Genomic DNA, 72,089 nt, shown 5'->3' with positions numbered 1-72,089 from the left:
CCCTTTTGTTCTTTTTCAAGATAAATTTTGCAAGTTATGAATTCCTTCTGTCTGCTATCTCCAACAAAAGAGAATTTTATTAGTTTTGTCCAAATTCTTAGGTGCTGTGACGTAGAGTTAATTGTGGAGCTCTGAGAGAGATAATTGTGGAGCTCTGAGTTTTGGAAAAAAATATTAGTTATTTTGTGACAATTTTAGACCTGTCCGTGTTTTTAGCCGACGAATTTTTTCCTCCATCCTAAGAGTTTTGGCCAACTTTCAACGTTACCAGAATTGTTTTTAGTATTATGAAAGTTTGCGGTATCAAGATATCAGAGTCAGTTTCTGTCAAAATTAAGTCTTTAGATATAAATTTTTGAGTTTTTTCTTATGATCTCAAAATGATGCCGTTTTTATATTAGCTAGTTTCAATGATGTCAAACCTTTCTCGTTATGGGGTATAAATTTTTTACCGAATAATTTCAAATCTAGGGCTGTAAAGAATAACTGTTTTAAAACAAAACAATGAATTGAGCTGTAGTTACGGGTTTCCTGGTCAAGTTCTGACGATTCGAGGCGCTTCCAGAATTCTTCCGGCCATGTTTTTTAATGTGTTTACCTACCTTTTTATCGCATTTTCGTTTTACATAAGCCACGATTATTACAATTGATTACTGACTTGTTTCGCTCACTGCTTCAACTGAATGGATTTTAGATTCTTTCACGCATTGAATTACGCAATGTATTAAATGCAGTCTAAGTCAAAAGAGCAAAATCAAAAGAAACGGGATAAACCGATAAAGCGCAGTCCTTAAGTCATAGTGCATTAGGTTATCAAAGTTAATAAGAACGATTGCTAGCTGACTTTTAGATTAATAGCTTTAGTTTAGAAGCTGACTTAAGTACAGTTTTAGAATCTCACTGAAACTGCTCATCGATTTAGAAAACTCCTTCACATTCTTTTATCTGTTTTTGTTTCTGTTTCCCACGCGATATGCGTCAGCGGTGGCTATTTTCCAGCAATCTGCCGACTATGTTTATTCACTGCGTTCTGTTGCGTTTATTATAAATTCATCGATTTTCTTGTTTTTTGCTTACTGATTCAGTTGTTACTGTTTTTTGAAGCCAGCTGAACTTAAAAGGTGGCAAATTAAAAAAATAGCATAAATGCTGATAATTTAATTACTGCTGAGTAGACATAAATTCAGAATATGAATGACATTGCTTAAAACGACCCACTTAATCGTAAAGTCGCCACCAAACTCTTGTGTAGGCTAATAAACTGCACGTTGTAAAGAGCAAGTCCCACTACTCAAAACCCTGTGCCGTAAGAGGTAAAAATGTGATCACAACCCTGATAAGACGCTTGTGGATCTCAAACATGTTTGGCGAACATCAAATAGTAAACCTGTTCTAAGTTGAGTTTGATCTTAATGACTGTGCTAGTTTCAAAACATTAACAGTTATCTTTTTATCTAGAATGTTTTTTGAATTGAGCTGCAGTTGGTAACTGTGGATTTTTCAGTGAAAAGCGTGTTGTAATTGACAATGAATGCTGCTGTCAGGCATGGTCTTGCCTGATTTTCCCCCATATAAGTGCTAATTTGAAGGTTTTAGCGCTCTTCTTTTTGGTTTTGATAGCAGTTACTGAGGTTGCATTGTTTATAACGATCTACTCTGTTTACGCTAATGATTACGTTCTCATACGTTCTTTGTACAGATTACAGCATACAAATTTACCTATTTAAGGCACATCATATTTAAATTATTAATTCTTAATAGCAGTGGCCGCAACACGTCTATCAATTTTTAAAATCGCTGAATGATTAAATCGTATAAGGGGCGGGTGCACATGCCGCTTGATTCAATTTGCTTTTACTACAAGTTTGTCTTCGAACTATCGATGAAACTAATATTTGCATTACATGGATTTTGAACTGCATATATTTATTCAGGCTGTCTACCATGAGACAGACGTTTTTGTTCTATTGGAATTTGTGTGAAAGATAGCTTGCGCTAAAACTTTTGTTGGATTTTAGGAAGCCAGGTAATGATTTTTCGCGAAAGTTTTATCAATAATTAATGAATTTCTCTAAATAATAAAGAATTTGTAAAAACAAAAATTAGGGATTTGATGATTTCCTAAATTTTTAATGACTTGTTAAGCCATATAGATGACACCCTAAAATATGATTCCGTAAAGCAAAAATTAGTTGAGACATCAATGAAGTTCATATGATGAATAACACTTTTTTGTATCCTTAGGACCGTGTGTATATCTGTTCTTATTTAGTGTTACTCCGGAATTTATCAAGCATCCTGACCTAACAAGTTCATGGGTTTTCTAAGAATCAAACCCCCTCTTGGGCTTATGTTTTCATATATTTAAAGACACTTCTTTATTTCCCATCAGCAAGCGTTCAACTCATCCTGGCCAACTTATCTAAGTAATTCTCCGGAAAAATTTCTAGTATAATACCAACAAAGCTAGGCCACGAAATTGAGCTTCTGAATAGAACATACTAGGGCAACTAATTAAACACTGAACTGACTCAAGAAATAAGAACTGGTGACCACATCTTACCTGCCTGGATCACAAGTTGTATCACGACAATCTGCACCTAAACTACTAATGGAAGCTCTTCCCTCAAGAACCAGCTTCTTTCAGCTTTGCTATCAAACTCCTATGAACTTTTGAAAAACATTAAACCTCGTCCAGTTGTCGAGATCCGAATAGCACAGCATACTTTCATAAACACAACAAGGATACCCAAATCATCCTTTACATCAAAAACAGCAATTGGTACTGATCCAATGGAGTTAAAATTTCGCCTAAAAATCCCACTGATGCAAACCTTATGAACTAATGTCGCCCTTTCTTTTGCGTAATGAATAGAAAGTTATAGGCATCTACCATTGTTTAAAGACTTAAGCTTCATCGTCTTGGTTTTTCTGATCAAACGTTGTGCCTTTTTGGAGCAACCGAGAGCGGACTTTCTTGTTTATTTGATTGACTATAAGGTTAGTGACAAACATTGTTCGATCTCGTTCAGATTCTAATGATTTTTTCTGATTATCCAGCTACATGTTCCTTGGTTGAGAGAATTTTCACAATCTTATCATAAATTCAGCTACTTCAATTAACAATTGTAGAGAAATTAATCTCAAGCTCTCCATCATGAAAGCTTTCAAGAAATACACAAAACTCACATCAATATGAAACAGGTGGCCGTTTAACCTCTGCTATAGCTCGGCTAATTCATTCAGAATTCAATTTTTGTTTGAAATGCGAGAAAGAAAACGGTTTACATCAGTTGAACAGATATCCTTAGAAAAAAAATAGCTTTGATCAAAAACAAAGAAAATATCAAAACTGCTTCCTCACAAAAGTAAAGTTCTTTTTACAAAATGCTCTGATCTTATGTTAATTGCACTGTCCTGTTTTTTAGCAATATTTCTAATCTTATGATGATATCACTCGAAAAGCTTTTAAGCTGGTTAAACTATGGAACTCATTCATTTTTCTGATTCATTAAAAAGGGGCACTAAGAGCAACACACTTGGTTAACCCTCATGGTAATATTTTTAATTCATTTTTATGATTAAGTCAAATTAATTAATTTTCTTAAAATGTATCGTACAATTATGCATTTTTGAAGATTTTTTCTTTGATAGAGCGACATTCGGATTATGTTCGCTTTCTGAGCAAAAAAAATCACTTAATTCTAGCTCGATACTGAAGGTGGTCGTAGTGAAATAACTCTTTGTTAAACCATTGTATGTAGGCGTTCTGAGAACTTGGAAAGGCGAGAGAAATTAGCGGGTCAACTTATTTCTTTTGTGAATTCTTAAGATGGTTTCAAAGAAACATCAAGTTTTCTTAATTAAAGTTTCAAAGAACGAAAGAAAAACTTTCCTGGCCAACTTTGCTGCTATGTCGATAAGTAATGGCCACAAAACTAAACTCTGTTCTTATTTTGTTTTGGTGCTGTCATTTTCTTATTGACCTATCACCAGAAGTCAGAATTAAATTCTCCTACCCATAGAAACCTGATTCTAACATCCACCGACCTCCAACTAATGAACTCGATTGTATCTAGGCCGTATATGATTTTCATGAAATGTTGTCGAAAATAGAAAATCACGTCCGGGATTCGGAACCAAGATCTTTTCACATGGCAATCAAGTAAAATATTTTTAGGTAATCAAAATTTTCTCTGTATATTTTTGCATAGATAACTACTATAAAGACGCTAAATTTTATATACTTTTGGTTCCAATTTTAATTTAAATTCAACTTGTTGAATTTTTTTGACCCGTGATATGACCACGACAATGGTGTCCAGACCATCAGCAGACAGACAAATCCTGGATCTACAAAATGGAGAATCGACTACTGCGTGGATTGTATTTTGTGGCGAAATTCGCGCAGCGAAGAAAGAAGACAAGATCAGCAATGATGGTACTATAGTGGACTTACAGGTAACCAACCTCTTTCTAAGTATGTGCGTTCAAGATGCATTTATTAAACTTAGGAGTCCTAGGAATTTGATAGGCACTCCGTATAAAGACATCAGATCGGCTATTCAAAATTGTTTCTAAAGAGAGTAGTAAAGACAGAAAGGGCTAAGTTTCTGTCCGTAATACAAGGTGTAGGGGAGTTGGATGACGATTTCCTAGCACGTCATAGAGAGGCACGCTTTTGTGACTCAAAACAAGACATCTCGAAGCTGATGATGGTCATAAATTAACGCTTCTGGGATCACTTACATTTGAGTGGAACAGAAGCAGGCATACACAGAAGGAACTAGCAGTTGTGCAGTCTGAGAGAGAATTTGGACTACTTGGCAGAGACATTCTACACAAACACGTTGTAAAAAGCTTCACAACCCAAGACTTATCTGCTTTGAAGGGTTACAAAGCTCATTTGAAGCTGATGCCAGGATCACAGTCATTGTTCTGCTAAGTCTGATCTCTACTTTACAAGACAAGGTCACAGAGAAACTGGAACAGATGGTCATACAGGGCATCCTTCCACTGGTACAGCCAGAAGGAGTCACTAATGCATCTCCAGTGTGGCAGAGAAAGAAGAGTGGAGAACTGAGACCGTGTGCGGACTTGAACGTACATATCAATGGCAAGGTCATGGATGAGTACTACCCAATACCAGGCATGGAGACAAATTTTCAAAACCTTCATGAGGCCTCGTACTTCTGCAAAATTGATTTCTCAGATGCCTACTATCAAATTGAACTTGACGAAGAGGCAAAAGACCTATGCACAATCGACAAGTCGCAGGGACTGTTCAAGATGTGCCGACTACCTCAGGGATTTAAACACTCTTCTCCAATGTTCCAGAATTGCATCGAATCAACACTTAAACGAATCAGTGGTATTCTGATCTTTCAAGACGACGTGTTGGTCTATGAAACTACTAAGGAGCAGTTCGACAAATGTTTGCTTGCAGTCAGTCGATTATGTGAGAAAAATTTTTCGATTAATGAGAAAAATCTTGTATGTAGGCGTTCTGAGAACTTGGAAAGGCGAGAGAAATTAGCGGATCAACTTATTTCTTTTGTGAATTCTTAAGATGGTTTCAAAGAAACATAAAGTTTTCTTAATTAAAGTTTCAAAGAACGAAAGAAAAACTTTCCTGACCAACTTTGCTGCTATGTCGATAAGTAATTGCCACAAAACTAAACTCTGTTCTTATTTTGTTTTGGTGCTGTCATTTTCTTATTGACCTATCATCAGAAGTCAGAATTAAATTCTCCTACCCATAGAAACCTGATTCTAACATCCACCGACCTCCAACTAATGAACTCGATTGTATCCAGGCCGTATATGATTTTCATGAAATGTTGTCGAAAATAGAAAATCACGTCCGGGATTCGAAACCAAGATCTATTCACATGGCAATCAAGTAAAATATTTTTAGGGAATCAAAATTTTCTCTGTGTATTTTTGCATAGATAACTACTATAAAGACGCTAAATTTTATATACTTTTGGTTCGAATTTTAATTTAAGTTCAACTTGTTGAATTTTTTTGACCCGTGATATGACCACGACAATGGTGTCCAGACCATCAGCAGACAGACAAATCCTGGATCTACAAAATGGAGAATCGGCTACTGCGTGGATTGTCTTTTGTGGCGAAATTCGCGCAGCGAAGAAAGAAGACAAGATCAATAATGATGGTACTATAGTGGACTTACAGGTAACCAACCTCTTTCTAAGTATGTGCGTTCAAGATGCAATTATTAAACTTAGGAGTCCTAGGAATTTGATAGACACTCCGTATAAAGACATCAGATCGGCTCTTCAAAATTGTTTCCTAAAGAGAGTAGTAAAGACAAAGGGCTAAGTTTCTGTCCGTAATACAAGGTGTAGGGGAGTCAGATTACAATTTCCTAGCACGTCATAGAGAGGCACGCTTTTTTGACTCAAAACAAGACATCTCGAAGCTGATGATGGTCATAAATTAACGCTTCTGGGATCACTTACATTTGAGTGGAACGGAAGCAGGCATACACAGAAGGAACTAGCAGTTGTGCAGTCTGAGAGAGAATTTGGACTACTTGGCAGAGACATTCTACACAAACACGTTGTAAAAAGCTTCACAACCCAAGACTTACCTGCTTTGAATGGTTAAAAAGCTCATTTGAAGCTGATGCCAGGATCACAGTCATTGTTCTGCTAAGTCACTGGAACAGATGGGAACAGATGGTCATACAGGGCATCCTTCGACTGGTACAGCCAGAAGGAGTCACTAATGCATCTCCAGTGGTGTGGCAGAGAAAGAAGAGTGGAGAACTGAGACCGTGTGCGGACTTGAACGTACATATCAATGGCAAGGTCATGGATGAGTACTACCCAATACCAGGCATGGAGACAAGCTTTCAAAACCTTCATGAGGCCTCATACTTCTGCAAAATTGATTTCTCAGATGCCTACTATCAAATTGAACTTGACGAAGAGGCAAAAGACCTATGCACAATCGACAAGTCGCAGGGACTGTTCAAGATGTGCCGACTACCTCAGGGATTTAAGCACTCTTCTCCAATGTTCCAGAATTGCATCGAATCAACACTTAAACGAATCAGAGGTATTCTGATCTTTCAAGACGACGTGTTGGTCTATGAAACTACTAAGGAGCAGTTCGACAAATGTTTGCTTGCAGTCAGTCGATTGTGAGAAAAATTTTACGATTAATGAGAAAATTCTTGTATATAGGTGTTCTGAGAACTTGGAAAGGCGAGAGAAATTAGCGGATCAACTTATTTCTTTTGTGAATTCTTAAAGTGGTTTCAAAGAAACATCAAGTTTTCTTAATTAAAGTTTCAAAGAACGAAAGAAAAATTTTCCTGACCAACTTTGCTGCTATGTCGATAAGTAATGGCCACAAAACTAAACTCTGTTCTTATTTTGTTTTGGTGCTGTCATTTTCTTATTGACCTATCATCAGAAGTCAGAATTAAATTCTCCTACCCATAGAAACCTGATTCTAACATCCACCGACCTCCAACTAATGAAATCGATTATATCTAGGCCGTATATGATTTTCATGAAATGTTGTCGAAAATAGAAAATCACGTCCGGGATTCGGAACCAAGATCTATTCACATGGCAATCAAGTAAAATGTTTTTAGGTAATCAAAATTTTCTCTGTATATTTTTGCATAGATAACTACTATAATAACGCTAAATTTTATATACTTTTTGTTCCAATTTTAATTTAAATTCAACTTGTTGAATTTTTTTGACCCGTGATATGACCACGACAATGGTGTCCAGACCATCAGCAGACAGACAAATCCTGGATCTACAAAATGGAGAACCGGCTACTGCGTGGATTGTCTTTTGTGGCGAAATTCGCGCAGCGAAGAAAAAAGACAAGATCAGCAATGAGGGTACTATAGTGGACTTACAGGTAACCAACCTCTTTCTAAGTATGTGCGTTCAAGATGCATTTATTAAACTTAGGAGTCCTAGGAATTTGATAGACACTCCGTATAAAGACATCAGATCGGCTATTCAAAATTGTTTCTCCTAAAGAGAGTAGTAAAGACAGAAAGGGCTAAGTTTCTGTCCGTAATACAAGGTGTAGGGGAGTCAGATGACGATTTCCTAGCACGTCATAGAGAGGCACGCTTTTGTGACTCAAAACAAGACATCTCGAAGCTGATGGTCATAAATTAACGCTTCTGGGATCACTTACATTTGAGTGGAACGGAAGCAGGCATACACAGAAGGAACTAGCAGTTGTGCAGTCTGAGAGAGAATTTGGACTACTTGGCAGAGACATTCTACACAAACACGTTGTAAAAAGCTTCACAACCCAATACTTACCTGCTTTGAAGGGTTACAAAGCTCATTTGAAGCTGATGCCAGGATCACAGCCATTGTTCTGCTAAGCCTGATCTCTACTTTACAAGACAAGGTCACAGAGAAACTGGAACAGATGGTCATACAGGGCATCCTTCGACTGGTACAGCCAGAAGGAGTCACTAATGCATCTCCAGTGGTGTGGCAGAGAAAGAAGAGTGGAGAACTGAGACCGTGTGCGGACTTGAAAGTACATATCAATGGCAAGGTCATGGATGAGTACTACCCAATACCAGGCATAGAGACAATCTTTCAAAACCTTCATGAGGCCTCATACTTCTGCAAAATTGATTTCTCAGATGCCTACTATGAAATTGAACTTGACGAAGAGGCAAAAGACCTATTCACAATCGGCAAGTCGCAGGGACTGTTCAAGATGTGCCGACTACCTCAGGGATTTAAACACTCTTCTCCAATGTTCCAGAATTGCATCGAATCAACACTTAAACGAATCAGTGGTATTCTGATCTTTCAAGACGACGTGTTGGTCTATGAAACTACTAAGGAGCAGTTCGACAAATGCTTGCTTGCAGTCAGTCGATTATGTGAGAAAAGTTTTACGATTAATGAGAAAAAATCATACTCAAAAGCAGTCACTAGCGTTTTTTTTGGGATACTCCATTGCAAAAGAGGAAAAAGCACCAGATCTCAAGTATGTTGAGAAATTAAAAGAAATGTGAAAACACCAACTAACCACAGACAACCCTAATCATTTCTTGGGCTGGCAAATTTTTATGGAAGATTGATTTCTGATTTTGCAACTAAAATGCTGACATGAGAAATAGCGATTTCTCATGGGACAAAATGCAACAACAAGCCTTGTACAACAACAACCCACTGGTACAGCCTTACAGTTTGCAAAAAGGAGCCACTAATGACTGACCCCTCTGAAAAAGCAGTTGGCGGAGTTCTTTAGCAAAAAGGACATCCAGTAATATATGTCTCGAGGAAATTGACTCCAGCGTACTCAATCATTGAGCGTGAAGCACTGGCAATTGTCTTTGTGGTCACAAGAATGAATTAGTTTCTTCTATCAAGACGATTTATCCTACAGACAGACCACAAACCACTCAAATATCTCTTTGCACCAGACGAGGAGATCACGATAACAGCATCAGCTAGAATCACAAGATGGGCAATAGCTCTAATGGCCTTTGACTTTGAGTTGAAGTACACACCAGGAGATAAAATGCCCCATGCAGATGCTTTGAGCAGAATGGATTTTGATGATGACGAATCCGACAACGATCGAGTGTGCTTCGCAATCAATGACATCTACTTCGCTCAGAGTGATTTGGTAAACCAAGCAGAAATCAAAACAACCTGAAGAAAAGACTCTTCCAGGACATAAAGAAACAAATCAAAGGCGGCGATTGAAAACAATGTTCAGAAGCGGAAAAAGGATTCTAACAACGGAAAGATGCGTTGACCATAAACAATTGTATTATCTTCCGAGGTGTTCCTTTCATTCCACCCAAACTACATTTGGTTTTGGCAAAAGCGCATGAGACACACCCTGGGAAGAATGCAACTGAGGCAGCACTCAGACTGATAACATGGTCGCCTGGCATTACCCAAGGCGTTCACTATTTTGTTAGTAATTGTAAGAATTGCCAAATGATCAGGCATAGCCTGGGAAAAACAATCTCTGCTTTGCCAGATGCAGACGTTCGGTAACGGCTTCACATAGACTGGGGCTATGTTAAGGACCGAGGCAATGTCTTAATAATTGTTGACACAATATCAGGCTGGTTAGAAGCTTTCCCCTCGGGAAAAATATCAGAAACAGTTAACGTATATCTTATTCAAATCTTTGCAAGATTGGGAATACCAAAAACTTTAGTATCTCAAAAAGGGCCCTGAATTTGAAAGTGGTAGAGTAAACAGTAAAAAAATGGAATCACCCGTCTATCAAGAGCTAATGGACTGGCTGAGAGAGCTGTTCAGACTGTGACGTGGGCACTTCAAGCGTGAAGACTCAATCTTAATGCGTCATTCTGAGCATTCTGCTATTGGCACTGAGACACATCGCAAGCAAAGGGACAAAATTCGGGTTGAACTTCTATTGGGATGCAGAGTGAGACTACCAGTAATAGCTGACTTCGACTTGTGCGAACGCATTGTATTCAGGGTCAACGAAAAAACAAAGACAGTTCCTGCAATTTTCAGGAAAGGCTTGAACACATCTTTCAAACAGCCCGAAAACTCCACTGACTATCCTAATGAGCGACAACCTAATTTGCGTGATTAGACGAGGACAATGTGAAAACTGAACCACCAGTTGAGTGGACCATAACCCAATTTCAGAAAAGATTTGGGGCCTTCACATCAAAACAAAGCTTCTGCAGCCACATCAACTGCAGTGCAACGACAACCCGCACGAACATCAACAAGAAATAGAAAACAACCCGACAGATTTGGAGAACCTATACCCACAAAATTGCTTAAAGGAGGGAGGATAAGACGATCAAAAACTCAACTGGATTCTGATTTTGTTTGGCGTAATGATTATCTTTTTGACCTATCAATAAGATGTCAGAAGTAAATTCCCCCACCCATAGAAACCTGATTCTAACATCCACCGACCTCCAACTAATGAACTCGATTGTATCTAGGCCGTATGTGATTTTCATAAAATGCTGATGAGAATAGAAAAACACGTCCGGGATTCGGAACTAAAGATCTATTCATATGTCAGTCAAATAAAATATTTTTAGCAAATCTAAATTTTCTCTGTATATTTTTGCATAGATAACTACTATAAATACGAGCTAAATTGTTTATATTTTCGGTTTCAATTTTAATTTAAAAGTCAACTTAGTGAACTGTTTTGACACGTGTTATCGACCACGGCAGTTTTTCGATGTGAATCACAGCTAGAACTATGAACAGCCGCCATAAATAAATATGTTGAAATTAATCACGTTTTGTTCTGGTCTATTTATGTCTATTGCATACTTGGGATGCGAAAAAACGTCTGCTCGCTGGCATTAAATATGACACGGCGATAAAAGGTGTACTGTTTTCTCATTTTTTTTGTCGCGAAATTGAAAATTGAGGTGTCTCTTCAACGGCCCAACATCGCAAATAGATTTCATGGAGTACTAGGAGACAGCACTTAGTAAACACGTTATTTAGTGAGGTAAAAGAAGAAGAGGACAAACAAACGGGGTCAAGTGGAGTTCGCCGATAGTTAATACTTCTCAAATTTAATCAAGAACTGTTAGGAAACTCGAGTGAGTTTTAAGTAACCAGTTAATATCAATTTAATTCATAACCCAAGGAATTAAAATCAGCTTTTTGTTGTTAAGTTGTCACATGATTTCCAATGTACTGTCTTTAATAATAATTTTTGAAGAAATTTGGCATCTTTGCACACAAATATAAGGTTTTTTAAGTGACATTCAACCACTCAATCACAGGCGGTAGGCCGTTTGAACTGAGAACTAAAATTAATTAAGTGTGACTGTGAAGGCTACATAAAAATTTGAATAACTGAAAGCTTTTAACTTGGTTTTCTGTGGTGAACGACGTTGAACTGTAGTTAATTTGCCGCTGCTTTTTGTTTATAGTTAAACAAGTTTTATACAATTTGAGCTAAATTTTATGCTAGCATTGTTTAATGCATGCTCAAAAATAATCGAAAATGAAATTTTAATGCATTTTTCTCAGCTCAGACAGATTTTTTTATAATTTAAGCGAAAAGCTACATGGCAAATTTTAAGCATATTTTGCGCGCGTGACGGTCAATAACCGCGTCTGATGAAAATAATTTTTACTTCTGAATTTCTTCGTGAAATTGGATTTTTTATAATCATTCGACTTGATTAATATGCATTAAACAACGCCCTAATTTGCATTCTAGAGTGGATTCGAATCCATAACTAAGAAAAAAGGAAAGTGACAGTTTTGGGAGGTTCCAATTTCTGTTTTTCATGTTTGTTGTTGTTATTGCAGGTTAACATGTATTATCCAACGCGGCCAATACTTACTACTATTTCTTCCGTGCAATTCCGGTAATCTATCGTTCTCAGGTCTATAGCGTGCTTTGTAACATATCATCTCAATTGTAAATACGATTACGACTATTTATTTTCTGTTATTTCTATCATATTTACATTTTTCACTGGAACTATGCAATCAGTGCTGGCTTGTCTTCAAATTGTCTGGACACATTCTCGAGGAAAGCTTATCGGAATCCTGGCGTGTGTCTGCATGACAGCGATATTCTCTCTTGTCAAAATTTCAAAATTGCCGCCTCTGGTGCCATTTTTATACCGTGGTTTCTTCGCAGCTCAGGTATTGCTTTTAATTACGATCTATTCTTGTGGCTATGACGGTGTCCGCCAAATTCAGAAAAATTGGAAGCTTTTGTTCCTGCGATCTGGCTTTGATTCTGCAGCAGCTGCTTTATTTTATTCGAGCTTGGCGTACTTTCCTCTGACGGAGATTGGTTTCTTGATGCAGACTCAAACAGCTTTTACAATGATTGTCGCCTTCATCATTCTCAGTGAGTTTTTAATTGCTCTCGAACCAAGTTTGAAGCAATTTTTGTAAACGTGTTTCTGTTTTTAATGCTAAGTTTTTGTTTGACCGTTTTCTTTTAGAACATTCTATCGATTTCTCTTCTTAAGTGACTTTTTCACGTTTGACTTTTGATTTTTGAGTGATTCAGAAGTTAAGTCGCTGCTAAAAGTTGTTGCTAAAATGGAACCGATTGTGAGCGATGACCATAGATAGCACTTGAAGCGATGAGGGTAATGTTACCGACTCTCATCCAAATGGTCGTGGGTTCAAACCCCTCCCCAATCGGAAGTTTTTGCGCCCAAAGTATTTCCCTAGCCCATACCCCTAAATTGTCTGACACGCCAGTCGACCGAGGAAGTCCGTCCAACGTTAGTCTGTTTATGTTTCTAATGTGCTGTTGTATTTGCATAAAAAGATAGCTGGACGGGCTATATTTTCTTTTTAGTAGAATATTGAGATTTGAGATTTTACTAAATTAATCTATTTGAATACAGTTTTACAGCCAGTTGCAGCTATTGCGTGGTAACTGTCAATATGTAGGATCGGTTGTGTTCAGTCGCACAATATGTTTCGACCCCTCTCATCCACAAATTATTGAAGCCATATTCTATAGGTTTTTCAAACTTACATAATTTTTAGTTTCACATCTTAACATTGAAATTTTAAACGGTAAACAAATGCTAAATATTAGCCAATGGATTTCAACTATTCCAGAATAAAGCTATAAGAGTAACAGTCTTTTCTATTGTACTAACCATTTAATTGTACAAAATCTAAATCACAGTGTTGAAGTAGTTGAGCACGAAAGTTTCGGTGATCACTATCCTGTCATTTTAAAATGGAGGTTTCTTAAATGTGGACAAGAAAATTTACAAAAGTTTTACAAAAGACGCCAAGTTTAACGAAAACTGTCTTCTGGCTCTAAAAGATGCGCTAACTCTTAAAAATGATGAAAATCCATTCCCGCATTGATCCAAATTAGGCGTTCGAGGACTTATCCAATTTTCTGTGCAAATGAATGATCCGTTTGCCACAATGATACTTCAAGGAAATTGTAATTGGTTCTGTAATTGCTTGAAACCTTGAGAGCGAAACGTATTAAAGCTCAGAGTTTGGAGACTATGATACCGCTTCTTTGAAGACATTTAAAAGATAGCGTAATAATCTGTGAAGAGAATTGATATTTTTCAAACGAAACCATACTTCCAAAAATTAAATTCCTGTTGGTGAAATTTGTACCAGACAAAACAAGTGCCATATTATAATGTCCGGGACAAGTGCCATGTCTGGTACAAGTGCCATGTCTGGTACTTGAAATCAATACCAGACAAAACAATCCCGGACAAAACAGTTCCGAACAGCAAAATATTCCCAGACAAAACATTAAGCTGATTTTTACTTAGTTTTAGCCAAAATATGTATTTTGAAACAACTTTTTCTTATAATCCTTGTTCGTATCAATTAAAAACAAAACATTCAGAAAATTAACGCATAGACTATGGTTGTTAATCGTTCCGATCCCACTTGTGTGGGGAGGAACTATAAACTCAAATGGTTTTTTTTGTTCAGACAATTTTGTCCGATCGATATATTCACCGTAGAGAAATGTGAGTAGTATCATTGAGAAGCTCGTCTAGCGTAGAATTCGCAATTAAAGAAGTTTTTTAATTTCGTTTTTTTTTTCGAGGAGTTATCGAGGTTTAAAGTTTCATGTGAACACGGGATATTTGGTTCACTTTTGTTCACTTTTAACGTAATTTATGTTCGAATTAACATTTTTACCAGAAAAAATTAATTCACAATTAACTTTCACGCTACAAGATGCATGAATTTGGTGTTCCCAATAGACGAAAGGCGATAAAAAAGACTAGTTCTTGTCTCACAGGGAGATTTACTATCAAAAAAATTCGAATTCTATTTCAGAGCTGTTTATTAGAAATTTTATTTTTTTAAGTCACTAAAATAATCACCTTTCATATCGATGAACCGCTAATGACAAACCTCATTACATTCCAATGATGCCCAATGAACAGATAAAATAGCTTACAAGGAATCGCTCATAATTTTTTTTGCCTTCGACACTGAGTGTTCGTAATTTTTAATGAAATTTTGATTTTCTTTTAAATTTTACTGAATTTTAGAAGTCCTATGCCATAGAGACGATGACTAAAAGTGCAATAGTTTTCCTAATGAGAATTAAGTGAACCTATCTAGTGCTTTGAGTGGAAAGCTAATGGTTGTTAAGACATTGAAAAATAATTTCTTGAATTTTTTTGAACGTTAGCCGGTATTAAGCTTATTTTTGCTAACTCTAATTGAATTTCAGTAATGACAGGACCCCCGTATTTCGTACTGCAACCAACATTAATTTGGCTAATTGTTTTTTCCTTCAATTATTGGCTTTATGACTTCAATGCGACGAGTTTCTATATATATTTTAAAATCTTTGGATATTTTCTTCTTAATTTTGTTTTTTGGAATCTTATCGCATTATCCTAAAATTGATAGTTCCCATTGGCTCAGAGAAGACGTTAAAAGAATCAATGATAAAGTTTTCAGAGAAAAGCTCTTGGATCAAATGGATTCGACACTTTCTTCTCGCAATTTTCTAAAGAGTTTTGTATTTGTCTGTATTTGTTATTGTTTTTAAAAGTCATGAGACTTATTCTGATTCCTGATCGCTGACTGGTCAACGACAAACAGCATTTCTTCCAATCGAGTGATAATGTAGCGTATTTATTGACTTCGGTTGAATGCTACTGAATTTAATGTCGTTGATACTACGGGTTTTCTGATAAGATTTCGTGGTTTTATAATATTTGTCCATATTTGTTGATTTTTTGAAGTCCTATAGTTACAGAAAGAGGAGGCTTATAGCTGTTAAAAAATTAATTGAAAATAGAATTCCTTGTACTGAAAAATTCATTTTCTAATGGCGTCGACAGTTGTCTCATTTTTTTAGAATTAGCTGTTTTTTATTCTTTGTGTAGCCGCAAAGTGCTGAAAGGTCTCATAAGCTTCTAATTGAAGATTGAATAAATGATATTACCCTATGCTGTTAGATGATAGCAAATAGTCTCAAATCTTATATTATTCTTTTTTATTTTTGTTTTTTTTCGTTTTTGTATTGTTTTTTGTATAGTTTTGTTGTTGCTTTCGTCGACTTTTAACTAATTCTCATCATTGAGTGTTTCCATCCAACTCCTTGTTATTCAAAAATTAAATTTTCGATTGATATTATATTGTAACTGATGTTTTGTTTCGAGGAAAATATGCGTTTTCATAAATGTTTTGTGAGTTGTCAATGTCTGTTTTTTTTTCATTTTTTTACCACGTTCGCGTAATCACTGAGCCCAATTGTTTTCAAATGTGGCCCAAGTGAACTTATTTAATCGTTCAGTATAATTTTAGCTCGATCAGTATAGATCACAATTTAAATAAAAAAGCAAAATTTAGATGTAGCTAATACTTTTAATGGCCTCATCGATTTGTTTCCGCAGATTATTTGTATTTTCTTGAGATTTTCTGTATCTTTAGTACGTTTCTATGGCTTAGTCTAAGCAAAGACCGGTCTTATCAGTTTCGTAATTGTTTCATAACAAACATATGGAGAATTGTTTTGTTAAAGCTAGTGATTTTAAGACGTTTGAAATTATTTGTTTTAAAAAATGTTGATAGATGTTTGAATTTAGCATCATTATTTTTCCTTTTTACTTGTTACCTGGTCTTCTTAACGAAAAGTCCCATCTGCTGAATACTTAAGGTAAAAGAAAATTTGTGCAGTTAAGCTTTTATCTGAATGCATTTTGACGTTGTTTACTAGCTCCTTTTACATTTAGATATTGAGTTTTCGTCATTAATTTTTTTAAATTTTGCTTATTTGTTTTTTTCTCGTAGTCTTTTTCTTGGCAGATCTTTTGAGCGCTGTTGTGAGACATGGCATTATGTAATTCAATTAGTAGTTTGGGTGTGAAACAAGTTTTTAAAACTCAAACATCTATTTTGTCTGGGGCTATTTTTTCTGCTTTTATCGGACTATTTTGTCTGGGAATATTTTGCAATTTGGGACTGTTTTGTCTGCGACTGTTTTGTCAGGGACTGTTTTGTCAGGGACTGTTTTGTCCGGACACGATATGAACTGCCTAAATTAATTTAAAGGTTAAACAGCATATTCAATCGTTTTGTACTAACTTCTTTGAACTGAAACATAGTGCGGGGAAAAAGTATGAGAATGTCTGCATGAACCATGTCTCAAAATGCAAGTTGAAAGACTACGGAGTTGGTTTTTCAGTTTCAAGTATACTGATTATTCTGTGGAAATAACTTTAAATAATTTTTTTATTCATTGGATGATGATAGTTTTGGTGCAGTTTTTCAAAGTAAACTTTATTGTTCAACTAAAAATCACAAGGGGCTGTGTTGTCCTGTCATTTTTTTTCTTTTGCAATTTTGAGTGAAATTAGAACGTTTCGAACGAGAGAGAGAGAGAGAGAGAGAGAGAGAGAGAGAGCGAGAGAGAGAGAGCGAGAGAGAGAGAGAGAGAGCGAGAGAGAGAGCGAGAGAGAGAGAGAGAGAGAGAGAGAGAGAGAGAGAGGGAGAGAGAGAGAGAGAGAGAGAGAGAGAGAGAGAGAGAGAGAGAGAGAGCGAGAGAGAGAGAGAGAGAGAGAGAGCGAGAGAGAGAGAGAGAGGAGAGAGAGAGAGAGAGAGAGAGAGAGAGAGAGAGAGAGAGAGAGAGAGAGAGAGAGAGAGAGAGAGAGAGAGAGAGAGAGAGAAAGGGGGGAGAGGGGGAGAGAGGGAGAAAGAGAGAGTTAATTCCTCTGAGTATAAATAATTCCTCTGAACATCAGAATATAACACGTGACAAAATTTCCTACTTTTAGAGTTCAAGATCAGAAAGCGTCAAGTTATCATTGCATTACACATAAAACCATTATGCACTCAGAGAGGACAGTTTACGGATCCGACTGGATCACTGAGCACTGCCCTCAATTCTTTTGCAATTGGATATCACTTCAAAAAAAAAGAAAAAAATCTAAGCAGAAAAATAGATGAAATTCTCAATTTGTTTGGAATTTTCTATTTTTGACAACTTTTTACCCATTTAGGAAGCCCCTGCGACAGCAAATGGAATCATTCAGTAATGTCTTTTGAATAATTTAAAAAAAAAAATCCGCGAAAGGTGTACACAAAGTAGCAATTAGAAGATTGTTTTTGTTAACTTATAACTCGATAAATGTAGTTATCTCTAATCTTGTGCACCGGAGTGACAAACGAACAACTAGAAAACTCATTATAGTTTGATAGTAACACATTGTTTTCAATAAAAAAAGATTAAGTAAATTGGCACCTCTGTATCTCATTGAATTCCTTTCGAACTTTCGTTTACACTTTGGTATTTTCAAAAACCATTGCAATGATCTTGTTAAATTGTTTGATCGGAATTCAAAAGAAAATAACTCATTAAGATATGTATCTGTGTGCATTTTATACACTGATTTTGTTTCAAATTTAAGAAGTTCGTAAATATGTATTTTGTGAGCAGTTAAGACTTTGCAGTTCTCAAAAAAATTGAGTTTCATTTCTGTATTTCTGGAACAGAATGAGTCTGTCAACTTTTTTTGCAATAGAACTAAAGGTTTCAAGGCGGGAATGCTTACACATCCATATATCAGCACACCATATTGGATGACTGGTTTGATATTTGATTAATAAAACTGGAGTAAGACCCTTCTTGGTACATAATGCCTTATTTTTGACACTAATCCGCACTGCATTGCTAACTTTTTTTCACTTCCTCAATGTGCTCTGTGATTTTTATTTTTTGTCCAAACGCACTTTGAGAGACTTGCAGCTTTCAGACTCATTTATATTAACAGAATTTAATTTAAATACGGAAACCTATTGACATCAGAGGGACTGTTTCCTATTTTAATATTCATTTCACAAGTTTTGATAGCGTCGAGCCATTTCTCTACAATGACCGAATAGTTTTGCATTGATTCAAAATCACTTTTGTCTGCTGTTAAGTTGGTATCATCTGCGATGAGAAAACTTCTGAAGACTTGGCACACGTCTTGAAGGTTTATTTATGTATATCAAAAAAGTAGCGGGCCAGGAATCGAGCCTTGTGGAACTCCACAGTTTAACTTCAGCCAGCTGGAGTTGCAACTGGAATTATTGACTGAAAAAAAATTGCTGTCTTTCCGATAAATAATCACAAATCCCTCTTAGGCAAACTCATATTATACCATATAGTTCATGCTTTTGTAATACGATTTCGTGGTCTATCGTGTCAAAAGCCTTTCTTAAGTCAATAAAAAATGTGGCTACCTTACAATTGCAGCTCTCACGATCTGTTTCTGTTAGTTTTGCAATGGCGTCAATAGTGCTATGTTTTTTTCGAAAACCAAATTGATTAGGATGGAACAAATCGAAAGTTTCGAAGCAAGTATAAGTTCGATTATACATAACGCGTTGAAGAACTTTACTCCATACAATGAGAAGCGAAATTGGTTGGTAGTTATTTACCTCGTCTTTCGCCCCTGCCTTGTGCAGAAGTACAATTTTAGCTGGTTTTAGAATACTTGGAAATTTACCATCTTTAAAAGATTTATTTACGAAATGAACAAGATGATTGCAAATTAAGAAACGTGTTCTTAAATCTTTCTTCTTAAAATAATAAAAAGTTGTTGTTAAGAAGTTGAGTGGGGGTGATGTAATTACTTTTTCTGTGACTAATAGTACAGGCAGTGAATTGAAAGATTAGCATAGAGTTAAAATAGCCGAGATATTTAGTCAATGGAGTGAACATTATTATTGTTTCAGAAAATTGGAGAAGTCAACGAAAATGAGGTCCAAATTCGTCGACTTTTATCGCTGTGGAAAAATTCGCTCGTTTTGTTTATTTACCCAAAACTCCTCTAAAACGAGGGTAATACAAATTAATGTCACTTCACTAGTGCTAGGAAATCTCGCTTAATAAATAGGAAAACCATTTGTGAAGAATACTGAGTAATGGCTCGTTCACTCCTGGTTGTCTTTTTATTTGAATTTCTATCTGGTTAACGTTTTTCAGTTTTTTACTACAGAAATTAAAAAGCGTTTCAATTAGGAATTGCTGTCTTGAGAAAGGGAATGAATTGGTATTGACCAACGTCATTAAGTCGTTACGCACTCCTCTGAGAGCGTTACTAGTCTCTAAATATGAGATTTGGCGAAGCTGCTGAGAAAACTTTAATTAGTGGTTCGAGAAGCAACTGTTGGAGCTGTAAACCAGCCCACATGCCCGTCCAGTCGTTTGAGATAAATTGGTCAGGCATTAGTTGATAAGGTTTTTGAGAGAACTATAATTAGAAAATTTGTCGACAAAAAATCTTCTTGAATTTTTAGTGTGTCTGAATGTAACTTTTTGAGTTTCATGCTTTGCTTGATTTCTTGTATGATTTTAATTGCTAACATTCAGAATGTAAGCCTCTAATTAAATTTGTGGCAATTCTTCTAAAACCGCCCAATTTGGTTTCATTTTAATCTTTATTGTGATCTGTAATAACGTCTTATACCATATTTTAGCCCTTTATTAACGTTAGCCTTTCCCGGCCAAAGCGAGGCAAAATCGACCCCGCTTGCAGTTTCAAAGCGATTCGACTGACAGTAGTCGGTTGTATTAATTTGTCTTTGTTCTGTAATTCTGAGCACCATTTTTGAATTACCGACCTCATGTTAGTGCGGTCGCGGTATTTTTAAATGGTTTTGATTTTTCCGTTTTTACTCATTGAATTTCTTAATATGTGCGAGGCAATCCGGACTGAAACTTTGAGAAAAATTTCGGTGATGAAGAATTATAGCGCAACAAACTACAGCTCGAAAATTTTTTCCTCTAATTTGCGTGTTCTTTCTTCTGTCTATACGCCGCAAAACAAACAATGAAACTAGCATATTGGCTTGATTTTGTCGGGGAGTTTTGCGGCCCATTAGTTATAAACGAGGTGAAAAAGAGTGACAAAAAAGGGAATTTAGTTCAAATTTGATAAATCTGCCGACAGTGTTTTTACAACCCCCCCCCACCCCCCCCCGTTACAAATTTTATGTTCTTATATAGCACGTTACTATGTTAAGAAACTAGCACGTGTGACTGGGGAGCGTAAAAGTTATAAGCGCACTAAGCTGGGTGGGGGGAACAGAATAGATCCACGTTTTGCGGCGTAGTGTTTGAACTTGTCTTATTGACCTATTTGATGAGTTATTGGATAAGTTGATAAGTTAAATTTACGCTTTCGTTGAAGGGTTTTGTTACAGTCTGTCCTTCTTATATGTTGTTTTTGTCTGATTTTGGTAAAGTTTAGATTTCAGTTTGAACAGTTAATCGGCAGTGAAAATCTCGATTTATCCGTCCATTATATTCTTTCTTCCGCTTTCATCAGTTTACCTTGATCTGCACACTCCTTGGATGAGACAAGATGAATGCTTGTCCCTTCTCATTGTGTTGACAAATTATCACAATGCTACTCTGTTGGGTGAGCAAAAAGGTGCATGTAAAGAAAAAAATTTTTCACTGGCGAGCATATTTGGTTAAAGTAGATATATAATTTTAGCGTTTTAGGAGAGAAGCCTTCCCTTTTCCAAATACTGTGCGCATTTGGTGCAATGGTAGGGGCCATTCTGGTCATCCAACCTCCAGTTTTGGGCTTTCCGTCCAAGTCAACAACTGCAGCCCAATCGGATTTCGAGGCCAATTTGCGTTTCTACATGGGGTGTGCTGTGATAACTGTGGCGCTGTTGATGTTTGCATGTGGAGGAACTATTATGAGGATATTGTCTACCTCTGGTCAGATACACTGGGCGACTACAGCCATGGTCCAGGCAGCTTTGTAAGTTGGTTTACACAAAATCTATACCTTCTATCCCCCATCCACCCCCCCCCCCCCCCCCAACTAATGTCTTCATGAGTAAAATTTTTGTCTTGAAAAGTTTAAAGTAATTTAAAAGTTTGTACTAAAAATGTCTTTGTTTCTCCTCCCTTTTAAATTTTTAACAACGCTATATTGCTATATTTCAAGACAGTAGTTGAGCACCACTTTTTTCAGGACTTTGAGTGTTTGTATTATTTTAGCATTAAAATTATTTTCATCTAAGGACAAGGTTCGTTCAATTATTTTCCTAAATTTTGGAACCTTTTGGAAAATTTTACGAAGAAAAATATTTCCTTAATCTGAATTTCTAGTCGCCATATACGCATGTAGTGAGCCTAATACAGCATGTTAAAGCTTAAGTTGCCGATTTGCAAACTCCCATGGCAGGAGGCCTCTATCGAATGTCATTTTGTTGCAATAAAGGATTGCTCTCACTTTTATTAATAAGAGCGAAACACTAATTGGCGCTGGTCGTCTCGTCATCAATTTTCCGATTTTGCTCATTTTCAAAGTTCCGAGGGAAAACATTTTGCGGTCATATTAACGGGTAGTGGATATAAAACCGATGAACAGCTGTCAGTGGCCTCCAAATTTGAAAAGTTTAAAGTATTTTAAATGTTTAAACTAAAAATGTCTTAGTTTCTCCTCCCTCTTAAATTTTTAACCTAAAGCTGCGGAATGAAATTTTTTTGATTGTTGAACGACCTGATAAGTTTGCGAAACAGAACGTTTCAACAAAGCTATATTGCTATATTTCAAGACAGTAGTTGAGCGCCGGTTTTTTTCAGGACTTGAGTGGTTTTTATTGTTTTAGCATTAAAATTGTTTTCATCTAAAGACAAGTTTCGTTCAATTATTTTCCAAAATTTTGGAACCTTTTGGAAACTTTTTACGACGAGAATATTTCCTTAATCTGAATTTTTAGTCTCCATATATACGCATGTAGTGAGCCTAATACAGCATGTTAAAGCTTAAGTTGCCGATTCGCAAACTCCCATGCCAGGAGGCCTCTATCGAATGTCATTTTGTTGCAATAAAGGATTGCTCTCACTTTTTTAATAAGAGCGAAACACTAATTGGCGCTGGTCGTCTCGTCATCAATTTTCCGATTTTGCTCATTTTCAAAGTTCCGAGGGAAAACATTTTGCGGTCATATTAACGGGTAGTGGATATAAAACAGATGAACAGCTGTCAGTGGCCTCCAAATTTGAAAAGTTTAAAGTAATTTAAATGTTTAAACTAAAAATGTCTTAGTTTCTCCTCCCTCTTAAATTTTTAACCTAAAGCTGCGGAATGAAATTTTTTTGATTGTTGAACGACCTGATAAGTTTGCGAAACAGAACGTTTTAACAAAGCTATATTGCTATATTTCAAGACAGTAGTTGAGCGCCAGTTTTTTTCAGGACTTTGAATGCTTTTTATTGTTTTAGCATTGAATTTGCTTTCATCTAAAGACAAGATTCGTTCAAATATTTTCCAAAATTTTAGAACCTATGGGAAACTTTTTACGAAGAAAATATTTCCCTAATCTGATTTTCTAGTCTCCATACGCATGTAGTGAGCCTAATAAAGCTTGTTAAAGCTCAAGTTGCCGATTCGCAAACTCCCATGCCAGGTGGCCTCTATCGAATGTCATTTTGTTGCAATAAAGGATTGCGCTCACTTTTTTAATAAGAGCGAAACTTTAATTGGCGCTGGTCGTCTCGTCATCAATTTTCCGATTTTGCTCATTTTAAAAGTTCCGAGGGAAAACATTTTGCGGTCATATTAACGGGTAGTGGATATAAAACAGATGAACAGCTGTCAGTGGCCTCCAAATTTGAAAAGTTTAAAGTAATTTAAATGTTTAAACTAAAAATGTCTTAGCTTCTCCTCCCTCTTAAATTTTTAACCTAAAGCTGCGGAATGAAATTTTTTTGATTGTTGAACGACCTGATAAGTTTGCGAAACAGAACGTTTTAACAAAGCTATATTGCTATATTTCAAGACAGTAGTTGAGCGCCGGTTTTTTTCAGGACTTGAGTGGTTTTTATTGTTTTAGCATTAAAATTGTTTTCATCTAAAGACAAGTTTCGTTCAATTATTTTCCAAAATTTTGGAACCTTTTGGAAACTTTTTACGACGAAAATATTTCCTTAATCTGAATTTTTAGTCTCCATATATACGCATGTAGTGAGCCTAATTTAACAAAGCTATATTGCTATATTTCAAGACAGTAGTTGAGCGCCAGTTTTTTTCAGGACTTTGAATGCTTTTTATTGTTTTAGCATTGAATTTGCTTTCATCTAAAGACAAGATTCGTTCAAATATTTTCCAAAATTTTAGAACCTATGGGAAACTTTTTACGCAGAAAATATTTCCCTAATCTGATTTTCTAGTCTCCATACGCATGTAGTGAGCCTAATAAAGCTTGTTAAAGCTCAAGTTGCCGATTCGCAAACTCCCATGCCAGGTGGCCTCTATCGAATGTCATTTTGTTGCAATAAAGGATTGCGCTCACTTTTTTAATAAGAGCGAAACTTTAATTGGCGCTGGTCGTCTCGTCATCAATTTTCCGATTTTGCTCATTTTCAAAGTTCCGAGGGAAAACATTTTGCGGTCATATTAACGGGTAGTGGATATAAAACAGATGAACAGCTGTCAGTGGCCTCCAAATTTGAAAAGTTTAAAGTAATTTAAATGTTTAAACTAAAAATGTCTTAGCTTCTCCTCCCTCTTAAATTTTTAACCTAAAGCTGCGGAATGAAATTTTTTTGATTGTTGAACGACCTGATAAGTTTGCGAAACAGAACGTTTTAACAAAGCTATATTGCTATATTTCAAGACAGTAGTTGAGCGCCGGTTTTTTTCAGGACTTGAGTGGTTTTTATTGTTTTAGCATTAAAATTGTTTTCATCTAAAGACAAGTTTCGTTCAATTATTTTCCAAAATTTTGGAACCTTTTGGAAACTTTTTACGACGAAAATATTTCCTTAATCTGAATTTTTAGTCTCCATATATACGCATGTAGTGAGCCTAATACAGCTAAAGCTTAAGTTGCCGATTCGCAAACTCCCATGCCAGGAGGCCTCTATCGAATGTCATTTTGTTGCAATAAAGGATTGCTCTCAATTTTTTAATAAGAGCGAAACACTAATTGGCGCTGGTCGTCTCGTCATCAATTTTCCGATTTTGCTCATTTTCAAAGTTCCGAGGGAAAACATTTTGCGGTCATATTAACGGGTAGTGGATATAAAACCGATGAACAGCTGTCAGTGGCCTCCAAATTTGAAAAGTTTAAAGTATTTTAAATGTTTAAACTAAAAATGTCTTAGTTTCTCCTCCCTCTTAAATTTTTAACCTAAAGCTGCGGAATGAAATTTTTTTGATTGTTGAACGACCTGATAAGTTTGCGAAACAGAACGTTTCAACAAAGCTATATTGCTATATTTCAAGACAGTAGTTGAGCGCCGGTTTTTTTCAGGACTTGAGTGGTTTTTATTGTTTTAGCATTAAAATTGTTTTCATCTAAAGACAAGTTTCGTTCAATTATTTTCCAAAATTTTGGAACCTTTTGGAAACTTTTTACGACGAGAATATTTCCTTAATCTGAATTTTTAGTCTCCATATATACGCATGTAGTGAGCCTAATACAGCATGTTAAAGCTTAAGTTGCCGATTCGCAAACTCCCATGCCAGGAGGCCTCTATCGAATGTCATTTTGTTGCAATAAAGGATTGCTCTCACTTTTTTAATAAGAGCGAAACACTAATTGGCGCTGGTCGTCTCGTCATCAATTTTCCGATTTTGCTCATTTTCAAAGTTCCGAGGGAAAACATTTTGCGGTCATATTAACGGGTAGTGGATATAAAACAGATGAACAGCTGTCAGTGGCCTCCAAATTTGAAAAGTTTAAAGTAATTTAAATGTTTAAACTAAAAATGTCTTAGTTTCTCCTCCCTCTTAAATTTTTAACCTAAAGCTGCGGAATGAAATTTTTTTGATTGTTGAACGACCTGATAAGTTTGCGAAACAGAACGTTTTAACAAAGCTATATTGCTATATTTCAAGACAGTAGTTGAGCGCCAGTTTTTTTCAGGACTTTGAATGCTTTTTATTGTTTTAGCATTGAATTTGCTTTCATCTAAAGACAAGATTCGTTCAAATATTTTCCAAAATTTTAGAACCTATGGGAAACTTTTTACGAAGAAAATATTTCCCTAATCTGATTTTCTAGTCTCCATACGCATGTAGTGAGCCTAATAAAGCTTGTTAAAGCTCAAGTTGCCGATTCGCAAACTCCCATGCCAGGTGGCCTCTATCGAATGTCATTTTGTTGCAATAAAGGATTGCGCTCACTTTTTTAATAAGAGCGAAACTTTAATTGGCGCTGGTCGTCTCGTCATCAATTTTCCGATTTTGCTCATTTTAAAAGTTCCGAGGGAAAACATTTTGCGGTCATATTAACGGGTAGTGGATATAAAACAGATGAACAGCTGTCAGTGGCCTCCAAATTTGAAAAGTTTAAAGTAATTTAAATGTTTAAACTAAAAATGTCTTAGCTTCTCCTCCCTCTTAAATTTTTAACCTAAAGCTGCGGAATGAAATTTTTTTGATTGTTGAACGACCTGATAAGTTTGCGAAACAGAACGTTTTAACAAAGCTATATTGCTATATTTCAAGACAGTAGTTGAGCGCCGGTTTTTTTCAGGACTTGAGTGGTTTTTATTGTTTTAGCATTAAAATTGTTTTCATCTAAAGACAAGTTTCGTTCAATTATTTTCCAAAATTTTGGAACCTTTTGGAAACTTTTTACGACGAAAATATTTCCTTAATCTGAATTTTTAGTCTCCATATATACGCATGTAGTGAGCCTAATTTAACAAAGCTATATTGCTATATTTCAAGACAGTAGTTGAGCGCCAGTTTTTTTCAGGACTTTGAATGCTTTTTATTGTTTTAGCATTGAATTTGCTTTCATCTAAAGACAAGATTCGTTCAAATATTTTCCAAAATTTTAGAACCTATGGGAAACTTTTTACGCAGAAAATATTTCCCTAATCTGATTTTCTAGTCTCCATACGCATGTAGTGAGCCTAATAAAGCTTGTTAAAGCTCAAGTTGCCGATTCGCAAACTCCCATGCCAGGTGGCCTCTATCGAATGTCATTTTGTTGCAATAAAGGATTGCGCTCACTTTTTTAATAAGAGCGAAACTTTAATTGGCGCTGGTCGTCTCGTCATCAATTTTCCGATTTTGCTCATTTTCAAAGTTCCGAGGGAAAACATTTTGCGGTCATATTAACGGGTAGTGGATATAAAACAGATGAACAGCTGTCAGTGGCCTCCAAATTTGAAAAGTTTAAAGTAATTTAAATGTTTAAACTAAAAATGTCTTAGCTTCTCCTCCCTCTTAAATTTTTAACCTAAAGCTGCGGAATGAAATTTTTTTGATTGTTGAACGACCTGATAAGTTTGCGAAACAGAACGTTTTAACAAAGCTATATTGCTATATTTCAAGACAGTAGTTGAGCGCCGGTTTTTTTCAGGACTTGAGTGGTTTTTATTGTTTTAGCATTAAAATTGTTTTCATCTAAAGACAAGTTTCGTTCAATTATTTTCCAAAATTTTGGAACCTTTTGGAAACTTTTTACGACGAAAATATTTCCTTAATCTGAATTTTTAGTCTCCATATATACGCATGTAGTGAGCCTAATACAGCTAAAGCTTAAGTTGCCGATTCGCAAACTCCCATGCCAGGAGGCCTCTATCGAATGTCATTTTGTTGCAATAAAGGATTGCTCTCAATTTTTTAATAAGAGCGAAACACTAATTGGCGCTGGTCGTCTCGTCATCAATTTTCCGATTTTGCTCATTTTCAAAGTTCCGAGGGAAAACATTTTGCGGTCATATTAACGGGTAGTGGATATAAAACAGATGAACAGCTGTCAGTGGCCTCCAAATTTGAAAAGTTTAAAGTAATTTAAATGTTTAAACTAAAAATGTCTTAGCTTCTCCTCCCTCTTAAATTTTTAACCTAAAGCTGTGGAATGAAATTTTTTTGATTGTTGAACGACCTGATAAGTTTGCGAAACAGAACGTTTTAACAAAGCTATATTGCTATATTTCAAGACAGTAGTTGAGCGCCAGTTTTTTTCAGGACTTTGAATGCTTTTTATTGTTTTAGCATTGAAGTTGCTTTCATCTAAAGACAAGATTCGTTCAAATATTTTCCAAAATTTTGGAATCTTTTGGAAACTTTTTACGAAGAAAATATTTCCTTAATCTGATTTTCTAGTCTCCATACGCATGTAGTGAGCCTAATAAAGCTTGTTAAAGCTCAAGTTGCCGATTCGCAAACTCCCATGCCAGGTGGCCTCTATCGAATGTCATTTTTTTTGCAATAACGGATTGCTCTCATTTTTATTAATATGAGGGAAACACTAATTGGCGCTGGTCGTTTCCTCATCAATTTTCCAATTTTGCTCATTTTCAAAGCTCCGAGGAAAAACATTTTGCGGTCATATTAAAGGGTAGTGGATATGAAACAGATGAACAGCTGTCAGTGGCCTCCAAATTTTCGGTTTTTTTCCAATTTCACCCCTAAAACCCAACGGTCCGTGGACCAATTGCTTTTTCTAATATTTTTGAAGCAAAATTTTCAGGGTCTACTATAGATATCTCGGAGAAAAATATAGAAAGCTGACAATTATTGCACCCGGAGGTGTTTTAAATCCACTTTTTTTGAAGGGTTGAGGCAATTAATTAGCTTACCAATAATTTCAATTTACCCTCTGCTCTAAAAACTGCGAATTTCACAAAAAATAGGAATCGTAAAGTTTGATCATTTTTCTTCGTCAGAAGCTGAGAACAGTGGGATAGAAGCAAAATGGCACTAGTAAAATCCATGTAGTTTTTCTACGGCTATTGCACGGCCAGTCGTTTACAAGTCAATTTTCCTGAAGTTTTTAATTGCTCTCAAACGAAGTTTGTAGCAATTATATTAGTCCTGTCGGTCTTTTTTTTATGCGATTTTTCGCTTGACCAATTTTTCGTCTGACGCTTTTGACTTTTCGTCCTAAAAAACGGGATAAACAGGTAGCGCCCAGCGGGCATTAAGTGCTCTTAGAGACTTTTAGCTCTGTTTCAGCTCAAACAGTTTTGGAGTCTTATACTTATGGTGTGAACAGCGGTTCTTAGAGATTGAAGACCCCCCCACCCCCCCAACTGCTGACCCCCCCACTATTGCCCCCCACCCCCCCCCCCACCCGACTGTCGCCACCCCCATCGACACCCCCGTGCACCCTCCCCCCCACCCGTGGCTAGCTACTGACGAACAACCGCTAGCTAAAAACACAAATTTATACTAATTTTCACAATTTTTTTCAAGATTTTAAAATTTTTGTCAGTTTTTTAAGTTTTTCAGCCCTAGGTGTCAAGGAATCCACTCTAGGATTTGATATTTTCTATTTGATCATTTTTTGATAATAGGTTATTGAATAGTTTCTAGTTGTAATAGAATGGTTTCAACATTTCAACACTGCGATTTTTTTGCATTTTTTTGATAAATTTTGAAAATTTTTTCAATGTTTTTGAAAGTTTTTGTCGTTTTTTAGGTTTATCCAGCCTCAAGAGCCAAGGAACTTCCTCGAGGGTTTAATAATAGGTTACTATGTAGTTTCTAGAAGTAATGGAATCATTTTCAAGATTTCAACATCACGAATTTTAGGTTTTTTTGACGAAAATTGCTATATTTTTAAAATTTTTTGACATATATTTTCATTATTCAAGATTTTTCAGCCTCAGGGTTCAGACAACCTCCTGAAGGGTTTGATAATACGTTGCTGCATAGTTTCTAGTGGTAATAGAATGTTTTTCAACATTTGATCATCACGATTTTTAGCAATTGTTGGATAAAACTTGATTTTTTTTTCAAATTTTTCAAAATTTGTCATTATCTAAGTTCTTCCAGCCCCAAGAAACCTCGTATAGGCTTTGATAATAGGTTACTGAACAATTTTTATTGCGATAGAATAGTTTTGAACTTTTTAATATCACAAATTTTATCGATTTTTTAATAAAACTTCTGATTTTTTCATTTTTTTTTTAAATTTTTGTCATTTTATTTGCAGTTTTTGAGTCTTTTTTTGAGTTTAACGATTAATACTGGCCAACGAAGCTTTTTAAGTCTTGCAGATGGGTTACATGACAAAAATCCAGAGGCAAAAAATGTTCTTTGAACATTTTCGTCACTGCGAAATGTGGAAAGTTTTCTTCTGAATGTTGCACTTTCAGTTTTTTATATGATTTAGTTACTAACAAGGCTAGAATCTCATGGAAAAAATTTCTAGCTCTCTCTTTCTCTCTCTATGTGTGTGTGTTGGTTGGCGTTTCTTTCCTTCTCTTTCTCTTCACTTCAGCGGCTGTTATGTGGCGTGATAATATCGTCTATTACCCTAGCCTGACGCCTCTTCAATCAAGCGAAAGCTAACCTCACTAAACAGTGGTTAGGTGCTGACAACCGCCCGCCGGTCGTTTGAGAGCAATTCGACCGACGTTAGTCGGTTATGTTTGTATTATAAATTACTAGCAATGATAAATTACAAGCGGGCTTCCTGATAAAGTGTACCTGTCACCAAAAAATTTATGATGACTGCAAATGACATCTCGTAATAAGTAAATTTAGCAGGACCTGGACAATGTGGAAAAGAAATAATACTCATTCCGTCTATCCTGGCTTACCAAATCATGACGCCTATTAAGTCAGTAAAATTATCCCCAAGTTAAATGGAGATTCGTCAACATTTCTATACGGTTTCAAGCCTAAAAATTAAAAATTTCCAACTCTATGACCAAAATTTTTCAAAAAATGAATTTTTTCTCAAAATGTTATTTAAAACTTTTCTATACAAGTCTATGCTTTGTGCAGGATAAAAACTATTGCACGAACTTTTTTTTCTGAATCATCTAAAAGGTTTTTTGGAAAATTGAAGGCATCAGGTAGTGTATAAACATATAAATTACTCAACGCATGTAATGACTTTTGATGTTACTCGCTAAGGCTGATTTTGTTCAATTGTGTAAACACACGCAAATTTTCCCGCTTAAAATTCACTCGCTTTGTTTAGCTACTAATTTCTCTTGATTCAAAAGACAATTCAATATTTAATTCAATCCTTTATTTACATAGTAAACAGCTATCGCGAACGTACATTATTCTGGTCCGCCGACAAAATGAGCCAAGCAGCGTCTACAGAGACAAGTTCCAGAAGGAGGCGTGCCAATTCACGACAGCTCAACAAGATCTTTGATGAATGGGATAGACTTAGCCAGCCATTTAACGAAGACGAGCTCAGATTGGCCCTCTCCGAAGCTACTGAATGCTTCAAAATTCAACAGCAACTAGACGAATCCTATTTGGAAACAGTGCAGGACGATCAGTACGATACAGAATTCGATCTGGTTCAAGGCAAGCACACAGTAGTCCGCAAGAAACTATTTCAAATGGGAAAAGCCATAGACAAATTTGAGCTGGAAAAGGTGGACGAAAACGTGACTATGAATACGTCTTTCGGAGATGCAACACAGCACCAGCCGCATGTTGCAAAGCTACCACAGATACAGCTACCCAAATTCGATGGCAAATTCACTGACTGGATAGCCTTTATCGATCAATTCGATACAGCCGTGCACCTCAACACGAAATTGTCAAACAGCCAGCGACTTGTTTATCTGAAAAGTTGCTTATCAGGTCCCCCTGAAAAACTAATAAAAAGCCTATCATCAACTGACAGTAACTACGAGACTGCAAGAAATCTACTCGAGCAGCGATACAAAAACGATCGCATAATTCTACGCACATTGCAAGCTAGGGCTGTTGATTTCAAGCCTGTGAGAGGAGAAAGCAAGTACCAACTCCGTCTGCTACACAGTACTTTCAATGAAGTAACTCAGTCGATTCACTCACTTGGCCGACAAGTTGATAACGACATGTGGCACTATCTTCTTTTCACAAAATTGGATATCGACTCTCAGAAAGCATGGGAACTCAAAAATGAAGGCACTGAATGTCTCAAATTTGACGAACTGATGACCTTTCTTGACAACAGGGTAAGATCGATGGAAATGCTAAACGATCCCATTCCCCCCAAACAACTGCACGTCACTGGACGGGATGAGCGATCGAAGCAAGTCTTCAAACATCCGTGTGTCGTGACTCAATGCAAGGAATGCCATGCGCCGTGGGCTTGCTCAAAATTCAAGGGCCTTTCAGCAAAAGATAAGCAGTCTGCCATAGCCGCCAGTAAGTCCTGTCAAAATTGCTTGAGATTCAATCACGAAAGTGACCAATGTTCGTCACAGTCTAGATGCAAAACATGCCAGGGTAAGCATCATACATTTTTACATCAGGCTTTCAATGCTACACCAGGCACACATGCTTGTAATTTGACTCAAAAATCTTCCCAAATGACTATTTTACCAACTGCTCGTGTTCAAGTAATTGGTAGAAACAAACAAGTACACAATCTAAGAGCATTGTTAGACACAGGAGCTCATATCAATGCAGTTACAGTAAAAGCCTGCAAGACACTGGGATTAGAACCAAAACCTTCCAATGAAAGAATCATAGGGGTCAATCAGAAAGACTCAATGCCAGTTGACGGTTCTCTCAAACTTGAAATTATTCCCAAAACAGGGGAAAATATTACTCTCAACTGCGTAGTGCTGAAGACAATTACAGCCAGTGAAAATCCTAATCAGCCCCTTTCAGAGACTGACTACGCAGACTTGGTCAATTATAATTTGGCTGATGATCAATTTTGGCAACCAGGCGAAATAGACATACTACTCGGTATTTCTGCATACACACAGATAATAAAAGGACGAATACTGAAACAAGGTTCCTTATGCCTCACAGAAACTACGCTAGGCTGGACAGTTTCAGGATTAGCTAACCTAGAATCAGCAAACAAACCTGATGTAAAGTCGAATGCAATATGCCTCCTTGACAACGAAATCAAGTCCTTTGCCAAATTTTGGGAAATCGAAGATGTTCCAGCACTTCCTCCAGCCATGTTCACTCCCAAAGAATTGGTTTGCATTAATCACTATGACACGACAACAACATATGGCCAAAATGGAAGGCCTCAAGTTCGACTACCAATTGACCAACATGAAGCCATTTTTGATCCAGACAGTCAGGAATGGTTGCCCGACATTGGAGAATCATCTCGAAAAGCGCTCAGACAATTTTTGGTTAACGAAAACAAGCTTTCACGAAACGCAGATGCCCAAACTCAATACACAGAATTCTTTCAAGAGATGATTGAGACAGGACATTTAGAACCAGTGCCTGAAAGCGACCATAATCTGCCACCCGAGAAACACTTTGTGATGCCACATCACGCAGTATGGAAATCAAGCTCTACGACTACAAAATGCAGAGCAGTTTTCAACGCATCAGCAAAAACAACGAACGGAAGAAGTCTCAACGATTGTCTCCTGGTTGGTCCAAAACAGCAGCCCGACCTTTTTGAGATACTGATTCAATTTCGTCTCCATCGCATTGCTTTATCAGGTGATATCACAAAAATGTACCGCCAAATCGAACTAAACGAAAAGGACCGTAACTTTCATCAGATGTATTGGCGAAGTAGTCAAAAGCAACCAATAAAGAAGTACCGTATGACACGAGTCATATACGGCGTTTCTTCTAGTTCATACCACGCTATCAGGGCACTACGTGATACAGCAAAAGATGCTCCATCAATTCATTGCAAAAATTCATTACTCAACTCATTTTATGTTGATGACCTTCTTGGTGGCGGTGACACAAAAGAGCAAGTCATTGGCCTGTTCAAGAACATTACAACTACTCTAGAACTCATTGGGATGTCTATTCGCAAGTGGGCAAGCAACTCACATGAGGTTATGGAAGCCATTTTCCCGGATCTACAAGAAAATACAGATCTTTTCATCGGTGAACATGACCACACCATCAAAACTCGGTCTCAACTGGCAGCCCAAAACCGACACTTTCTATTTCAATAGACCCAAAATTCAGTGCAGCGTTGTTACAATGAATCTGCCCGAACACGAAAAAACAGTTATTGAGTGTCCATCAGTCGAACTTGACGAGTTTCAAAAATCGGATTTTCCACAATTAGTGGTCAACCTTGACTGTAAAAAACTAAAGGAAATCCATTTATTGGACTCCCACGCTTCTAATCATGCAACTCCCCATGTTTGCCCGATTAATTCAATGCAATTTTTAACAGGGTTTAATCAAGAAAAAACATCAAAAATCCCACAAAAAGGCGAAAAAACGGTCAAAACTGGTGTCGACAAAAATCTGCAAAAAACGCCCATTGGTGATATCCGAGATGTTGCCTCAGATACTGATAGCTGCCCGAAGTCATCCGAACTTTCAGAACCTGAAAATAACTACTCAAACACAGAAAACCAAAAAACCGAAAAACAAAAATTAGTGGTCACGTTTGGGGACAAAATTTTCGCAAAAAATGAAAAATTTGGTAGTGAAAAACAACACCATTCGAAAACTGAACCATGCCCGAAACTTTTCGATCAAAAAGATTCCAGGTCCAACAAACCTATGTTCGACAAAAGAACGCCAAAGCCGCAGCCGAATCAAAAAACTGGTCAAAATAAAGAAGGTAAAAAATCAACTTTTACTTCATCTAACAACAGAATGTTGATAGATTCAGTTAACAGCAACTTGCCCTATCCTGAAAATGTACATATAACCACCAGAAGAGCAATATCTAGCAATATGGGTAAAATATTTGACCCTATCGGTCTCCTAACACCAGTAACGCTTCAATGCAAAATTCTTTTCCAAATGACTTGGGAACATGAAATTGGATGGGATGATGATGTTGGGGCAACCATAACTGACCAATTTAAAGCTTGGATGATTGGATTACATCATCTATCTGAGCTACGTATACCACGCTTTGTGGCCAACTTCGCTATTGAAAAAATGCAACTTCACTTATTTTGCGATGCTTCTGAAAAAGCGTACGGAGCCGCTATATATGCCCGATCACTGGGAGCATCTCAGACCAAGTCTACCTTGCTATGTTCCAAGTCCAGATTAGCGCCCAGAAAAACACTCAGCATACCGAGACTTGAACTGTGCTCAATGGTTCTAGGAGCGCAGATGATACAAACAGTTCCGACAACGGTAAACCAAAATGGATTTACAACTGAAATATATGCTTGGAGTGATTCAACAGTTGCCTTAGCTTGGATTAATTCTACCCCTAGCAGATTCTCAACATTCATAGCAAACCGTGTGGCCAAAGTCCAACAAATAATTCAACCAGAAAAATGGCGATACGTGCCGACAGAAGAAAATCCGGCCGATCATACTACGCGCCCGGTGCCAGCAAAACAGCTTTCATCCCTTAGAATGTGGTCGGAAGGCCCACAATGGCTCTCTGATAGAAAGCTGACTATCCCAAAACAACCAGAAATTCTTCAATCAACAGAAGTAAAGAAGGAAGTAGTGCGGAGCCAAATATTAACAATAGATTCGGGCACTATTCCCGAACCTGTGGGGGAGGAAAACGACCCGCTCAATGATCAAAACATAGAGCAGTCGAATCACCATATCGACCAATTATTCCCTATTGAACGTTACGGAAGTCTCGACAAAGCAATAAGAGTAGCAAAGCATTCTAAAGTTTGCTTATATTTTGCTTAAAAAGCCTATCGAGAGAAAAGAATTCAAGCGACAAGCATTAAATATGCTTGTTAGAGATGTGCAGAAGCAAAACTATATTGATGAAATAGACAAATTGCAGAAAAGCCAAAGCATAAGCCGAAAATCGAGAATCCTTCAACTTTATCCCTTCATAGATGAGGAAAGAGTTTTAAAGGTTGGTGGACGTCTAGTAGCAGCAGATTGCTTGAATGAATCTGCCAAATTTCAATCAATTTTGCCTTACAAAAATCATCTTTCGAGGTTAATCGTACTTGACAGTCATCAGCGAGTGTTACATTCAGGCGTAAACGCAACAGTTGTTCATACGCGTCAGAAGTTCTGGATAATTCGAGTGAAAACGCTGACAAGGTCTATAGTTGGAAACTGCATCACATGTTTTCGGTTTAATGGCCGTAACCTCTCTCAACTCTTAGGCGACCTACCACAAGAACGAGTCAACCCTGCTCCACCATTCAGTAACGTGGGCATAGACTTCGCCGGTCCAATGCCTTACAGATGTGACAAGACTGAAGCCAAATGTTATTTGGTAGTCTTCGTATGCTTCGTTACAAAAGCCATTCATTTGGATGTCACTAAGGCACTGAATACACAGGAATGCATGAAAGCTATCAGACGGTTCATTTCTCGACGAGGATGCCCAGCACGCATATTTTCAGACAATGGTACAAACTTTATAGGATCATTGAATGATCTCATAAAACTCAAAAGGATACTGAGAGAGAAATACGGAACTGATTGTTTACCTCAAGCTGTTCTAGATTTAGGCATCAACTGGTCAACAATTCCAGCCAAAGCTTCACATTTTGGTGGACTATGGGAAGCAGGAGTCAAATCGAATAACAGCTAACCTCTATTTGGATGAAGTGTATACAATGCTATGCCAAGTCGAAGCTGTACTTAACTCGAGACCGCTCACAGTTGTCTCAGATGATGCAAAAGACAGTTATCCCTTAAACCCTGCTATGCTATTAACCGGCTTTCATAATCATCAATTGCCTTTGGTTGTTTCCCCAATCCCAAAAACAAAAGATGAGGAAGATCCAAATAAGCGCTTTCAATACTTGCAGAAACTCATAGCAGAATTTTGGAAGAAATGGACAACTGAATATTTATCCCAGTTGCAGACCAGGTCAAAAAACATGGCCGAAAAGCAAAACCTGACAAAAGGAGATTTAGTGTACATCACAGATGACAACAGTCCTCCCTTATCATGGTCTCTGGGAATTGTGCATGAAACATATACAGGAAATGACAATTTGGTCAGAGTAGCCAAAATAAAAACAGGAAATGGCAAATTCTCAAACAGACCCATAGTAAAACTCAGAAAGATACCAATCAACACAAGCTAACCTCAATCCAAAAGCTCTGGAAAATGGTCCTGCAGAAAGGAGCCAACTCGATCCCGCCTGCCGTCCTTCCCACGAGCACACTTTCGGTACCTGTGCACCCGGACACGGGAATATTTTACAACTGGAAGTTGGATTCTTACAAGCCTCACTTCGCAAGGACTAAACTTGGTCCAAATATGATTCTTTTTGTGATACAAGATTGAATAGCGGTTGATGCTATCAAAAACTGACATATGATCTGAAGTAATATTTCATTTATATTATTTTTGATGCCAGACATCAACGGGGGCGGCAATGTATAAACATATAAATTACTCAACGCATGTAATGACTTTTGATGTTACTCGCTAAGGCTGATTTTGTTCAATTGTGTAAACACACGCAAATTTTCCCGCTTAAAATTCACTCGCTTTGTTTAGCTACTAATTTCTCTTGATTCAAAGGACATTCAATTCAATATTTAATTCAATCCTTTATTTACATAGTAAACAGCTATCGCGAACGTACAGGTAGTTCAGAGCTCTCAAAATATCAGAAATAAACTTTGAAAATTTAAACTATCTAAAAGCAGAAAACTGTTTTTTTTCTAAATTCCAAAAAATTGCAAAACGTTCCTCTCATTTAATCAGAACTAATCATTTGAGTGTTTCTCAATGCTTGGAGACATAAAAATAAACCGGTTTCATTAAATATACATCCTTATGAACATCCTTATTCTTTATTGAAAAAAATCTTCGATCGTTTTGATTTCTGTTCTTTATAATGTCAGAGAAGATAGATCGAACGAATCTCCTCCAGTATAATAAAACACAAATTAGTTTGAGAGTTAGGGAGTTTATGGGTGTCCAGGTTGAAAAATTTAATTGACATGTTCATAATTTTTTTGAAATTGAGAAAGTTTTTTTTTTGTTTTGGAACTGCTCTTCGAACTGATCTTTTCCAGCCGTTGAGTTCTTGTACAGTAAAAAACAAAAATTTTGAAACTGTCACAGAATAATCGAAAATGTTTTTTGCAAGAAGAAGAAAATTTTTTTTCTTTTTCAGTTATTATCAAAATTTTTAAATTTTCCTATTTCTTTAAGAACTGACATAGATCGAAAGGCCAAAACGCAAATCTTACTGATAACGAAAGTTCCCCCAATGCTACTAAATAAGAGCCCTTAAGAACGGCTTTAATCGTTCCTTTACATTTTATACACAGCTAGAGGCAGAGTGCAAAAATTTTCAGAAATATTAAAAAGTTAGAAAAATTCCAAAACTTCGCTAAAGTTCCTAAATATTTTCAAAACCAAATTTATGTTTGATCAATCTAGCTATTAATATAACCTCAAGGTTTTTAAGAGAAAGGAATAGACCGATTATGCTCATGAAGCGTCAAAACTCAAAATTTTTCGAAAAACTTCAAAAAGGTTAATTCAGCTTTTGAGTCAATTTTACGATAATCGATACAATTGCCCAAAAAGTCCAAATCTAGTTATCACGTAAGAAACAATCAGGGCATAAAACATCGCTGACGAACAAGAGTAAAGATCAGAGGCGGAAAAGAAGTTATATAAAATGTTTCTTTTGTGTCGAGAATAGTATGAGATTGTGTTTTTGCGCTTGTGTCAGTGTATGTATGTGTGTGTATTTTGTGGTATGTATGTAAGACAGAGAGAGAGAAAGAATATTAGTGTGAGAGAAATAGTTTGTTCAAGCGTTAGACACAAATAGAGGCCGAGTGCAAAAACTGTCCGGAATCTTTGAAAATTGGAAATATTACTCATCATTTGCTAAAAATTAAGGCTTTAAATATGTCCAACACCACAATGCGGAGACTGGCGATTCTGTGTTTTCAATCTGGCTGATGGCACGACTGCGAGATTCTCAAAAAGTTCTTGTTCCATTCTGCTGATGAAAAATCAAAAGATGACATGGCATTTGGAAAGTTTTCACAAACTTGGTTTCAGATTTCGTGTCGTTTTTGCGATAACTAATACAGTTGCCTCAAGAAGGCCAAACCTGTTTCTCCAGAAAACAAGACATAAATGAACGGCGACGATTTATGTGTAAAGATCAGATACCAAAAAATTTTTGTTTGGTGGAGAGGTCGGCATTTGTTTGAGTGTAAGTGCACACTTCTCTGTGTATGTATGGGTGTGCGTTTTTGTAATGTTTTTATTATGTGTGACGGTGGCATCAAATTTTCCAGGAAAAACCATCAAGACGTTAATCGAAAGTTTCCTTTGTGCAAGAAGAAGAAATTTTCTTTTCTTTTTCAGTTATTATGAAAACTTTTTAGTTTTCCTATGTTACATCGTAGCCTCATTTGTGGAGAAGAAATAATACTCATTCCGTCTATCCTGGCTCACCAAATCATGACGCCCTTTAAGTCAGTAAAATTATCCACAAAAATGTCTTAACGCTAATTGTTCAAATTTTTTTGAAAACGGGGGAATATAATGCGGGGTGACAGATCGCGTTGAAATTTATTATAGAAAATGATAAATTTGTAGTAAATTTAGTCAGGTTAAATGGAGATTCGTCAGCATTTCCTTACAGTTCCAAGCCTGAAAATTTTGAATATTGAATATCATTTGCCAAAAAGAAAATTTAATGTTTTTTTCATTTTCGGGATGTGTATTTGTGTGCACGCTTGAATGGGAGTATAAATGTCTGTTTGTGACGTGTGTGCTATGTGCATTTTACAAGAGAAAGAAGAAGAAAGAATTAGTCTGAGGCAATTCCTCTAATTGTTGGACAAAAATAGAATGCAAAAACTCTCAAAAATCATGACAAAATTATAAAATACCTATTATTTGCTACAAATTGCAAAAAAATTAAGTCCAAAACTAATTCAAAACTGTTTGTTCGATAAAAATTTTTCTTAAAAAAATGTCCCATTATGTTCATGAAATATCAAAATTGATCAAAATCAAAGTTCAAAACTTCAAAAAGAACTGTTTCAAAGTTTCGTGTCAAAATTACAGTTACCGATACAATTGCCTGAGAAAGTCCACGCCTAATTTTTTTAGGAAAAAACAAAGAAGACAGACACAAGTAAACATTGAGGAACCTTGAGTATTGGTTCCCAAAACAAATTAAAATTTTTTTGGTGTTGGGCTTTGTGTTTGTTTGTCGGTGTTTGTTTGTGTAATGTGTAGTGTATGTGTGTTTGTATGATTTTTCTGTGTCCGTTTGTTTCAAATGGTACTACACTTATCTTTCTAGAATTTGTTGAAAAGTTTTAGGCTGCCGAAAAAAACGGCATTTTTAGTTCAAACAGTACAAGTAATTTCTTCCAATGCATATACGTTGCTTTTTGATACTCCCAACGGTTTCTCTGACAGAATTTAAAAGTTGGTTTTGCAACCTTGTTACTGAATGCAAACTGCTCACGAGGGTATACTGTTGGAGCGCTTGTACTGATTTCTCTTTATACTTACAAAATTTTTCTCATCAAACAAAAAACTAAAAGGTGTGCAATCGGGCGTATAGCCGAATGAGAACTAAAGCAGAATTGTCTTTTCCCTTTCAAAGTATCTGGTTTCAATTTGATTCTGAATAGCTCTCCATTTGTTGACCATGGTGTGATGTCGGGTTGCCCTCGAACTAATCTTTAACACTGTTATTATAGCTTTTTCTGTTCATTTTAACATATCCTGCTCTACCAGCGCTCGGCTCACTCAGTGTCTTCCCCCAGGCGGCCCCACATAGCATCACTGCTATTTCCACTTTACATGGCTTCTGTGTTGTGTTTCAGCTGTATTGTGTTCGCAGTGATTGGCCTCGTTGCGACTGGAGACGCACACGTTCTGTTCTTCATTTGCGAGCCTGAAAAGAAAGTGGCAATAATCTCAATTGCATTATTATCTTGTATTCTTCAAATGTGCTTCTTCTTCTGGTAAGAGTGTGTTGATCTTTTAAATCATTATCAGCTCTAAATCACATGATAAATTTTTTAAACTTTAAACCTGATAAACGGCTGAAACAAAGCACCCTTATCAGCAGGAGAATATAATAGGGTAAAAGCTCACAGGATAACCAGTGCGCTTCTCCGTAATTTTAAAATGTTTTGCGACTGAGAGAAATGTGTACTCCCATGCTTATAATATGATGCAATTAAGATAGCTGGGGTCTTTACCAAACGAGCCCTATACTTTCCATCGTAAACGATGACGTACTGAATCAATAGACTTTGTTCATCTAATTAACGTAAGAACGCATTCGTTCATATGCACATCTAATAAATTAATCACTTTGTTTGAAAACCAAACTAAAAACTGCCTGGAAATTTTCAGCTTTCGCAAAGCTGCTACCAACTGTGAAACTTATAAAAATGGAACAAACAATATGGTTATATTCAAGAGTAGTCATCTTATATTGATCGATGTCCTCCCATTTCAGTAAAAGCTTCAATGTATTCGTTCAGTGTGAATAGTACAAAAATTCATCGTGCGTTTGAAACTTTTTTTTGCTCAGATGCATTATTTAAGGTTAGATTTAAGAATTTCTCAGTATACCCGTCTTCATACAATGCATCTGATCAAAATCTGATCAAATTTATAGCAAGAACGAGGACATTAATCTAAAAGAACAGGGAGGCTCGGTAATCTGCTGTTCTGCAAGATGTTCTGACTCCGGTCAACTACATTCTTGGCTTAAATATCTACCAAATCAAAGAGATAGAAAAAAATCAAAATAATAAAGAGTAGATTCTGCTTTGTGAGTTAAGTGAGTTGATTCACGTCTGGCTTATTTTTTTACTGGAATGAACAAAATTTGAACTGAGTAAAACATTTCATATATAGTCGAAAAAAGAAAACAATACAATTTCTTGAGCAGAAAAAAAACAAAACGAAGGTCAAGTGAACACCTAATTTTGTCAAACAAGGTTTACATTCTGAGTTCAACATCTTTCCTTTTTTCAAAGGAGACTTTAAACACTAAGTTCATTCAAGAAACCATTTAAGCTTTATGATAATTCAGTTAATAACTTTAATTTTGTTTGGGATTATCAAGTAAGTGCGCTCGAAAAATTTATCAAGCGGTTGGCAAAAAACCAATAATGCAGGCGGTATCAAATGAAGGCAGGAACACAATTTCAACTGCAGAATGTTAAAGTTCAGCGAACAGGACTTTTTGACTTCTTAACGCGTGTTGCCTTGATCAGAAAATGCAAATGATCACAGGTCCTCATTTAAAATGCAACGAAAAGAACAAGCTAGTGAGTCAGCTTTTGTTAGTTACCAAAAAAATATTAAACAGAAATAAAAGCAAAAAAGAAACAGAAACAAAATTGGACATATGGGAACCGCAATTTCTCAGAAATGCAATTTTGATAGATTCTATACAAATCGTATAAGTTGTTCTATTATACAACATCCATTCTATTTATCATCGAGATCAATGATTTTGCGGAAAACCAGCGTGGAGAGAACAAAAGGAACATTTCCTGAGACTCAACAAAAATTAAAGTTAATGGAGTTAAAGTTAAAAGCACATAGCTTCACGTTAAAACGTGTAACTGCAATAAATATCAGTAACTGGCTCTTAAAATCAAAAAATGAAAACTTTATATAATTTCTTAATTGCATTGAGCGGCCAGGTGCCAGAAATAACATGAAAAGAGATTATCACGCTCCAAATTTTGCAAACACGATTCACTAAACAAATCCCCTTAACTTTTTAAAGAAAGCAGCAGGGAGCTGCTAAAAATGAAACTAACTATCAAGTCAAAAAAACGACCAAACAGAAAATGCAGAAGGCCATCATTTTTTTTTGAATGCAAGCATTTTCCAAGTCGTCAAAAGCTCAAGTTGTTGACCTCAAATACTCAGTTTTTTGTCAGCGCCTTGGGAAAAAGTAAAATGATCCCTTCATCAATGAGACTTCGTGATAATACCACAAAGAGATCATCAAATCTTGCAAATCGAAAACAGTTAAATTGAAAAATATGAGAAAGGAAAAAAGCGACAACAATAGGCAGAACTTAATAATAATAATAATAATAATAATAATAATAATAATAATAAATTGTTTTCAAATAAGTTAGCATTGCTGTACAAACTAGGCCGCACAGAACCGCCACTTACTTGATAGGTCATCAAAAGGTCCGATGGTCCACGTCAAGTGATGCCAGTAGCAGTACTAAGAAACTTTAAAAGACAGATTGTCAGATGCTTGAGATGCAAAAGATTTGAAATGATCAGCTCAATATATTAACGAAACTATTTGTTGGTTATTGCTAATGTAATTGTCTCTAAAACTATACTGATAAGGTTTCAGTTCTTTTTCACTCAAGATTTGTACTTCTGAAATGAAATTGGGGTTAAATTTTGAAATAAAGTTCAACAATTTTCTTATTCTTACTCCTAATTGTTTAGGGCTAAGTCCACTAACCGCGTTTGTACTTTTTTAACTGACGGGATGATGTTCTTCTTAACTCAACTGACTCTATTTCTTTCTTTGTTATAAGAAATTTTAGACTATTTATTTCGCATTCCAATCTAAGTATCTCTGTTAATTTTTAAACAGTTCAAAAATGTGCAAATCTTTGATCGAATGCATTTTATACTTTTCTCGATTTTGCAGTGTTGATTCCGTTTTTCTCTTTTTAAACATGATTCTGGCAATTTGTTTTATTTTTGCTTCTAGAGGCTGAAGTGTTGTCTTGCTACTAGTTCCATAGACTAAAACACCATAATTTAGTATTGGTTGTACGTACACTTTATATGTTACAGGAAGCTGTGCAGTTGTTAAAATTGGTCTCAACTTATAAAACAATCCAGAAAATTTGGACAGTTTCTCGCACATAACTCGAGGATATGCCGATTAAAATTAAGTTTTTCATCAATATGTACTCCTAAGTATTTTAAAGACGTTTTTTGACTGATCACATCATTCTGCAAAATTATCTCTTGTTGAGAAGATTTTCGTTTTGCGTTCAAATTCACAAGGTGCGTCTTTTCTAAATTGAGTGTCAGTTTGTTTCGCAAAAGATAGTCGGCTACAGTTTCGATTGACTTCTCAAATGTTTCTTTACTTGAAAACGCATTTTGCTTCAAAACAGCGTCATCAGCAAACAAAATTGCAGTTGAGTCACCGCAGAACTCTTGAATATCATTTATATAAACTAGAAAGAGCGGTGGTCCTAGCACCGAGCCCTGCGGCACTCCATATTCTATTGGTAAGAATTCCGACCTAAACTCAACCGATTTGACGCATTGTTGTCTGTCACTCAGATAACTTATGTACAGGTCCTCTCATTCCTATGTTTTCTAGCTTTTCCAGGAGCAATTTTTGTCAATTGTATCAAATGCTTTCTTCAGATCTATGAAGACAGCCTTCACTTCTTTAAATCCATTTTCCCAGTCTTCTCTGATTCCCTCGAGGAAACTAACTAATGCATCAGTAGTCCCTCTTTTTTGTCGGAATCCAAATTGATTTTTATTAAGCAATTCGTATTTCTCGAGGAATCTGGTCATTCGATCACATAGTATTTTTTCTAGTATTTTTCCAACCGTTGGTTGGCCTGTAGTTCTGAGCCTGTAGTTCTGAGCTTCGTAAGCTTCGAAGCTCAGAACTAATTGGCCTGTAGTTCTGAGCTTCGTAAGCATTCCCGCACTTATGTATTGGAATTACTACTGCTTTTTTCAAACATTTTGGGAAGGTTCCTTTTTCGAAACACTTATTGACTAAAAACGTCAATGTAGGAACTATAGCATATTCTATTTTTTTAAGTATAAAGTTATTGAGACCGTCACAATCAGTGCTGTATTTGTTTTTCAATTTTTTAATGACTAGTGATATTTCGGCTTCATTTGTTGAGGTCGAAAACATGCTGTTTAAAGTTCTTTTTTGTCTTCCAATTTTTCCAAGATCAAATAATTTATTCGATAAAATTGTTCCGATAGTTGTGAAGTAAATGTTAAAACCTTCAATCTGTTTCTCTGACAACTCCTCTCGTTCTTTTCGTGTACTTCCACTCAATGTTTTCATTGTATTAAAAAAGCTGCTGGAATTATTGTTTTTTGCGTTTTTGTGCAACATTTTCTGATAATAGATTCTTTTATTTTCTTTCTCAGCTTATTCCTGATTTTATTGAACTTTTCCTTGTTTTTATTATTTTTGTATCTCAAAAAGGTCTAGAATAAGCTCTGTTTTTTTGCTGCTAAATTTTTTATACTGTTGTCAATCCAATTTGGTTGCTTAGAAGGTTTTGATTTTTTCAATGGAATATAATTGTCAACTTCCTCAATGATAGCCTCTTGGAACTTTCCAAATGCAAGATCACAATCCAAAGCATAAAAGTGCGACATAAGTCTGCCTAATTTGTCTCTTATTTTTAAAACCATTTTTTCTAAAATTAAGTGGTTTTCAAGAACCGTCCAATCCCTGTAAACTTTGTTTTTCAGTGGTACAGTCTTTCCGACGTAGTCAGAGAACACGATTTGGACAGTATAGTGATCCGTTACAGAACTTAACATCCTTTGAATTTCAGGCACAAGTACTGAGTGTCTGAGCCATAGAAACAATACACTATTGACTAAAAATGCGCTACAGAAATTATGACTACTAAGAGAGCCCAATTGTCCTCTCATTAATCAAACTTAGTGATCAGACCTCAGAGATTCGAAGAAAAAAATACACGACTCTAACATTCGCCAAAATTTAACGTGATCCCAATGTCAAAATCATTAAAACAAATAAATGTCGAAAGAAAACTTTATCTATTTTCACTAACTGTTTTAAAAGAGCAATGGGTGAAAAACGTGTCTAAAAGCCGGATAATTGTTGGAAATAAGGTTACTCTTCTCCACGTTGAAACCAATTTCAGCGATGTTTATACCTTGAAACCATTCATTCCTTTCTTCCTTTTACTTCGAACTCACTGCCTCAATTTTGCATCTAATTGGCGTTAAACACATCAAGATATCTTAAAGATGGCTCCCCAAAGTAATCCAAATACTTTCTATTGTATAAACACCGATGAAGCTAATATAATCCTCGCTATTGGGTTGGGCGATTATTAGCAGCCCGAATTTGTTGCTCTTATCAAAATAATTTGGCAAATATTTGTAATTTGTCGAAATTTGTACCTAATTACGCTAAAATGCCGAATATTCGCAAAAATTTAAACCTGGATAACCTCTCGAAAAAGACGTAATGTGATATATTTTTTAGTTTTATAATTCTACGCGCCATAGATTGTCTTCGTATAAAAGTAGTCTTTCTACGTAAAATAGCGGTGGGCAAAAGTTCTCTGAACGATAAAACCAGTTGAGGTTGGAACAATAAAACTAAGTGGGTTTGGACCAAAAACGTCTGATTTCCACGTTTGAAATGTGATCGATGAAAATTAGTTTGACAAATGAATTGGCATAGATGACGTGATATGAAAACAATGGCATGGCATGATACGAAAACAAGTGATTATGAGGTCGCTAAAAGGGGCCAATCGTTTTGCAAGATTGGTTCTCGGTAGAGGGCAAATAGTTAAAAAGTTTTTTTGCTGGCAAATGAGTTGATTTTGATTTAATCAGTATTAATCATGTCAAAAACTTTGGCTTAATTTGTTTGGGTGTTTGATTCTTTAGATGTCGTTTATTTTCCAATTTTTTAATCAACTGCACATTCATATGATGGATTTTTATGTGCTGGATTACTGCAATTTTGCTATTTATATCTTAGAAGAAAATTTTTGGACTAAGGAATAGCTTTTATTTTGATCCTCAATTTTAATAGTTTCCCGTGACGACTTCAACTTTTTCGCTTTGAGACTAATTTAATTTAGTCAAAAGTTAGCATTTGTCTGTCGAACCACAAGTCAATAACATTGTCGTCCTCATTAGTATTATATTTCAAAAGTATTTTCAAAGTAAAGAAAAATTGGTGCCGGTCATAGCTTAACAAAGCAATTTTGAATTTGACAACTTCGGAGTTGATTTGTCATTTTACTGAAGTTGCTGGGAATCTCTAAATCTAAGGCAAAAGTTTTTGTTGTTTTTGATCACTGAAATTAGCAATATTTCGTTTGATGTTGTCAATTTTCTTTAATGTTTTTAATAGCCGCCCTCATCTTCTCAGCCGGCTATTATAGCGCTCCTATTTTTTTTTTTTTACTTCGTCGAATAAAAAAATGTTTCGCTTTACCTCATTTTGCCGCCTTTTCAACATTTTGCGTGAAATCTTTTTGACTTCTCTAGGCTAGTTTCTCTCTTCTCTCATTCTGCTCAAAGTCCTTTTAAACAGCAGCTGCTCAGCAAAGCAAATCAAAATGAACAGAGTCAGTATAAAAAATTGAAGTCAGAAATAGAAACGGGATAAACCCATAAAGCCCAATTTTAGATGCCCGCTATTTGAACGTCGGTCCTATAAGTATTAGTTACCTCTCTCGAATGCTTATTGTTATTGATAGTAGCCCCTGTAGCCTCTCTCTAAGAAACATAAGTATGTTCAACTACGAAATGCCATCAAAATAAATCGGACTTAAAAAAATGTTTTTGTACAAAAATCTTTTTTTTCAATATCTTCTGTTATTTCAATCCCATTCATGCTTATTGGAATCAACGGCGGCTAATTTCCGGCAATCTGCCGGGTATGTTTTGTAAATTCGTTTCTTAAAGATTCGTTATAGCTTTTATGGCTATTATGCTAAGCAAAATGTCTTTTTAATGCAAATGTATTGGGATTGTTTTTACTATTCATACCAACTTAAGCATTAGAGTAAAAGCTGTCTTCCCTAATTATTCCTTGTTTTGAAAAGTGGCATTTTTCGGGTTTTTTCATTTTTATAGACCAAAGAAAGGTTTTTAAGGCATAAAAGCTGGGTTAATGGGTTGATTTTAATCAACACGAAAATTATTTTGTCGATCTGGATTTCATGAAAATTGTGAACTTTTAAGTGATTATTTCTTGTTTTTGGAATTATGAAAATTTTCTCAGGTTCCTTTTTTTAGTGACCAACTAAAGTTTTCAGACTGAGATTTGTTTGTGTGAATAGTTTTTTGATGACTCAGATAATTTTTTTAGGTTATTAACATTACAAGTTTCATCGCTGTCAATTAATTATCGATTCTCGTTACTTTAACAACCAGAGTATTTACAATTCAAATTGGTTGTCATTTTTTTTAAGTATTTTTGTAAATTCGTGTTTTAAAGATCAGTTATAGTTAATAGGGCTATTTTGCTATGCAAAATATCTTTTCATGCTAATATATTGGGATTGTTTTTGTTATTCATGCCAACTTAAGCACTAGAGTAGAAGCTGTCTTCACTAACTATTCCCGTGTTTTGAAAATTGGCATTTTTCTAGTGTTATTGTTTTTATTGGCCAAAGAAACAATTTTAAGGCACAAATATGAGTTAAGGGGTTCATTTTAATCAACACAAAAATTATTTTGACGATCTGGATTTCATGAAGTTTGACAACTTTTAATTAATCATTTCTTTTGTTTGGAATTTTGAAGCTTTTTTCAGGTTCTTTTCTCTTTTAGGGAGCAAGGAAAGTGTTTAGGCTGAGTTTGGTTTCGTGAATATTTTTTGATGACTCAAATAAATTTCTGATGTTATTAACGTTACAGGTTTCAACTTTGTATATTATTTATCGATTCCCGTTACTTTAACAACCAGAGTGTTCACAATTCAATTTCTGTTTTGAAAACTTTCAAATAATGTGAAAATTGTTTTCGGTTTTTAGTATCAATTTTTCTGTTAGTCAATTGATGAGTTTTCAGGTTTGTCATTTAATTCTTTGGATTGTAATTCAGGACTTGTCCTGCTATGCTTTTTTTACTTTGTCGAACAAAAATTTGTTTAGCTTTATCATCGTTCACTGCTTTTTCGACATTTTGCGTTTAGTTTTGACTTCTATGGTCTAGTTTCATTCTTCGCTCATTGTGTTCAAAGTGTTTTAAACACCACTTGCTCGCAAAGCTATCCAAAGTGAACAGATGCACGCTACTTGGTTGTTGTTCTTATTTCTTAGTTTACATCTCTGATGCGTTTTAGCATTGATAATACCCCCATGCATCCTCTATTAAATGAGTATACATAACTTCGAAATCCAATAGAAAATAGTTCGCAAATTCAAAATATTTTTTTACAAACATCAGTTTTTGTTATTGTTTTTTCTGTTCTTTCAATTGCAATCGGTGTTATGGGAATCAATGGAGGCTATTTTCCGGCTATCTGTGGGTTATGTTTTAGCAAAGGATATCATGATAATTTTCAAGTTTTTGTTTTTTTTTTCATTTGATGTGATCACTTCAAGAATTAAATTCAACTGTTTTGGAGGTTCATAAATGGAAAACTTTTGAAATTTGCGATATTTTTGTTCGCCTTACTTTTCTACCTCCAAGCAGCAAACATTTTTTTACCCTGTCTACATGACTAAATGCTTACTAAAAGAAGTTTGGTTCCTACTGATTACGTGGTAAAAATAATATGAAGTATTTTTTGGTGATGTATCAACAATTCCCTCGTGTGAATTTCCAATATAGCTGTGCTTTCATCAATTTTTTATGTTTGTAAGTCTTTTTTTTAAGTTAAAGTTTATAAACATACAATACATTGTACTTTGCTGATGTGACGAGCTGACAAAATTCAAGTTATAAAAAAATTTTCCATATTTTTCACGTTTTTACCGGGTTTTCTCGAAGCAATTGAGCTTCTGTTGATGTGTTTGTGAGGTGACATTTGCAAAAAAAGTGCATTTTTCCACATTTGATGAACGATATTAGAATTTTTTGGCAAACCTATCAGAGGCCTATTTGTGGATTATCTGGGTATATTTTTCGGCTTGTTCAGTCATTTGAAAACTACTTTTTTGCGGGTAATTAGTTTTGAAAAAGTAAATAGTTGCGGTCAATTTGGCTGAGTGAAAACATAACTACCTTTGATGGCAAAACCTTTCACATTTTTTTGGATTCTTCTACCATTCAATCTGCGGGCTTTATAGAAACAAATGGACGAACTAGCAGTTCAGTTTTATATATTTCGTAGTTTTTATTTGCATAAGATTCCAATTCGAGTTTCCCTTCGCACCACACCATTCACGTTTGTAATAATTTATTAGAATCTTTTGCTTAAAAGCGCAATTTTTAATGGAGGGTAACAAACGGCGAAGCAGAATTGGCCCAAAAAATTAAAATAATTGACGCTATTGCGCTTCTAAAATTCTGGTTATCTCTACCTTTTATGTTGAATCTGTTATCTGTTTTAAAATGCAGTGTTTAGTCATCTACTCCTATTTTTATTGATATTTTTTTGAGATTGTTCTATAACTTTTTGAATACTAGACACTTTGCAAATGATGAGTTAAAAATTATATTTTGATTCAATTTTAAATATTTTTCTAAGAATCCGTATTTTTTTGAGGTTAGAAATACAACGTGAGTTTGCTGCTTATATTTAAGTACAAAGCGTCTCCAGTTTTGTGCTGTTGACTTTCAGGAAAACGAAGAGTAGCAAATTTTCCTCGTTTGTTTCAGTCTGAAATACGAGAAGGCATCCATGTTAATTCTGGTGACGATTCAGGTGCTATTCATGCCAATTGGTGACTTGATTGTCTATGGGAAGTTGCCGGATTTCAACTTGTTCCACTTCAGCGGTTTCCTCCTCATCTCTGTCTCAATCCTATCACTCTTCATTGCTAAACACTTAGCAATTGTTGCCAAGCAGAGAGAGGTAAACACCAGCTAAATACTAGCTTTCACTGTCATAATTTGCAAAGCTTGTAACACTTATATTATATTGAACGTCAAAAATGGCTAAAGATAAGCAAAGACTTCTATTTTTACGAAGTAGAAATTCAACTTCTGTGAAACTTTGGCATGTTCTGATCCCTTTCCCTTTTTGAAAGCAGTTGAAAAAAAACCCATTGAATTGATCCTCACGAAGTGTTTACAACAAAAAAGACATGGCAGTGGAGACATGTCAAAAGCTGTCATATGCTGCTGCTCTTGATATACCGCAGTTTTTTTACAATTGTACGCTTATATCTGAGATTGAAAATAGTACAAATCTTACTTAAGCAATTATTCTATTGCAACATTAATTAGCTCCATATAATTTTTTGCTGTTAAGTACTCCCTTAATTATTAGAGTACAAAGATGGGCACAGTTTTTTTTTGTTCAGTAAAAAATTCGATGTACAGAAAAAGACAACTCTTGCAAAATTGGCATAACTAAATTTTGAAATCTATCGATCGAGGACGGGCTTCCGCTCTCAAGTTTAAAATTCGAAGACACATTGTGATTAGCCAGTTTTTTTCAACCTTTGAAAAGTGTTTTTGAGAGAACGGCGCATATAGGCAAGCATTTTTTCCCGTTTTTTGTCCATTTTCCCTAAATTTTTGCTTGTGATTTAGATTTGCTTCATTAATATGTAACCTTCTGTAATTGATACCAGAGTGATTTTAGCCTAATAATTCGTTTCAAGTGCAAAATGGGAACATATTTCTTAATTTTTTGTTAAATTTGGCTTTTTAATTGCTCTCGAACGTAGTGTGAAGCAATTATTGTTAACGTGTAGGTCTGTTTTTATGCAAATTTTGTGCTGGACCGTTTTGACTTTGGAGTGACTTTTGAGCTTTTGACTTTGTTTTTTTTGCGTGATTAAATTTTCGCTCTCATTCAGAATTTTTAGCAGTTAAATTCAATTGGCGGAAGTTCACTACTAAATGTCAAATGAAAAGTGCGGCAAAATTGGTGTCACTATTTCACTTCAAATTTTATTAACTGGTATATAATGACTTCCAATGACGTCATTTGAAGCCCTCTTAGTGAATATAGTCCCCTCTTGACTGAAACAGGCTGCAATAGATGCGAGCTCACACTAGTTGTTCGAGAGCAATTCTTCCGTTATTGTATATGGCAACTTTCTCTTGATAATTCTTGCGCTGATTGACATTTCTTAACATGAGGTTTTTCTATAAAAGTGTGCACATGCTAATTCGATTTTTGCTGTTGTCCAACTTTTTTATTTTTGTTTGTATTTTGGTTTTACTTATTAGAAAGTCTTTTTTGCGCACGTTGTGGTTTTTAATCTCGTGTTTTTATTAAATGATTTTTTTGGAGTTCAGTATTTGAAAATCCACAAAAGTGTTTTTCATAAAATGGCAAATTATTATGTTCAGATTATTTGATCATTTTGAACTGTTTTTTTGCGAAGCTTCGAGTTGCTTCCGGAATCCTTCCGGCATTTTTTTTTCACACGAACTACTATTTGTTCAGACGGCGTTTTGACCGAAGATCGAAAGTGAGAAATTGCTAAGTGAACTATTTTTTGCTGAGCAAGAAAATTTTTTTTCATGCGCTCCGTTGAATGAAGGATTGTTTGACTTTGAATAATGATGCATATAGCTGACCGTTTTTAGCCGTTGTTGGTCAATTTGGCTCATTTGTTTTTGCTTGTTGGAAGAAAGTTTAAATTTGTTTCAATAAAAGCTATATTATTAATTGCTCTCGATTGAAGTTTTAAGCAATCATTGTAAACTTATCTTTTACTCAAAATTTTTGCTTGAGCGTTCTGACTTTTCAAGTGACTTTTACGCCCTTGAGTTTTTGCGTGATCTAAGTTCCTCTGATCAACAATTTTAGGCGGCGGTATATTTTTTTAATGGTGTTATATGTTCATCTCTAATGATGTCATTTAAAGCCTCCTAGTGTACTACTTAGTCCCCTAGGCGTACCCCCCGACTGAAGTAGGCTGTGATTGATTAGAGATCGCACTAGTGTTTCAAGAGCAGTTCTTCCGACGTTGTTCGGATATATGTTAACCACAGCAGTTAATACAGTAGGGGTTTTGAGACTCCAATAATGAGTTTGAAGGGCAAAATAGGATCATATTTTTAACTTATTTTTACTGTGTTCAGAATTCTGTCCTTTTGTATCTTTGAATGGACTTTTGCTATCATTTTAAATATTAATGGCCTTTCATTACATTAGTCTTTGTGTTCCTTAGTCTTGGTGTTCTCTTAATTATTTTTATTGGTTTATTATTGCGTAGTCTTGGGTCCACAATCTGTTTCCTTTTTAGTCTGTGTCGTTCGTCTTTTTCTGATAAGTTTAATTTCTGCAATAGTTTAAATTCTTTTCATCGAAGTTGTCTCCAATAGGGAGAGAAATATCAGTCAAAATTTTAAAATGCTTTGATGCCAGAACCGAGAAATTATTAATTATTGATTGTATGTTTTTTTTATTTGCTGTTTGGACTCTTTAAAAATCAGTTCATTTTCGTGTAATAGGTGCCTCATGCTTTCCTATTGTCCTCTAGATCAAATAATAGAGTACAACGGAGATCTCATTTTTTGGCAACGGCCTTTTGGAGAACTATTACACCGGTGAGCCTTTTTAGCTGGTTAGTTTTTGAAAACTTTTTCTATTTTGCAATGTAAATATATAGTATATTTCGAACTATAGAGTAGTTTCCGTTTCAAAGTATTACATTGAGTTTTCTCCGAATTTTTAGTGGTTTACTTTTTGCTTTAAAGATTTAGTTCCCTTTGTGATTGTCGTGTGGTGTCTGAATGACTGTAGTTTTTATTTTTGTATTTGTTCCAATGATTTCAATGCTGAGCTTCCTCTTGACATGAAGTTTGAGGCATAAATTATTTTTGTCAGCCAGATTTTTTGCGAGGTAGAAAAATGAGATTGTCTCTCAACAAAAGTTATGGTTTTTTACTCTCAGTGATTACTTTTATTAAGTACTTCATTTATATGGGTGTTTTTCTTCGTGTATTATGGTTTTTCGGCAAGTCTCGACGTTTCGATTCGCTTTCGGAATTCCGACTATGTTTTTATTTTGCCAAAGTTTTTGTTACGACCATATGACGTGATGTCACGATCACTTCAAAACTGCTTTTTATTCGTTCACCCGTGCCCATTCGACTGGTTGGCGTGCGTGACGTCATTGTTCACTATTAGTGGAGCGAGTTGTTTTGTCCTTTTTTAGCCTACCGGGATAAGCAGGTAAAGCTCGACGGGCATCAAGTTCCAATAGAGACGCAAGTAATCTCTAGAGACCCTCACTTGACGCAAGTAATCATTTTCTTGCTTAGTATACTGAAGTAAAGAGGAATGCCTAATTTAAGATCAGTTTTTGAAGTTTTTGGACACAAGATAGTTATACATTTTCTGGTTTGGCTGTGATTTGAGTTTTCCTGAAGGGGGCTTTTTTGCTACAGAGGTAGTTCATAGTACTGTTGTGCAAAATAGAAATGCTTTTCATACGTTTTTTTGAGGCTCATTTGTTGGTGATGCAAACCTAGATTTAAAAGTTTTTGGATATTTTTCAGTTTTTTTAAAATTGTTTTCAATGTTATCTTAAAGGGGCCAATTTTGTGGGTTGAAGATAAGTTATTGGATAGTTTGTTGAAGCGACCGCAAAATGATTTTGAAAAAATGATATGTTTATCGACTTTTCACTGTTGTTTTAGAGTTTTTCCATCTTGAAGGTCCAATGAAGCTTTTCGAGGCATAGATTTGGTTTTGATGTCATGGTTTCTACGAGCTTCAGCAAGTTATTTGCATTTTTTGGCTCATCCATTTTTAAACTTTCCCGTTCCTACCTCTATTTGTCTCATGTGTGCAAACAGATTTTTGCTAGCCTGTCAATTAGTTTTTCTGTAACTTTTAGCAAGGTAAAGTAAGTTTTGAAATTTGAAGAAATAAGTAAAAAATTATTGAAAACAATTAGCCATCTTTTTTGTAGTTTTTAAATTTTCTTAGAGATTTTCGAATGTCTTGCTAAAATAGCCAATGAAACATTTTTTTGAACTTGATCCTGTCTTCATGTGTAAATATTACAATTACAACTTCGTTTTAGTGACATTGACATCACGAAGTATTAGCGAAACTTCAGTATTTTTTTCCTAATTTTTCATTTTTAAATGATGTTTGTCTGTTTGTTTCGTAATAATCATTTGACGTGCTGATCACTTAGGTGGCTTTTAAGGTTTTCATTGGTTTTTCGCGACTGTATTTCGGGACTTGTCTGGCTATAGTTTTTTAATTAGTTTTTTTGTGAAGTCCTGGCACTAAGATTTGATTTTTAAAGACTTTACGTAGTGCATTAGGGTGCCAGATCTCCTTAAGTATACTGCGAGATCTCCGAAGCTGCTGGGGCGGAGGAACGGGGTTTGAAGTGCAGTAGTCCTGCTGCCTGATGCAATTTTCGTACATCCGATTTTTGTCTGATAATTTTTTCGACTGAAACTAACTAATGATCGTGTTTTGTTTTTGTCTTATTTTTTAGAGCCTGGCTGAATTCACCTTATTTAGGGAACCAAATAATGACACTCTTGACATTTAGATAAAATTAGCCTGTCGTCTGTTTTTTTCTCTAACTACTTCAATCCCAACATTGCTTAGTGGCGTGAACGGCTGCTATTTTACGGAATTCTGACTGCTTTGCTGGCATATTTCAGCTCTTTTGAATTGCTTTCGAAAAAAGATTGAGGAAGTTTTTGTAGTAGTTTTTTCGAATGTTTTTTTCACTGGTCTGATTATTTAGTGGCCATGAGAAATGGCATTGACTCAAAGTGTTCGAGATCATTTAATCTCTAAGTCGCTGTCTCTGACCTTTTGTAGGCTCTTTTAAAAGTGTAAGGATCACCGAAGCTGCTGGGGTGGAGGAACGGGGTTTGAAATGCAGTAGTCCTGTTGCCTGATGCAATTTTCGTACATCTGATTTTTGTCTGATAATTTTTTCGACTGAAGGCTAAATTTGTGGCATACTTTTCTGTCTTGAGAAACGGGATGAACTGGTGAAGCCCGGAGAATTAAGTTGCTGAGCACTTGTTTTCGAGACTTACTAGTGATCAACGATAAGTTTGCGATTCTTTGAAACTGTTGGTGAGAAATGAACAATTCAAGTTTGACGGTTCTGAAAGTTTGATTCCAAATCTCCCTAACAATGCCATGCCCCTCTGTTTTTTTGAGAGAAATTTGTCGGATGTTAGTGCGTTCGTTTTTCTGTTACTGGTGTGATAATCTTCTCCGTTCATCGCCAGTTCAGCGGGAGCTGGTCCTTCCGCATCGAAAGCCATACAGAGATAGGTTACCATGATTAGCGATAAGAGGCTTCGTATTTGGACGTGATCACTTACATAAGAACAAAAATAAGTTTCGCTCTCTTGCGTAGCTCCATACGCTGACTCTGTAGCGCACGCTCCATGCGGCGGCACCCTACAGTAGAAGCATCATAAGAACCATTGTAGAAGAACGGCGGCTGTTGTCCTAGATGTCTTAAATTTATTTGAAATATTGATTCAAAATCACATCTTATAGTGATTTCTGATTCTCATATATATTTTGTTCGTAATTCTGATGTTCATCTTTCTCGCTTTTGATGCTTTAATTTTTACTACTGTCACGGTTTATAAATGTATTTAGGAGTTGACTTGCCGCCGCCGGGCTTTCTAAATATTGACCATCTATCTATTGGTGTGATAATGTGGATGGTGGTTGGGTTCTGATAGAGCTACCCCCCACCTTAGTGGGCATATAACTCACGCCTCCGGTCGAGCACGTGCTATTTGTTTTACAGAATAAGGTGCTATATAGCAAAACAAGTAAGTGGGGTGCATAAAGCACCGTAGGGTTGAAACAATGGATCCAAAAGTAGTACACGTCATACACCGTTTTACTATTGAAAAACCGGCTTGCTAGCCGTAAAATTTTTCTATTGAAAAAAATTAAATCTATGGGTCTGAATGTTTCCATACGTACTAATATCATCTAAGAATCATTTATTTTCAATTTTTTTGCGGTTTTTGTCCAAGGAGCCTATCATGCCAAGAATTAGGTCTTCTAATGTAAAGCTACTTTCAAATTTTAGAGCAGTTCTTAATTTTTATGTAACTGAAACTTAGTCTTTAATATGCTGACAGGCACGTAATGTAAACTCATTATATATGAAACCCGCTTAAATAAATACCTGTGTTGTAGTTAGCTGAAAAACTTTAGTCTGGACTGAATTGACATTTTAGCGGGTAAATTAATTTTATAACCCTGGGGTTCAAAGCTTCATATATATAAATTTATTATGTTTGTTGATATTTAAAATCAAAACTTAAAGGTTCTGTAAGCTATCATACGTAAAAACGTTTTTTTATTAAACCTCCATTCGAATGAATGAACTTTTTCATCCAGATGAATTTTACCGTTGCCTAATCTTGCTAAAAAATATTTTCTCTAACTTTATGATGCTCATTCAAATTATTGATTGCACAAAACTATCTTGTGATCAATCAATTTTTTTGCGAAATTTTTATCTTGTCTGGAGAAGCAAATTAGATACGTTTTTTTAAATAAAATGACCGTACGTTTTTCGAATAGTTCCAGCACAGTTTTCAACTCAGTTTTCTCGTGTGTTGAAAACTGTACTGAAATAAAAAAAAATAGTACCCGAACTGAAAACAATGAGAAAATCGAGTTGAACAATGTACTGGAACTATTCGAAAAACGGCTGGTTATCTTACAATAAAAACTTGTATAATCAGAAAACTGCGTGTTGTTGAAATTTTACTTTTTCGTTGAAGTCATTGACATATAAGATAAAAGCGAGGCGTTCTAAAACTCTTCCCCAAGGAACGCCATGGTTTATATTATTAGCCACTGTTATTAGCTAGAAAAGAATGACATTATTAGTGCATTCAAGAATTCTTTCAGCTTACTTGGAAGTATTTTAAGTGATAAAGAATTGAATTTTCCTAGCTGCGAAGCTGTAAGCTGAGCGTAGCTATATTGCGGTGCTCTTGGTTTTCTTTTTGTTTCGTCGTCTGAGCACTTTTTTCGTTTTACATTTGTTCACACAGCAAAGCTGAAAAGTCAAATTTTCTGAATGACTTCTTCCTCTCACTAACGGCATTTGCGCGCGTGACGTCATTTCTCACTCGCTTTAGCGAAAGTTTTTAGGTTATTTGCGTGATTAGATTTTGATCATACTTGACTTACCTCACTCAATAAAATGACTTTTGCACTTTAAAACTTAAGTTTAATTTGAATTTATTTCAGGTCAAAGGAACTCGTACGTGCTGTAAAGGTCCCTAATAAGAGGCTTCTGCGGAATGAATTTTAACAAGCTTTATTAATTTATCGCTGAATGTTTTTTAGCCTTGTTTTTTGAGCGGCGTCGATTTTTTTTCAATTTTGATCTGTATCGGTTTCTATCTCTATTATATGGCACGCAGGTCTATTCTTTCGCAGCTATTCCGGCAATCTGCCGGCTATGTTTGAAAAATCAACAAATATGGCTTCCGTCTCCTTATATGTATTGTATTGGTTTTGAACGATTTAAATCAAAATTGAAATCGCATCTGTTTGAGATTTGTTTTTAAAACCCAAAATGTATTTTATTGAGATTTTTGTCTTTTGAGGAAATTAGTTTACTTGTTTAAGAAGGTGTCTCCCAACGTTTTGTAAATATTCGATTTACTGAAATTGTTCAATAGTTTTCACTTAATTTCAGGTCTCTTTTTTGCAGATGGGACTTTCAAAAGGTATTTTTAATGTTTCTCGAAAATTATCTTGATTGATGCAATTGTAAAGAGGAAGTTTCTTTCCTTAAACTACTGGTCGGAAACTAAAGTTTTTTTACGTAATGTGAGACAGTAATGGAATTTGATGTAAACATTTTATCTCCCGATGTTGACCGCTGCCATTATAACGCCTGACTTTTGTATTATTTTTGTTGTTCTGAAATTTGATGCAAGGTTGTGGATTGTTTGGATAGGATCTCTTGTGCGACAGAACAGCACTATTTAGCCTTCTTAATTGCTCTCGAACGAAGTTTGAAGCAATTGTTGTAAACGTCTTTTTTATGCAAAATTTTTTGTTGGCCTTTTTTGCGCTTTTTGAGTGATATAAGTTGCTCTCGTTCTGAAATCAAGTTCCGAAATCAAATTAAAAGCAAGTCATTGTAACTGAGGGGTTAAAATTTCAGACTGGTACGGACATGGAGATACGTAGTTCGAACCCCTGTATGGTTGTTCTTACCCATTAAACGTTTCTAAGCTACACCCCCTCTAAAGTAAACTGCCCCGCATGTCGTTCCAAATCAAGTCATCCGTCCAACGTCAGTCGGTTTATGTATTTTAATTGTAGGACAAAATTTGTTTAGGCGGACGAAAAAAGAAAGAACAATTCTGTCAAGCTAGATGGAGAGCCGACGGGATCAAATCACTCGGAAAAGGAGGAAAATGTATATGAAGAGAGCACTCAAAAAACGTCCGAGACGTGAATTATTATGCTGGGCAATACATCTGATCAAACTGGCAGTACCCTAGCTATTTTGTGAATTCTTGATATTAGCTACTAAATTAGTTTATTGTTCAGACATTATTAGTTTGTCAGATGAGATTGTTGAGGATTGTGGGATCTTTTGTAGAAGAAAGGAATGACGATAAATCGGCCAAAGTTAATTAGGATATCAAGCCGTTGTTTTGTGCTCACCGTAAAAATCAAAGCTTCAACCAAAACCTGTCTGATCAAAATAAGACTTATAGGTTCATAAGAGTTTTAGAGTTCACAAGAGTTCACTTGACTAGAGCAAGAACATTTCAGAAATTGTATATGAGCCATTTGTCCAAACGAGGGCGAAACCGTATTGGGGTTCCGGGTCCACACAATAACAGCTCATTCATTGCTCTTGGCGCCGGCAGTACCCAGCAGGCCTCCACTAGTTCGAGTTGCTCATCGTCTTCGGCAACTGGATCCAAGCGAAGCGGCGAACAGGGATCTGGCGATGATGGGTCAATTAGAAAGCGTGATCACTCTGCAGCTTTTGCTTCATTGGGAAGTGACGGTGGCGATTCGAAAGCTTCCAAACTCTCAGAATCTGAGGCGGGAAAGCTGGCGATGCAAATTGTTAAGCTTAATGGCGCTCACGATGAAGTTCAGTTGGTTTTGAAGTTGACTGAGGCGATCAAGTATGTGTCGACCAATCGAGTGTCTCCAAGCGAAGCGCTGTATTCCGCTGTTTTAATGGCCTTTCGAGGAATGCAATCACCGAATGTTCTAGAATCGCATCCGAAGTTGATGAAAAATGTACTGGACATGCTGGTACGTACAACTGACCCCCCCCCCCCCTCCCGGGTGAAGAAATTTCTGGTTCTCATTGATAATGTATAGCTCAACGAGTGTTGGGACTAGCCATTACAATTTATAAATACTTTTTAAGGGATGTAGAAAGATTTATTATATAGAGGGTCATAATCTATCAGGGGAAGCAAGCGTTCCGTACGCTTAACTGCTCTCAAACGAAGTTTGTAGCAACTATACTTGTCCAATCTTTTTTAATGCGATGTTTTCGCTTGATCGATTTTCGTCTGATGCTTTTAACTACTCGTCCTCAAAAACGGCATAAAAAGGTGAAGGCCGGATGGCATTAAGTCGCTGAGTAGATTTCATAGAGCTTTAACTAGTCTCTTAGTGTACAACGCAGCGAAGTTGCTGAGAAGGCATAAATTAATGGTGTGAAGAGGAATTCTGATAGTTCAGACCCCCCCCCCCCCCGAATTTCACACGTTTCACCCCAAAACACACACACACTGCCACTCCGCCCAAGGCCCTCACTCCAAGCTCCTCCAAGAAAGAATAAGAACACCTAATGCAATAATCTTAAGCTAACCTCACTAAGTCAAAGCCAGCTACTACCGTAGCCAACTGCTTGCTCGTCATCTCAGAGGGATTCGCCCGTCGTTCCTCGGTTATATTTGCGTCGTGCAGCACACTTCTCGTGCTTGTACTTTCAACTACTATAGTTTGTAAAATTTCCTACGCATCGACCTCGTCGCGGCTAAAGTTGGTCAAACATGACCTCTAATTGTTTTTACATAAATTTTAAAAGTCGTAGTTTGTCCGCATCCATCTTTTTGCGTAGCTTCTGTTAACATTCAATTAGCGTTTCCGCTAACAATTTATATTCACAAAAAGACAGTGCAAGTAACTTGAGCAAGGTAATCACGATGACATCAATGTCAGCCTCAGCTATAACTTCTTGGCTATTAAAGATGTTTTAATGGTTAGTTTGCGTTAAAATGGGCAAAAAATACAATACTTAATCAATATCTTTCCAAAATTGGTTAAAAGTTTCTATTCGATTTCACAAAGATTCAGTTTTTTCAAAAGAGTTTCATTGATGCAACTTTTGCTTCTCTATATAAAAGATGGATTAGTCAAACACGTCTTAACACAAAAGTTCCCCAGATAGAGTACAGTTCCACCCAAAAAATGCAGTTACAGCAAAGAAATAATGCAATTAAGCTAAGACTTGCTGATATTAGTTGTAACAAACAACGTCATGCAACTAAATGCATTTACAAGGGGCCATGAAAATGAGCCATTTACAAGAAAGGCTCATTTTTCTTTTGTGAAGGCCAAGAAAGTTCTTTTGTGAAGGATTGGGATGTGAAAAGTTAGAAAAAACATCACACCACGAAACAAAAACTAAGTCAATCGCAAGATAAGCTAGCTCAGCTTTGCAGCAATGAAGACACATTTTAAACTTTAATTCAACCGACAGAAGTAAATCAAGCTGTTCTCCGATGACATCTTGTCGTTTCCTGGAAATTTTTAGTGGAAACTAAAAAGATTGATCCAGACATGCTAAGACTCTTAGTTCATCTTAAAATTACATTAGAGGTCATTTTTGACCAATTAAACTCCCGCGAGCCAGATGCGTAGAAAATTTATACAAACTATAAAATACAAAGATAACCGACTAACATCGGGCAAATTTCTTTCAGACGGGTGATCAGCAGTAGCTTGCTTTGGCTTAATGAGGCTAGCTTAAGATTAATGTATTAGCTGTTTAATAGCCGCCCTCATCTTCTCAGCCGGCTATTATTGCGCTCGTTTTTTTTTACTTCGTCAAACTTTTTTTCGCTTTACCATTTTGCCGCTTTTTCGACATTTTGCGTGAAATCTTTTTGACTTCTCTAGGCTAGTTTCTCTCTTCTCTCATTCTGCTAAAAGTGAATTTGAACATCAGTTGCTAAGCAAAGCAATTCAAAATGAACAGAGTCGGTATAAAAAATTGAAGTCAGAAATAGAAACGGGATAAACCCATAAAGCCCAATTTTAGATGCCCGCTATTTGAACGTCGTTCCTATAAGTCTTAGGTACCACCTTTAATGCTTATTGGTGTTGATAGTAGCCCCTGTAGCCTCTCTCTAAGAAACAGAAGTATGTTCAACTACGAAATGCCATCAAAATAAATCGGACTTAAAAAATATTTTTGTACAAAAATTTTTTTTTCAATATATTCTATTCGTTCAATCCCAATCATGCTTATTGGAATCAACGGCGGCTATTTTCCGGCAATCTGCCGAGTATGTTCTAGTTTTTTTCTTGTGAGAGATTTGATGGTGTCGGTCTTAGGTGGCGTAGCCGTGTGTGTGTGTGTGTGGGGGGGGGGGGGTGAAGTGTGAGAGAGGCTCAAATTGGAGGGGGTTTAAGCGGAATCCAAATTACCAAAAGGCAAAAAGCCCTTCACACCATTACTTTTTCCTCAGCAGCATTGGTAAACTGTACACTAGAGATTAATAAATCTCTAAAAGAGCTACTCGGCGATGTAATGCTCTGAGCTTGACCGATTTTTAAGGACGAATAGTCAGAAGCGTCAATGGAATATCGATCAAGAGAAATATCGCATTTAAAAAACGAGATTGGACAAGTATAGTCGATACGAAATTCGTTTGAAAGCAATTAAACGTACGAAAATTTTTCTCCCCGTGACATATGATGACCATCCATATAATTTAATAGCGAAAATTTAAGATCAGATTGTTGTTCATCCGTGTGATTAAATAGTTGGTCACAAATGAGTTTCCTCAGTCTATCAAAATGACTTCCCCAACTCCTATAATGACTGATTCCAGGAGTTAGGATCAAACCAGGATGTTTCAATCTATTTTAAGGCTATTTGGGGGCAGTGTTTAAGCACAAGAATCAAATCTGTATCATTTTTTAGTTTACTTTTTCTGAGATCTATATTCTCTTTCATTGATTTTTGAGACTACAGCTTTATGAAGCTATCGTAGCTATTTTCTTGTGATCTGCCAGCTAAGTTCATCAATATTTACGATACTTAATTCTGTTGCGAGCTATTTAGGAAAGTTGTTGACTATGCTTTCATCAACATGATGCATGTTAAGTTAAGCTGATGAGGTTTTATGTTTGCTAGAAAAGTGCGAGCAGCATCAAGGTGTTGTATTGTTACACGTTGTCTGTCTTGTCTTCATTTCACTTCTCTATTTTGTCTTTTTTTGAACTCCATCTATCCTTAAACTGTACTCATGTTGCTGGTACTCAATTGAACATTTGCTTCATTGATCTGACTCATTCTGGAACCATTTTATTGTCAGGTTGATTATGAATGTTATTGATCTATTCTGTCTCCTCTCAGTGTAAGCAAGTAAAACACTAAGAGCGGCTGTGGCTTTAATGTAATTATCTATTACCTATTTTACTTCAATTCACATTGAACTCGACCTCCAACGATTGCATTTATCTCACATCAAATTTTTTCCATTACGTGAACAATGTCGTATATTTTTTGTTAGCCTGCGTTTATAATTTTAAAATTTTAAAAAGTATAAAATATGTTTTCAATGCGAATATGAGAAAGTTTATTAAATCGTTTCATTTTTTTGAACGCGAGTCCTATTTCTGGTTGAATGGAGGTAGTGAGCCTTATAGCGTTGTGGCTCAAGGTAGTGATATAATTTTATTAACTTGTTTTCATTTCAGCGCGACTCGAGTTGGAACGCAGGAGGAACCACAACTAAACAACGACCAAACAACGTTGCAGTAGCGCTGTGTTGCAACATTCTCTTATCCTGCCTCAAATCCTCGAACGCTGATTGGCCTATTCAATTCATCAAACTTTTCATTGATGATTTTACTCAGGAACGTATTTGGGCAGATCTTAACTCGGCTCTTACCAAAGATTTCGTGTTTAATCTGATTACTTCCTTCAATACTCAAATTGTACCAGGCCTTGCTGAGTCTCTCAGCTCCTCGACTGTGCAAAGACCTAGACTGTTTGTTAGTGGCGGGAATTCAACTAATAGTTTGAAAGAAGAATCAAAAGTTTCGCCTATAGGGTCGCCGATTCCATTCCTAATATCACCAAACTCTGTTGATGCTAAATACATCGACCGATACCCCGATAACAAAGACCTTCTGTGCAAACTGGTTATCGATTCGGTGAACGAGATTTTCGCTCGAGGGAAAGCGGGTAGTGGTTGCTCGCTTTCGACCAATCAGATCGATTTGCAACAGAAGAATGCCATCCAGCTTTTAGCTGTAACTTGTGGATTACCGGGGATACGACATTTTGCATGCTCAAAATTGGAGGCTTGGCTTCACAATACAAAACTGTACCGACCTTCGCAAGATTTACTAAATGCGGTTTGTTTGAATTGTTCAAGTGAAAACGCTCTGAAAGTTGACTCTGCTGAAAACACCGAGATTGTATCGATGTTGATAAGAATCAAACCGAAAAATAAAAACGTTGGAACAGCGTTGATGCTGAGTATTAAAGAAATGAGTGACAAAAATGTCGAGATCAACAAAGTTCTGTTGCGAAATATTGTCTTCAATGAGTTTTCAGGAGGTGCCAGGAATCCAAATAACATGTATGTTATATCGCAAATGTTTCAGTCAAACAGTATATTGGTCACAACGCACTTGGCCTTTGCTTTTCAGTTGGTCTTGTACCAAAAAGACGATTACTCAAAAGCCGTTAGGACTTTTCTGCGCGATATTGTTAAAAGCCAGAGACTCGAAATTAAGTTTGACCAATTCTGCGCGCAACTTTTAGACATACAACCAGAAGTGCAAGCCAAAATGCAAGCAGAAAATTTACAACTATCCAAATACTTGATAAGCATTGCGGACCTTGCTACATATGCGCTGTTCATTTGTCTGCCTATGAACAGCCGGGAGGTTTTTGCAACAGCGAAAGCGAAGAAAGAGCACGAGCGAAACAGTTTGAACTTGGACGTGGTTGAGGAAACACAGAAAACAGTTGCTCAGATAATTGCGCATTTCGTTGAATGGGTCAAAGCGCATTCGCTCTACTTTTCACCCGAGCAATATAATCAGTTAATGCATAAAATGCTGCTGTTTGAACCGTTGGATACGTATCTAAAGCAAGATCCATATCCACCGGACCAAAGTACATGTCATCGAATGTTGATTGAATCCGGTGTTCTGGAATCGTGTCTGCTTAATATCATCAATATGGGCCTGGATCCAGACTATCCTTTGAACTCTTCAAACTCCATGAATTTTATCGAGGGATTAGTCACGCGGTCACCGCTTAATTCGATAACGATAATTCACGCACAGGAATTCACCGACCAACTGTTTAAGCTAGTTGTGTACAGCAAACCTGCGAGCATTTCATTGCCCCCGAGTTATGAGGAACCAAAACTGGCTGTGTCCAGTTTACTCTGGAAAGCGTGGACCGTATTGCTTATTCTAAGCGGAAGTAATGTAGATACAGTTGCAAATATCGGTTGGGAAAAACTACCTATGTTGAAAATGTTGATGGAAATGTGTCTGACTTCCGACTTCAACTACCCACCTAGCGCATCAAATGTAAATAGGGAAGAACTGAGAAGATATGAAATGCGAATTGCTGAGCAGGAGCGAAATGAGATAATATCATTTGAGTGTCATTTAGCTAGAAAAACTATCACAGCGGATTCCAGTCTTCTGATATCCCAGTTGACATACATGGATCCCAAGGGTCCTACTCGGTTGCCAAGTCCAGAATTTCTTTCCCATTTGAAAATGATTTGTAACTCTCTGAAAGTTGGCAATGCTCTATGTAGCAGTCGGACAAATGATTATTTGCTTGATGTTCTCAACCGGAATCGAACCCTGGCATCTGGACCTGCAGGTAGTGGTTCATCCTGGTTGTCCCAAATTATAATGTCGTCGGATGTTGGTGCCCTCCCGCCGCAATGTTTATGTGAGTTCTTGTTGATGGAATCGACTTTGTCAACGTCTAGTGAGTCGCATATTGAGAAGGTAGAGATGGTGACTCAACATTTAGAAAGTGCAATCTCAGAAAATGTCTATTCGTCCAAAGTATTTGCCTACCTTTTAGCAGCTCTGACGTCCTCGGATGACCTGTTCAGGAAAGAAGCTGCAAGTAATCTAACCTTGCAACTGTTAAAGAGTGTGATAGGAGATCAGGTCAAGCACGAGCACTTGTTTGAAAGTGTGTCGAAAGCCTTGAACGTTATGCTTGGAATCGGTGAGAATCTTTTGACAATGGCACTGAAAACTATGAAAAAGGAATTTGATCTTAAATTGGTTGCTTCGGCGCTCAGTTTTGCCGTGCGGCAAATTGCTATGCAGAATGTTGATGATGCAAGCTCGATAATATTATTTGCGGATATCTTTGTATGCAGACGTTCAATATTTGAAAGGAGTCTGAAGTACTGTAATGATTTGAGCGCAGTTTTCCCTTCTTGTTGCAGGATTATATTTGCAATATTTTCAAATGATACAAAGGGGGAACCAATTTCGAGTACAAGTGATGTTATGACCATAAAAGGCACAAAGTTATCCGCTCCATCCAGCGTCGTAACGTGCCTGTTTTCCATGTTTCTGATGAGCGTTGATTGCGAAGATTCCTTAGAAACGTTTCCACTGAAAGAACTATCATTTGATGTTGTCAAAAGTATATTACCGGATAGTCTACTCATGAGCTGTGCCCTGCGTTGTAAAACATTATTTTCGAAATGGGTCTACCAAATGATCGATATTTCGAATTTAGTGAAAAGTTTAACCTTTGCCGGGTTAAGCACAAGCTTAAGTGATACGATTCTGACCCGAATTGAAGGATATTCACTGAATGGAATTAAAGACGCGCTTAGAGATTTAGAAGATCATATAGAGGCTTTGGAGCAAGATTTAATTACCAATTTTGGGCCTAAATTAGAGTGCGCTTATACGTCTGTTATAACAACTTCTGTTAAGTCGAGGAGCCAAACTGCAGACGATATTGTCCAGGAAATCGATGAAATTGATGTTGATGTTTTGGGCGAAGTCATCGACGATCCTCTTAACTTGAAAGATTGCAAAGATTCCGACAGCTTGGCAATGTTGATTACTCAAATTATAGTAAAGCACCCTGGTCAAAGCCTTACTTTACCAAAACTGAGCGCTCAAATAACGGACTATTCAGATGTTAGTAATGCTTTATGCGAGGTAATCAAAGTTCAAGAAGTTGTCGCTAGTTTGGTCGATAATGTAAGCGTTCACGAGTTTACCGCTTTCGTTATGAACATTGGGAAAAATCTGGGGTTCCGGCAGTTAAACAAATTTACAGACCAGTTGCGTAAGGCGTTGTCCAATACTAAATTTCATCGATCGTATAAACTGTTGAACATTCATGTTGAAAATGAAGAGGTGAACATGCAACCAAAGTCACCAGAGCCAGAAGAAAAATTGAGTTTAAGCTCCAAATCTTTACTTGACCAGGCATCTGGCAAAATTGGATATATGTCCCAGAAAACATTTTCTTGTACTGGGAAACTTTTGGATCTGGTTTTAATCAGTGACCCGGAAACTACTCGTAAGCATTCTGATTATCTCTGGAATATTCTTTTTTCTGGGAAGCATAACTTTTCTTCATATCATTGCTTTTTGATCGCAAACTTGATTCATAGCGTTTCGTGGGAATCAGTGCAATTGACTGTAGAGTCATTGCTACAAAATTTGGATAAAACGGAGACAACAATAAATCCTACAGTAGTTCTGGATTTCATAACTGCTGTTCAAATGCAACCTAAACTGTTCCAAGGCCGAGAAACGCGTTTGCTAAACAAGATTTCGGAGCAGGTATTGTGTCTGGACATGGAAGCGACTTCGAAACTGTTAATACTGGTCTACCAAGAATGCGCCGAAGTTATGAAAACGGACAAAAATTACTTAGATTTGCTTCAATCTCGAATTGTACTATTGTTGAAGTTGCAGAAAAGTTCAAATATTGATGAAATCGTTGGCGATCTAATCGAACTGTGTGATAGTTTCAAAACTGAGCGAATAAGAAAAAGTATTCAAATTCTGATTTACCTAAACACAGCTGTTCCTTTGTCCGCGTTTGCTGAAAAATTTGCAGTTATGAAAACAGAAAAGTATCAAAATTCTTTTCAAGCTGATCTTACTGCGTATAATTTGATATTGCCTTTGGAATCATTGACAAATTTTGATTTCGATACGCAGCATTTGACCTCAAATTTAATTCTGAAATTCGCATCAACACATCCTGTTTTTGCGAATCGCCAACTTGATTTATTGGCCGTTTTGCTGAAGGGAAAATTTAGAAGTAGTTGGACCGGTTTTAAACGAGACGGAATTGCGGATTTATTTAAAGCAGCGGTTCGAATCTTATTGAGATTGGCGCCTTCGGCTTTTTCACACAAGAGATTCCCGGAGATCATGCAAACTATTCTTGGAACAGTGATTTCATTCACATCTTTGACTAATGAGTTCAACCGGAAATTGAAGAACGATATTTATGAATTGATAGACAGGTACTTTGAGTACGATCATATTCTCGCCAGACGGGCTGTCAAAAACTACGCAAGTTTCCTAGTTGAAAACCCGAAGAAAAACAAACATTTAATGAACTGTTTAGGACTGTTGGAAACGGAAGCTACCGGTACGACCTCAAATTCGAATTCGGGTAATACTAATTTGACATCTTGTTCAGAATTAGAAAAGTGCCGCAAGTTTTTCTGTGGTTCTGTGGGTTTACAAAGCTATTCAGAAGAGGCTATGTGTCATTTGAAGTTGATAGAAGAGCTTTCTCACAAACTAGACGTGAACCTTGATAGAATCATAGAACCATTAGTCAATTTCTTACAGTTGAATTTGAGCTGTTCTGAAATTGTAGAGCGAACATTATCTGTTATTCTTGGTGTCTGTAAGCACAAAAGCAACGTATATTCTCTTGTTTCGAACGCGCTGATAAAATTTCTGCTAAGCGAGCAGCAGTCGTTAAATGTGTCATCAATGCTCAGTATTTACACGATAGATATTCTGCTTGTGAATCTATCTGACCATGGTGGCGCAGATTTGCTCAAATCGATCTTTGATGCGTTCCTGCTGACAAACTTCCCAGAAAGTGAACAGCAACTCAAAAAGATATTTAGAGCTACAACGTTGGAAAGAATTTTCTCATGTAGTGATTTATGAAATCTTATTGTTTAGATTTAATATATTGTTTTCTGTCCAGATTTTTGTTTGGAGGAAAGGTTCACCATAAAGATAGTCAGGGAATGGGTAAGTTGAGTATTGAACAGTGTATGTACAAAATTACGCGTGTGTTATTGTATGAAACTACAATCGTGAGCTGAAAAGTAGCGAAACAAAGATCTAGGGATGTATTCTGTTTTAGCCCCTCGTGTTTTTATTCCCCCACTTGACAAATTATTTATTTTTATTTAATTCTCTGTGAAAATAGCATTGTGGAGTAAAAGTAATGCCCACTAAACTGTGTGTCGAAACAAACAGGCCGAACAGCCATATAAATCTTCCAAGCTTTACCCAGCTATAATCCATTACAAATCCTCGGAAATTCAAAAGTAAACTAGTCAAGTAGCTTTTTGATTAGTTCTTTTCCGGATAAGAGAGACTTAAACCAGAACATTGCTCACGCATGCAAATATTCTTGGGGATCTGTCCAATACCGAGAGTTTTATACTATTGCACGAAGTTGATATTCTTTTGTATACAGAAATGTTATTGTGTGGTGAATATTCTAGAGGATGGCTGACTTTTAGACGGAGAGTTCTTCAACTTCAAGAGCAGTATCTTCTAGCTTTAAGTATAAAAAGATTTGTCAATTAAAGTTTAATTAATGCTCTAATTAATTCTTTATTTATCGTTAATCAGTCTATGTTCAATCTACAATTTCTCTCTTTGATTTAAAACAAACAATTAGGCGAGGTTTGTTTCTATGTAAATAAAGAATGTTCTGGTTAAATGCCATGTTTCAAAGGTATTAATAATATCAACGAAGTTTAAGACTGCGTCACACTTGCGTCGTTTTAGAGACTTCCAGACTCCCACAAATTTTTTTGAACTCCATTTAATGATGTAGGAAAATTTCTTAAATATGTTGAGTGGAGCATTTATAGAAAATTGAATAGAAAATAGGACAAAATTTTATCACATTGTAGTTGCCACAATAATGTGAGTCCAGAGGATAGAGAATATATACGTTGCAAAAGGGTGACTCTGCTTACTGAATCCATTGTTGAAATAATTGGAAGATTCTGTTCAATCTGTCGTCATTGGTTCTTAGGCATCGTTATATAGAAAAAGCCATTACTTTTTTTCAATTCAACTGCACGGATTAAACGTTACTCTCTGCATGAAGTTCAGTCTGTGCTGAAAGAGCATATAAGTTTTGATGGCCTTGATTTGGTGAGACAGCCTGAAATAATTTTTCAAATTGAGGACTTTTCTCTGTGCATAGCAGTCGCATAAATTTAAGCAATCATTCAGAGCAACGTACGCTTCCGATCTTCAAGTTTTTGATAAAAATGAGAATCTTCTTGGTCTGTCAATGCATGCGATCCGCCAGACAATCGCATAAAAAGAAATGGTTTTAATTGCTCTCGTAGAGAAGCAATTATTGTAAACGTGTCTTTGCTTTTATGTAAAATTTTGGCTTGACCGTTTTCACTTTTCGAGTGAATTTTACGCCCTCGACTTTTTGTTTTGCGTGATCTTAAAGTGCGACGAATTTGGTGCCATTTTTCGCTTTAAATCTTAATAGTGGTATATGTTAACCTCTAATGTGGCTATTTGAAGCCCGCTATTGAACTTCTTAGTCCCATTTAGGCTCCTCCCCCCCCCCACTGAACCAGGTTGCAATTGATTAGAGCTCCCACTAGTGGAGAGCAATTCTTCCGAAGTTTAGTCGGATATGTTTGTTTGAGCATTTCCAGGTGGTCTTGGAAAAGCAAGTATGCAGCACGGATAACTTCGAATCTGTGATCACCACTCATGAAAAACAATTGAAGGGATAAGTTGCAGATAAAGACTATTACCGTTAATGGTAGATATGTTTATTGGCACCTATTCATTTAGTCTTGCTTTGAAGGATGGGTTAAGGCTGCTCATTTCCATTGTCAAAGACATAGCTGTTTTAACCAATTCTTCACTCGAATCAATTTTTGGGCTAGTAAAAAAATTTGCTCGTACTTTTCTCAGTACATCGACTCTGGCTATTCTTCTAGACTCTAAATAAAGGTATTTTTCTAGACTAGGTACGATTCCCATCAAATGTTCCAAAGGATCTGGCAGTTTTACTTCTACGAATTTTGGAGTTAACTTCAACTTTCTCCTGATAACCACATTTAACTGTAAGTATAGGTGCCACAGGTTGAACGCACAGGATGTCAGTTTTTTTCTGCGCTTCTACCATCTGCGCCTGGGCTTCCTCGACTTCTTTCACCTCATTGCTGACAAGGAATTTCGCAAAAGTGATAGTTGGCGGATGTTACTGTTGGAGTTACAGTTGCGGATGTTACTGTTGCAAAATGCTAAATGTTTGCCGCATCGGTTTGGGATTGATCTTGACAAGTGCCAGAAGAAATATGGGCGCCGATAGGCACTGACTCGTCAGCCAATCAGAGTCAAGCACGAATCGGCGCCCATATTCCCATGAATAAGAATCAGAGTACATATTCCAAACCTTATATGGAAATGACTGAATAAACAACTAGATGACTGTGCTCTATTAATGAATGCAACTTACCAATTAAATCCTGACTGCAGTGTTGATAAGGTTTTGTAAATTTTTGGCAACTGCCTCGGGGGTAAGATGGAGAAATAATACATTATGGAATTTTTTTGAGGGTTTATTTTGGGATAGGGAGTTTTTAATGAATTTTTGATGGAGGTTCGGTATGAATTTGGCCTTGTGGTAAATTTGCCAATTAAAATCCCAATTAAAATTGTTTGGAGTCGTCGAACGGGGTTGACTGAGGTGAACTAAAAATTTAACGGTCTTGTAAATATAAGTTAATCTTAACAATTCATTCTTACAAAAAGTCACACTGCATCCTTCGTAATTATTATGTTGCTCAAAAGAATTAAGGGCAATATCAGAATAGATTATAATGAAATCAGGATAAAAATTAGGGGACAAAGCTTCCGCAATTAAGTTAGATGGATTTTTTATTGTGTGG

At 36.2% G+C, this 72,089-nt stretch overlaps 2 protein-coding genes across 3 annotated transcripts; both read left to right on the top strand.

Moving 5' to 3' along the window:
- Positions 1-12,116: 12,116 nt before the first annotated feature.
- Positions 12,117-59,202, top strand: LOC142344754 (uncharacterized). Its single transcript, XM_075396651.1, has 5 exons — positions 12,117-12,876; positions 21,493-21,760; positions 40,619-40,759; positions 50,349-50,544; positions 58,982-59,202. Exons 1-5 carry the CDS (start codon positions 12,501-12,503, stop codon positions 59,099-59,101), a joined length of 1,101 nt encoding a protein of 366 aa, XP_075252766.1. The 5' UTR covers positions 12,117-12,500; the 3' UTR covers positions 59,102-59,202.
- A 129-nt stretch (positions 59,203-59,331) lies between these two features.
- On the top strand, positions 59,332-69,125 carry LOC142344753 (integrator complex subunit 1-like). Of its 2 annotated transcripts, XM_075396648.1 has the most exons (3): positions 59,332-59,922; positions 63,047-63,067; positions 63,613-69,125. In XM_075396648.1, the coding sequence occupies exons 1-3, from the start codon at positions 59,434-59,436 to the stop codon at positions 69,082-69,084; spliced, it is 5,982 nt and encodes a 1,993-aa protein (XP_075252763.1). In that variant the 5' UTR covers positions 59,332-59,433; the 3' UTR covers positions 69,085-69,125. The 2 variants fall into 2 exon arrangements, with proteins under 2 accessions (XP_075252763.1, XP_075252765.1); XM_075396650.1 differs by lacking the exon at positions 63,047-63,067.
- The last annotated feature ends 2,964 nt before the right edge of the window (positions 69,126-72,089 follow it).

Source organism: Convolutriloba macropyga, chromosome 8 (assembly GCF_964194025.1).
Source record: "Convolutriloba macropyga chromosome 8, txConMacr16.3, whole genome shotgun sequence".
Lineage (NCBI taxonomy): Eukaryota > Metazoa > Xenacoelomorpha > Acoela > Convolutidae > Convolutriloba > Convolutriloba macropyga.
Note: the sequence above shows the minus strand (reverse complement) of the source record. Positions and strands in the feature narration are given on the sequence as shown.

Excerpts from the sequence above, each read along its gene's own strand:
- LOC142344754 (XM_075396651.1), top strand. The coding sequence starts at position 12,501 with ATGCAATCAGTGCTGGCTTGTCTTCAAATTGTCTGGACACATTCTCGA. Across the intron at positions 12,877-21,492 it reads TGTCGCCTTCATCATTCTCA|GAGAGAAGCCTTCCCTTTTC; the intron begins GTGAGTTTTTAA and ends TTAGCGTTTTAG. Across the intron at positions 50,545-58,981 it reads TTGTTGCCAAGCAGAGAGAG|GCGGACGAAAAAAGAAAGAA; the intron begins GTAAACACCAGC and ends AAATTTGTTTAG.
- LOC142344753 (XM_075396648.1), top strand. The coding sequence starts at position 59,434 with ATGAGCCATTTGTCCAAACGAGGGCGAAACCGTATTGGGGTTCCGGGT. Across the intron at positions 59,923-63,046 it reads AAAATGTACTGGACATGCTG|AAAAGTGCGAGCAGCATCAA; the intron begins GTACGTACAACT and ends TATGTTTGCTAG. Across the intron at positions 63,068-63,612 it reads AAAGTGCGAGCAGCATCAAG|CGCGACTCGAGTTGGAACGC; the intron begins GTGTTGTATTGT and ends TTTTCATTTCAG.